Source organism: Biomphalaria glabrata, chromosome 7 (genome assembly GCF_947242115.1).
Source record: "Biomphalaria glabrata chromosome 7, xgBioGlab47.1, whole genome shotgun sequence".
Classification (NCBI taxonomy): domain Eukaryota; kingdom Metazoa; phylum Mollusca; class Gastropoda; family Planorbidae; genus Biomphalaria; species Biomphalaria glabrata.
This window is the reverse complement of record NC_074717.1, coordinates 3,688,538-3,749,485: the sequence shown is the minus strand read 5'-3', so window position 1 is coordinate 3,749,485 and position 60,948 is coordinate 3,688,538. Positions and strand designations below refer to the sequence as shown.

The 60,948-nt window shown below is 37.9% G+C and overlaps 2 protein-coding genes across 3 annotated transcripts; one reads left to right on the top strand and one right to left on the bottom strand.

Moving 5' to 3' along the window:
• Window positions 1-3,651: 3,651 nt before the first annotated feature.
• Window positions 3,652-21,237, bottom strand: LOC106079180 (muscarinic acetylcholine receptor M4-like). Of its 2 annotated transcripts, none has more exons than XM_056036606.1 (6): window positions 20,800-21,237; window positions 11,843-12,538; window positions 10,224-10,439; window positions 7,766-7,899; window positions 6,568-6,832; window positions 3,652-5,701 (listed from the first exon to the last, which is right to left on the bottom strand). In XM_056036606.1, exons 2-6 carry the CDS (start codon window positions 11,996-11,998, stop codon window positions 4,751-4,753), a joined length of 1,722 nt encoding a protein of 573 aa, XP_055892581.1. In that variant the 5' UTR covers window positions 11,999-12,538; window positions 20,800-21,237; the 3' UTR covers window positions 3,652-4,750. The 2 variants fall into 2 exon arrangements, with proteins under 2 accessions (XP_055892581.1, XP_055892582.1); XM_056036607.1 differs by lacking the exon at window positions 20,800-21,237 and adding an exon at window positions 17,341-17,466.
• A 30,242-nt stretch (window positions 21,238-51,479) lies between these two features.
• On the top strand, window positions 51,480-55,723 carry LOC106079179 (uncharacterized). Its single transcript, XM_013240319.2, has 2 exons — window positions 51,480-51,593; window positions 52,677-55,723. The coding sequence occupies exon 2, from the start codon at window positions 52,796-52,798 to the stop codon at window positions 53,894-53,896; it is 1,101 nt and encodes a 366-aa protein (XP_013095773.2). The 5' UTR covers window positions 51,480-51,593; window positions 52,677-52,795; the 3' UTR covers window positions 53,897-55,723.
• Window positions 55,724-60,948: the final 5,225 nt, after the last annotated feature.

The following is a 60,948-nucleotide window of genomic DNA, read 5'->3' as shown; positions in this document are numbered from 1 at the left end:
AAACGAAATGTAAGAGAAAAATAATTGGTAAAATAATGAGAGCAATCAAAGCTGATCACACTCTTATTTCTGCCTTTAGGGATCCATAGCTTCTCTCTTGTCTATAACCCATACTGTTATCTGCCTTTAGGGATCCATAGCTTCTCTCTCGTCTATAACCCATACTGTTATCTGCCTTTAGGGCTACATAGCTTCTCTCTCGTCTATAGTTCATACTGTTATACTGCCATTAGGGCTACATAGCTTCTCTCTTGTCTGTAGTTCATACTGTTAGGCCTATACTGCATTTAGGAATACATATCTTTTCTCCTGACTGTAGCTAATACTGTTATACTGCCTTTAGGGATATATAGCTTCTCTCTAGTCTGTAGCTCATACTGTTATACTGCCTTTAGGGATATATAGCTTCTCTCCTGTTTGTAGCTAATAATGTTATACTGCCTTTAGGGATATATATAGCTTCTTTCTAGTCTGTAGCTAATACTGTTATACTGCCTTTAGGGATATATAACTTCTCTCTTGTCTGTAGCTAATACTGTTATACTGCCATTAGGGATATATAACTTCTCTCTTGTCTGTAGCTAATACTGTTATACTGCCTTTAGGGATATATAGCTTCTCTCTTGTCTGTAGCTAATACTGTTATACTGCCTTTAGGGATATATAACTTCTCTCTTGATTGTAGCTAATACTGTTATACTGCCTTTAGGGATATATAACTTCTCTCTTGTCTGTAGCTAATACTGTTATACTGCCTTTAGGGATATATAGCTTCTTTCTTGTCTGTAGCTAATACTGTTATACTGCCTTTAGGGATATATAACTTCTCTCTTGTCTGTAGCTAATACTGTTATACTGCCTTTAGGGATATATAGCTTCTCTCTTGTCTGTAGCTAATACTGTTATACTGCCTTTAGGGATATATAACTTCTCTCTTGTCTGTAGCTAATACTGTTATATTGCCTTTAGGGATATATAACTTCTCTCTTGTCTGTAGCTAATACTGTTATACTGCCTTTAGGGAAACATTACTTCCTTTGTTTTTTTCTTAAATATATTTTATCATCTTAATGAGTTTGAAAAACAAACAAACGCTGGGATTGTCGTCTTCATGGTTCCATGTTCGTGCCGTGCCTACCCCCATCCCCCGCAAAGTTAGGGCAATGATGTAATAAATGTTCAAGTGTGATGGAACATCTGAACATGTAGGACAGACAATTCTTATCATTTAGATATAAATAAGAAGCAAAATATAAAAAAAAGCTTTTACAAAAATTACCTAATGGGAAGAACTCATAACTTACAACTATATCTTTCAAGAATACAAATACAAAAACAAAATTTAATAAAATACTCTGAAAGACACAAAGATAAAGGCACATTCCTCGTCCCATATGCTAGGACAAATTTGTACAAATACTCCTTCTTCCCTAGTGTTATTAGAGCATGGAATGGGTTGCCTGAGCTAGCCAGGAAAACCAGTGACTTGGCAGAATTTAAGTCATTGGTTAATATGCATGACTAAATGCATGACGCGTAGGACGTAATCATCTTCTTTTTAGAAGTAACGTCTGTATTATATAAGATAAGATAAGAATGTAGAAGTATTTCCCTTTTTCGATATTAAACAAAGAATTACCAACAAATTGACTAACTGGACACTTGTTTAACTTGATCCAAGAATTGGTGAGGGAGAAATAACGTGTATAATTATTTAAGGGGGCACAACCTGACATATCTGTGAATAAAGAAGGATTTAATTCCATTGTTGGTATCAAACGGAATAATTAATAGCCAGTAATTAGTGTACTAAAAATTGATTCATTAAGTCACAGTCTAGTGTCTACGCCAATGATTAATCATGCAAAGTTTCAAATCCTAGAATGGGTAGCGGAGAAATAACGTGTTCAAACTTTTTACCAGACAGACAAAGACAGAGTGAGCTGATATAAATTTTGTCAAAAGTGTGTCATTTTGAGGTAATCTATCATGTCATTTGTTTACTAAACCTCCAGCCAACAGACTAAACAGTTTTTAGTTGCTTGATGTAAGGATTTTATTAAGAAATGTTTTCACCTTTGAGTGGGATTACGGAATACAATTCTGTTCCAAATGGAGAGCCAACTTTTGTTTTTGTACTGATGAGGAAAAAGGGGGTGGGCAAAATGAGGGCATTGTAAAATGCTGTTTTAACACTAGTGGCAATCTGGTCACTTTTATGTAAACTATAGGCCGCTGTTTCAGTTTGACTATAGGCTACTGTTTTAGTTTGTCTATAGGCCACTGTTTCAATTTAACTATAGGCTACTGTTTCAATTTAACTATAGGCTACTGTTTCAATTTAACTATAGGCTACTGTTTCAATTTAACTATAGGCCACTGTTTCAGTTTAACTATAGGCCACTGTTTCAGTTTAACTATAGGCCACTGTTTCAATTTAACTATAGGCCACTGTTTCAGTTTAACTATAGGCCACTGTTTCAATTTAACTATAGGCTACTGTTTCAATTTAACTATAGGCCACTGTTTCAGTTTAACTATAGGCCACTGTTTCAATTTAACTATAGGCTACTGTTTCAATTTAACTATAGGCCACTGTTTCAGTTTAACTATAGGCCACTGTTTCAATTTAACTATAGGCTACTGTTTCAATTTAACTATAGGCCACTGTTTCAGTTTAACTATAGGCCACTGTTTCAGTTTAACTATAGGCCACTGTTTCAATTTAACTATAGGCCACTGTTTCAGTTTAACTATAGGCCACTGTTTCAATTTAACTATAGGCTACTGTTTCAATTTAACTATAGGCCACTGTTTCAGTTTAACTATAGGCCACTGTTTCAGTTTAACTATAGGCCACTGTTTCAATTTAACTATAGGCCACTGTTTCAATTTAACTATAGGCCACTGTTTCAGTTTAACTATAGGCCACTGTTTCAATTTAACTATAGGCTACTGTTTCAATTTAACTATAGGCCACTGTTTCAGTTTAACTATAGGCCACTGTTTCAGTTTAACTATAGGCCACTGTTTCAATTTAACTATAGGCCACTGTTTCAGTTTAACTATAGGCCACTGTTTCAATTTAACTATAGGCTACTGTTTCAATTTAACTATAGGCCACTGTTTCAGTTTAACTATAGGCCACTGTTTCAGTTTAACTATAGGCCACTGTTTCAATTTAACTATAGGCCACTGTTTCAGTTTAACTATAGGCCACTGTTTCAATTTAACTATAGGCTACTGTTTCAATTTAACTATAGGCCACTGTTTCAATTTAACTATAGGCCACTGTTTCAGTTTAACTATAGGCCACTGTTTCAATTTAACTATAGGCTACTGTTTCAGCGCTAGAGAACACTTTCGGATCAGCTGCCCCCCCCCCCCAAATTGATGACATGGTGTATTTTCGAGCCTCGAACGATCTCAGATTTGGGGAGGGGGGGGGGAATTAACTAGAACTAGATATGGCTCTAAATGTGCTAAACATGTGTCTTACTAGACGCAGCTCAAGGTGTGTTAAACACGTCTCGTGAACTTGGTAATGTTTTCAGCAAAATAGTCTTGTTCAGAAACTATACTAAAAAAAACAAAACAAAAACAAACAACAGATAAACAAAGTAAAGCTTTATATATATTTATATAACCCAATATTTATTTATTATTGTAACATGTAACATTATATAAATATATTATTCTAATTATATAATAACAAACTGTACATTGTAATAGTTCTTTCTCTCTCACTAAACCATCTTTTAAAAATATTCTTTCAATGATTCATTCAATAACAACATTCTCCCTCTCTATCTCTCACACACACACAAATATTATATCCTTACTATAAAAAAAATTCTGCAGCAAGAACTCAGTTGACCACTATCACTTATAATGTCAACAACATACTGCAACATTTCTAATAGTTTCTACATCATAGTGTATATAGCCTGCTATAGATTTGCATGGTTATTCTGGCATAAAAACATCATAGAATATCTTGTCAGTCAGAGTTCGGATCGCATATCCTCATGATCAGTTAGTCACCGTAATTGTAACTAAACACAAAATAGTTCATCAAGTCTCTCCTAAAATCTCCGTTCTGACTTTATATATTTCACGACACAAGCCGCCTGGAAACGTATACTGTAGCTGGTTGTTTGTACAGGCAAATGATATAGGTAGGCCTCTACATTTACATCTAGTGTTCGTTTAACTGTTACATTAAGAAAGGACTTTGCCGGCTGTTTAAATTATCCCCAAAATAGCTAAGAGCCTCGCACAAAAAACTTTGATGCACGTGTGTATGCGTCTGCGCAAACCTAGAGACTTTTCAACCTAGAAACGCCAATTTTCTTTGAGATACTCCCACTAGATCAAATCACGCCTAACCCCCCCCCCCCTAAAAAAAGAAAAAAGGAGCATCAAACGATAAACTTGATGTGAATAGGTGCACGCATGCGACTTTAATTAGAAGAAGTAGAATTCTTTAGTTTTACCTCGTCCCTTATTATTGGGTCACGCCCAATGTCTTTGAAAACACGCCCATTTCTCTTGAGACACTTCCATCCTGGTGTGAATATCTAGTGTGAAGTTCTGCTCTGACACACTTTCTAACAAGTGTGGTCTACATGTGGTTGAGGTGCATCTGCATATTACATAATCGCACGGAGAAGTCTTGTTACCACTGTAAAGCACAACGAACTGGTTGCGCTGTTTCCTGAGAACGATAAGAAAGTTGGCAACACATATTTCAGACAGCATCGGGTGCAGGATGTGTTCTCACTCTAGGCGATGTCCTTTTGTTAGTGCCGCAGCACTTTCTAAGCATAAGTCTAGCGTCTTGCCTGAAGGTCTGGTTCAGGAAGCTGTATATTAACGGGTTAATGGCGTTGTTGATGAAGAAAGATTTCACGCAAAGCTTGTAGGCCAGCTCGCCGACTGGGCTGAGGTTCTCTTCCAAGTCCTTGATAACACTGCGCAGCACCATGACGGTGAGGTAAGGGAGAAAACTCAAGATGTACGCGAGCGTTACTGCGAATAAAACCGTGGTTGTTTTCCCCACGCGGATCTGTCTCTGGGGTGCTTTAGGAACCGAGATTTCTTTCGCGGCTTGTTTCCGTGATTTGTGTTGAGGGACATTGTCTTCTTCGTCCGTGGTGTCAAAGTTGTGCTGCTGCTGTGGTCGATGCTGTGTTGGGTTATAGTGGACTTGGCGGGTGAAGACTCTGGTTCTGCTAACTTGACGATTGGGGGGCTTGGAAAGTACGGCGCTGCCCACGAGATGAGCCACAGATGGATTTGCTGTGACCAGTTCCATCACATTCTTGTTCGATTCAATTAACAACTGGCCAGTGCCCAAGGGCAGAACTGGGAAGTCTCCTGAAATCGTTTTGATGTCAGCAAAACCCTGATTCGCCACACTTCCGTTCGTGACGTCATTTCCGGTAGCGGCGACAGCTCCCGGCTTGGTGGGGAGATTCGGGTTAAACCAGCGTGACGTGTCTTCCAGCTTCCCACACTTGCCCTGGTGTCGCTTGACACTGCCAAAGATGGCGCTGGCCAGGGTGGTTGTGGATGTCGCATTGCTGACGTTGGCGCTGCCGGGGTTACTGTTGTTACCGTTGCTGTTACCACTGGCTGTTGAGCCACCGAGCCCTTCGTCTTGCTCTGAAGACAAATCGGAGCTTGTTGCTTCTGGAACCTGGAGGAGAAATCAAATCGGAATTTAGAACCTTGATAATTTATATAAATAACAGAAGAAAAAAAACAACGAAACACACAATGAAAAGTATACTTAAGGAAGACAGTTACTAATAAGTAGGCCCACATGTTTCGCGCACATCCACTTTTATTCCAATATTTTAAATTAAACCCACATTTAACCATTATGGATATGTTTCAAATTCGGAATAATTTCTAGGTACCGGTAATAATGTTATTTCTTATTGTCCATAAGACAGATAGTTCCGCTTCTGTTGTTATTCCATTTCCATAAGACAGTTCCGGTTCCGTTGTTATTCCATTTCCATAAGACAAGATAGTTCCGGTTCTGTAGTTATTCCTTAAGACAGATAGTTCCGGTTCTGTTGTTATTCCTTAAGACAGATAGTTCCGGTTCTGTTGTTATTCCATAAGACTACATAATTCCGGTTCTGTAGTTATTCTATAAGACAGATAATTCCGGTTCTGTAGTTATTCCATAAAACAGATAATTCCGGTTCTGTAGTTATTCTTTAAGACAGATAATTCCGGTTCTGTAGTTATTCTATAAGACAGATAATTCCGGTTCTGTAGTTATTCCATAAAACAGATAATTCCGGTTCTGTAGTTATTCTATAAGACAGATAATTCCGGTTCTGTAGTTATTCTATAAGATAAATTATTCCGGTTCTGTATTTATGTTTTTTATGTATTTCCTGCAAATGCAACCTTCAGTATCTCACAAGACTGTATAGTCCTGCGTATTAGGAGTAAACTAACATCTAGAGTCGAACTTTATTCCAGGCGTCTCTAACCAATTATGGACATTTAACCACTAAAGAGGGAAACAACTCTAGGCCAACTTACGTTTTCTTTGCGGGAGCCCGCCCTGAGAAGAGCTTTGTTGGAGGACGTACTGGAAGTCACGGAGCCCATGTGGACCCGCTTCCTGCCCAGGATCGTCAGCCCGATTTTGGAGTAGAGGACAGCAAAGAACATGATGGTGACGCCGAACAAGGAGAATAGAAAGACGTAGTAGATGGTCGGGTAGACTGTTTTTCTCATGGAGTCATCAGTGGTACAGTCGGTGCCCTTCAGGACATGGCCATTGAGGTTTCGGATCACAGTCTTCCTAAGGAAACAAAACAATGAAATGAGCAATGCTGTGAAATTTAGTTTATAACAATCCAGCAGAAGTTTCTTACGAACTGCCTTTGTTAAGTTGTCACATGTAAAGTAGAAAAAATTTAGCTATATAAAAGAAAAGATTAGAGCTTAATATAGTTGTAATAGGTCATTTGTATTTAGGCCTAGGCTATAATGAGCAGCACAGCGCCCCTCTGTCTCTTTGTTTTTCCCAAGACTAGATACTGTGACACGTTGGAAGCAGGCTACAGATAACTATAGTCAGTTCAAACCTTAAACCTAAGAAAAAAAAATCTAATTGCAAAATTTGCAAACATCATGTCGACATCCATTTTTGTGTAAGGCTGGTCGTGTGGTATGGGCTCTGGACTATCGTTCGGTTGTCTCGATGGTTCCATGTTCGAACCTTGCCCGCTGCCATACCCAGTTATCCTGCGGGAAGGTAATTTTCTAGAAATCTGAAGGAACATCCGAATCATGTAAAACATTTACAAGCATTATTTGACCCATTGACCACCTCCTCTACGCTTCCTCCGTTTACTATTGAAGGCATTTTAAGTTTCAAATTAGAGGATAATATTAGCTTTAGTATTAGCTTTAGTAGAGTACTACTGGTCAAGTAAAGTAAAGTTTCCCTTTCAGACTTTGCAATTTATGGGACAGATGATATAAAGGTCATCTGTTTCTCTGGCTCAAGTGGTCATGACGTTTCCCCAACTAATTTCAGGTACTCATTAGAGCTGGGTGGACCCAAAGGCGCCATAAAGATCCCGAAATTTAAAAATCCCAGGATTCGAATTTCGGACACCTCGATTCGGAAGACAAGCGCTTGACCACTCAGCCACGGCGCCTGCTACTACTGGACTAAATTGTAATGGATCTCTGTATACTAAATGACGGGTTCACTTAATATTCTTACCTTCCAAATAAAATGAAAGTTGGCCAGGAACACACTAGACCTAGCACCACGGCTCCGACACACAGAAGTCTGGCCTTATTGGCTGTAAATTGTCTTCCCAACTGGCAAATTCGATAGTATCGATCAAACGCCACCTTTTAAAATAAAAGTAGAAAAGAATAAATAGGAGCATATCCGTTTGTTGTCGGTACACTTAACATTAACATAATTACATTTTTATGGAGTAGGTCTATTTGTTTCTGGTGAAGATCGAACTATCGTCATTATCCATCATGCAGATTGATAGGGTAAATTGTTACACTTTCTATTGGTATTGGAGATTTAAACAATTTGCAAGGTCAAGGGCGCTAAATTGAATTTCACAGGTGCCAACTAAACTATATAAAAAAAAAAAGCTATAATTTTAACACTATCTCAATGCGTGACAATTGATCTTCGAATAAAATTTCTTTTATTACCTCTAGTAAGCTGAACATTTCCTTTTAAATAAGCTTAATGCCATAGAGCAGCGGTTCTCAACCTTTTAAGCTCGGCGACCCCTTTTTACTATCCCCCACTTAGCCGCGACCCCCCCCCCCCCCGATACATACACAGCAATAGAAGAATACACAAAATACAATTCATATTTTCGATGGTCTTAGGCGACCCCTGATAAATCGTCAATCGACCCCTCAAGGGGTCGCGACCCACAGGTTGAGAACCCCTGCCATAGAGTGAAATCCTAATGCTTCATTTCTATCAGTGTTTCACAAACTTTTTTCCTTAACGGAACACTTCGCACATCTTGAGCATTTATCGGAACACTTCGCACATCTTGAGCATTTATCGGAACACTTTGCACATCTTGAGTATTAATCGGAACACTTTGCTAATTTTTGTATAGAGAGATCCATTCACGTGGTGGCCTAATAGCTAATTATTCAAGTAGTTCATGGAACGCCTATTGGGAACACAGTTTGGGAAACACTGTTCTATATTCACATTATTTTGTGCTATTAACAAAAGAACTTGGAAATTTTGAATCTGCAGGGCTTAAAAAGTGCACAAAAAGTATCGTCCGTCATGTATGAATATCTTCAATGGAATTTGTGTGCAGCGGCATTTGTATAATATTATGTAATTGTTAATTGCTCTAGTAGTGAAATTGTGAAAATGATTTCAAGTAGTTAAAATTTACATAAATAGAATAGCAACTATTGAAATAACCAATCCAGACAAAAATCTACTATATTGATTATGATCGTCAAAAAACATTCAAGGATATTATGGCAATAGGTCAGAAAGTACTACACAATATTTCAAATTTAGTTATAATTAATAATAGTAATAATAATTATAATTTTAAAAAATTAATTTGTTTCATTTTTAAAATTAATTAAGATTTCGGTTTAGTTTTATTTAATATTCAAAGTAAATGTAACCAAATAAATGTCTAATACAGTTATCTTATATCAATGTAAAACTGCTCATTGTTAGGTAAAGGCGGACAGTGGTATTTAGGTTATAAATTCTTTTATTGTGAAATGTTAAAAAAAACATTGACATGTAAATATTAAAGGTGTAGGACCCTGTTGTTGTGGGACATGTGCACTGTCTGCATCAGGAATCAATGGACAACAAATGATCATCAGTCAGAAAAAAAATATTTCGGAATTACGTGTGCTGATGACCGACCAGTGGTCAGTCAGGCCATAGTACCTTGTGATGAACAAGAAAAACTGATTCGCCCTGCCAAGTGCATATGCTCTCATACTTGCGGCGGTAATATACCAATGAAGAAACTAAATGATCATGAGCAATCCCCATTCAACCTCTCGACATTTTGACCGTCAGTTAGTCGTAATAGAAGGCCCGAGCCCTGATCTGTTGCAGGTAAGTGCTAAGGCCCGAACTCTGATCCGTTGCAGGTAAGTGCTAAGGCCCGAACTCTGATCTGTTGCAGGTAAGTGCTAAGGCCCGAACTCTGATCTGTTGCAGGTAAGTGCTAAGGCCCGAGCTCTGATCTGTTGCAGGTAAGTGCTAAGGCCCGAGCTCTGATCTGTTGCAGGTAAGTGCTAAGGCCCGAGCTCTGATCTGTTGCAGGTAAGTGCTAAGGCCCGAGCTCTGATCTGTTGCAGGTAAGTGCTAAGGCCTACTAACAGGTTACATAATTATTGGTCTCGGGTGCACAGTCCAGACGCTTTGCATTTTCAGGGATCCTTTCAAATGCTTGTCTAGTGTGTTTTGTAATTGAAATAGGAAATTAATAAAATGGCGTACCGGTACTGAGAAAATAAATAGACTATAAGTCACTATATGGTTGGAAACATGATTTAAAAAAAATAATTAAAAAGCGAAATATTAATACAACTAATAACATGGAAGAAACTTAAACGCTCTAGTTGAAGAGTTAACAAAAGAAAGACAACTCTCATGCTGGGGAAAACAACAACAACAACAGAACCTCCCCATTCCTCACCTCAATCAGGATGGTGCTGCTGGCGATGATGGTGCTGGAATGAGTAAATCTCAAAACTTTGCACGCCCACGGGGAGTCGAAGGTGTAGGGCAGAACTAGATCGGCGATCTCCGTCGGCATCCCCACCACGCAGGTGACCAGGTCCAGCGCTGCCAGGTAGAGGATGAAGTAGTGTGAGGACACTCGCGTTCTTCTCTTGCAGTACACCAGACACACCTGGACACACCATGAGTGACACATGATTTATTTTATAATACAGAAACATTCGATTCGAATTATTAACACGGGCTACCCACAAGGATCAGGGGAGATTATAAAGATACCCTATTAAGAGATAATGCTATGAATGTCATAAAAAAGGTTTATGGTCACAATGAGTGACACATGATTTATTTTACAATACAGAAACATTTGACTTGAATTATTGATTACGGGTTACCGACTGGGTTCATGAGAGATAATATAGACTTTTGCGTCTGACTGTCAGTGTAGCTCATAAGTAAGGTTTAAGATTATCGAAGATGAATTTGAAACACAAGAGGTTATTGTAAAGATGAATATAAAAAAAAAAACAACAACTTAGACCATGGCCATCTTTAACTCATTTTCTCCTTAATTATTTTTCCAAGTTTTGGAAGGAATTCTTCATTTTGCTTATTACTATTTCACTACCCCTGTTATGATTGAGCTTCAATAGCTTTGTTGTTTGTTATCAGAAAATGTTGTATCTGGTATAGAATTAAAGGGAAATGCATGCTCTTTTTATATAGGCCTAACACAAAGTCAAGTTTAAAAAATTAAACATTAATTTACTTTAATGAGGTCAAATCAACGATGGTATCGTCGGTTAGGAGAGAAAGAGTTAAAATAATAATGATTTCCCCAAAATTGTTGGTGTGACTTAATTCAAATAGGGAAAGAAAATATCACACTTTCATTTGACTAAGCAGACGTGAGAAACTTATCAACAGCAATGTATTGAGCTTTAGTTAAACAATAAGATTCTAAACGTATTGTAAATTATTCTTAGAATGCAATAACACCAATCATAAAGATGACCTCCATTCAAATAATTTTAACAAATTCGGAACAAATGCCCCTTTGGTGTAATAATTTACTAGATCTAATTAGCAGTTGCAAAACCATATATGCCTACCTATTTTTTACCAATTAATACGCATATCGTCTCTTTTAATAATCTTATAGAAACCAGACCATTATGTATATAAAAATATTCAATATTAATATTTAAAAGTTCACAATAAGAATCAATATTCAAAGTTTAGCAACTAAATTAAGGAATTTAAAAGTTGGCTACAATAAAGCATATTTTTTAGGTTTTTTTTTTTGATGTAACTCTTGTATATGTTAATTATAAAAGTTTCCTACATCTATATTTGCAAGTGCGGTCAAATGACTAATCAATTAAATAATCTGATGTTTTGATGCATAATTTACGACGCAAAAAAATGTCAATTTTACATTCGCCAAAAAAAAAAAAAAAAAAAGATACTGTAATCTTCTGCTCTAGACTCTAGGAACCAGTTAAACTCTAGACAGGAAACCAGATTGAAAGGATTTATTTAAAAAAAAAGAAGAAAGTGTGGAAGGAATCTTACCGTGGCATTTCCTATCGTGCCTACAACAATGAGAACACCCAGGAACACGGTCACAGGGAGGTAGAGCCTGGCCTTGACGTCGTTTAAACAATTCAACCGGCCGACAGTTGAGTTGTAAACCAGGCAGCCTAGTTCCTCTGCAGTGGGCCGCCTCATTTCGACAAGTCGATTCGCACAAATTACTCCCCTTTAGAACTGGAACATGAGAAATGAATGCAGTTTCCTAGACACAGTTATCGTTCCTGACGAGTTACCGTTCTTTAAATTGTCTACAATCTGTGGCAAACGAACGGTTATTTAAATACACGTATTTAATGTGTAAATTGTTAGTTTCACAGCGAGTCACTAATATTTGTTTAAAAACAATAAATCCAGATGACAATGCAAAGAAATCCGTTGATAAGACTGAACGCCGAAAACCAATGTCACAAATTGTCCACAAGACGTATCGGCTTGATATGACTTTACTAGACGCACAAGTACTGACGAAACAGCGATGGAATCGTTGAATGACGCCCTGCTAGAGGTTTGGCCCCCCTCTTATAGCGCTGACGTACACTCGGTGGCATCTGTCGAGGACCTGGTCAAGTGCACTGACCAATTACACTCGCCACAGAGTGACCAGAAGGGGAGCTAATCCTCACTCACACCTCTTGTATACTTGACATTCTCTTCTGCGTTATCATTATAACCAAACTGTAAGAAGTTGTGGAGGATTATGAATTGCACATGATATAGTTTACATTTTATTAGCTCTAATACTGTAATCTATAGTTAGTATATTACGTCAAATATAATTAAGCTGACTAATCCACTATATTAATACTTTTCAATAATATAAAGATAAGATCAGGGTTTCTCAAAATAATTACGAGAGTGCAAATAGTGTATTGCTATTATTAAACGTTAATTAGTGCTATTTTTTTTTAAATGGGAGGGGGGGGGGAGAAAAACAAAATACCCCAAAAAGAGGCAAGTACCCCAAAAAAATGTTCATCCCCTTCCCCCTTGGTGTCGCCCAACGAACCCAGTCCCCAGACATAGACTTGAATCTAGTAGACCCTAATGCCACTAAGCTAAGTCGTTCATCTAACGACTTTCAAATTCTAGCACTGGAGACCATAAATACCTTCAAGCCCAGTGCTATTTTTACATACACTGATGGGTCGGAATCGATAGATTCTTGAAGAGCAGGCTATGGAGCCTACATCGAGTTTATTGGCTTTGACTCAGTGAAAATGTTTGGACCACTTGGTAGTTTTTACAGTTTTGATGCGGAGGCCTTGGCAGCCTGTGGAGCCTTAAAAGTCATTGACTCTCAACTCGGCGAGGGACATTTGAGGGCAACACAGAATGTTGTGGTCACTTGACTCAAAACCTGTACTACAGTTTTGCAAAGCCCCGGACCATGCCCCCAATACACACTATTGCAGACTCCTTGGCTCACCAGGGAGGGCAAACACCACCCACCAAACAGGGTGCGAGTCTTCATCATGCTCTGGCCATAATTAAAAAAAAAAACAGAAATGGAAAGGTGATTTGAGTGCTGGGACAAGTCGCAAAAAGCCTGTGAAGTCTGGGAGCGCATTAGGCTTGACCGCACTTCCCAGTGGTGGAGGCTGTCCAGGCCTGAGCAAACTATTGTAGCACAGTGCAGGACAGGCCACTGTCCTGTTGGCTCATATTTCTCACGGCTATGGCCAAATTTTGATTCACGTTGCCCCCGCTGCGGGGAGGAAGAGGAAACCGTGTCTCATATTCTGTTTGACTGCCCCAGACTTGCTGATCTCTGTCTCGACAGGTCTGGGAAACCAAAAAATTTCGACCTGTATAGTGGCATGTTTGCAGTATGCAAAACAACTGGGCTTTTGCAATAGATAATTTGAGCCTCTCAAGCCGTCACTTAAATGGAGTTTGATGATGATGATGAGTCGTCTCCCTTAACTAAGACAGTTGACAATGCCACCTATGTTGCATTATTCACAATCAATCGCTAACCTTGTCCCACCATCACCATATACACACACACACATACTCCATAACAACCAGTGAAACATATTGTTTTGCAGGATTGTCATGGTCTGATCATACTTGCAATTTCACAAAAAGTGTCCAATCAAGCAATAGAGTCAAATCGAGACCGTCTTAGAAGGCCTGAACACGTCACAGGTCTGTACGACGTGGCAACGAGCTATTGGTCTCTAATAGGTTGCGAATAGGTCAGTGTTGAGGTCTACCATAAAAAAAAGGTCTCGCTTGACTGTACATTAGATTTGGCCCCGTTCCAAGATAGATTTAAGGGTATTTTTCATAGGGTTAGCAATGTCCATTACTGCTTCCTTATGTGCACCAACTGGACATGCTATTTCATATGCATAGTAGCACTACTCTAAAAAATCATTATCCCAGCGACGACCAACCCTGAAGACGTCCATGGAGGTCGATAAGAGACTAATCGTGGATCAGCAGCCATGGCTGAAAAAGAAGCCTAGGGATAGCATACCGAGATCATTTTAACGGTAGAGAAATCTTCGGCAGATGATGTAAAGGTCGTCTAAAAATCACTCGCCCCCCCTCTCCCAGCGAAGTGCTTATTGAACGGCGTAATTCGCGTAATATACCCTTACACACAGAGTGTTGAGTGGTAAAGCGCTCGGCTTACGAACCGAGGTGTCCCGGGTTCGAATCCTGGTGATTTTTTTTAATTTCGAGATATTTAGGGTTCCAGGTTCTTAGTTCTGCCCAAATTAAAACAGTCAAATCAGATTTTTCCCAGTGTGGCCAATCAGCTAGTATTTTTTTTTCCAAAAGATATACATAAACTGTCAAATTTCTATAAAAAAAAATCGTTAGATCCGTTTTCGAGATCCGCGTCCAGGTTCTGCCAACGTTTTGCCGATAAAAAATGTGCCAGCTGAATAGTGGAATTGTAATAATTTCTCTGAAACGGACCTAGGCGGGTCCAGCATTTTTTGCCAGCCCAACAGCTCACGCTGAGATCAGACGACATTCCGTGCTCGCCAGCACGTGGAAAAGACATGTGCACGCAGAATCCCAGAATGCACGAGCGCATGAATTTATATCAGACGACAGGTTTCGTCTGGAGCTCTGCAGCTGACGTCATTAAGTAGAAGGCTACTTGAGGTATTACTGAATTACTGTAATTAATACTTGACCTTTGCACTTTACATCATACTACTTAACACAACATTTCTTCAATACCTCTATTCAAGTCAGAACTTTATAGAGGAACCTGGTTTGGTAGGTGGAACCTGGTTAGAACATGATATTAAAAAAATAACGGCCCTTACGATTTTCCTACACATTTTATAGTTGATGTATATTGTTGGGAAAAGAATTACTTGCTTGGTGGCCATAATGGGGAAACTCTAGTTTCGACTTTCATAATTTTTCAAAGTAAACAAATAAATAAAAAAAAACTTCAATTTTTTAAAATAGGTCTAGATCTAGATCCAACGTCGGTTTTGAAAGGCCTATAGCGTTCTTTTAAAGGACTATCGCGTTCTTGAAAGACATAGCCCTAGACTACACTATGTGGAGAGAGATGTTGACTACTGGGAAGATATAGACCTCACAATGTGGAGAGAGATGTTGACTACTGGGAAGATATAGACTACACTATGTGGAGAGAGATGTTGACTACTGGGAAGATATAGACCACACTATGTGGAGAGAGATGTTGACTACTGGGAAGATATAGACTACACTATGTGGAGAGAGATGTTGACTACTGGGAAGATATAGACTACACTATGTGGAGAGAGATGTTGACTACTGGGAAGATATAGACTACACAATGTGGAGAGAGATGTTGACTACTGGGAAGATATAGACCTCACAATGTGGAGAGAGATGTTGACTACTGGGAAGATATAGACTACGCTATGTGGAGAGAGATGTTGACTACTGGGAAGATATAGACCTCACAATGTGGAGAGAGATGTTGACTACTGGGAAGATATAGACTACGCTATGTGGAGAGAGATGTTGACTACTGGGAAGATATAGACTACACTATGTGGAGAGAGATATTGACTACTGGGAAGATATAGACCACACTATGTGGAGAGAGATGTTGACTACTGGGAAGATATAGACCACACTATGTGGAGAGAGATGTTGACTACTGGGAAGATATAGACCACACTATGTGGAGAGAGATGTTGACTACTGGGAAGATATAGACCACACTATGTGGAGAGAGATGTTGACTACTGGGAAGATATAGACTACACTATGTGGAGAGAGATGTTGACTACTGGGAAGATATAGACTACACTATGTGGAGAGAGATGTTGACTACTGGGAAGATATAGACTACACTATGTGGAGAGAGATGTTGACTACTGGGAAGATATAGACTACACTATGTGGAGAGAGATGTTGACTACTGGGAAGATATAGACTACACAATGTGGAGAGAGATGTTGACTACTGGGAAGATATAGACCTCACAATGTGGAGAGAGATGTTGACTACTGGGAAGATATAGACCTCACTATGTGGAGAGAGATGTTGACTACTGGGAAGATATAGACCTCACTATGTGGAGAGAGATGTTGACTACTGGGAAGATATAGACCTCACTATGTGGAGAGAGATGTTGACTACTGGGAAGATATAGACCTCACTATGTGGAGAGAGATGTTGACTACTGGGAAGATATAGACCTCACTATGTGGAGAGAGATGTTGACTACTGGGAAGATATAGACCTCACTATGTGGAGAGAGATGTTGACTACTGGGAAGATATAGACCTCACTATGTGGAGAGAGATGTTGACTACTGGGAAGATATAGACCTCACTATGTGGAGAGAGATGTTGACTACTGGGAAGATATAGACCTCACTATGTGGAGAGAGATGTTGACTACTGGGAAGATATAGACCTCACTATGTGGAGAGAGATGTTGACTACTGGGAAGATATAGACCTCACTATGTGGAGAGAGATGTTGACTACTGGGAAGATATAGACCTCACTATGTGGAGAGAGATGTTGACTACTGGGAAGATATAGACCTCACTATGTGGAGAGAGATGTTGACTACTGGGAAGATATAGACCTCACTATGTGGAGAGAGATGTTGACTACTGGGAAGATATAGACCTATCTATGTGGAGAGAGATGTTGACTACTGGGAAGATATAGACCTCACTATGTGGAGAGAGATGTTGACTACTGGGACGACAGACCTCACTATGTGGAGAGAGATGTTGACTACTGGGAAGACAGACCTCACTATGTGGAGAGAGATGTTGACTACTGGGCAGACAGACCTCACTATGTGGAGAGAGATGTTGACTACTGGGAAGATATAGATTACACAATGTGGAGAGAGATGTTGACTACTGGGAAGACATAGCCCTAAACTACACTATGTAAATAGAGATTGTGTAAAAAAAAATAGAATAGCAAAAAAATGTTGATATCAGTTCTGGAAGAAAAACGAGCCTAAATCAAATGCCACCTTTACCTGAGTTCTATGTAGACGTCAATGTCTCTTCATAATAGGGCTCTTTACAATACAAAGTGCTCTACAAGCTGGACCATAGTCATTCTAAGTCTGAAGGCAACCATTTTGTGTTTTGTTTTGCTACTTCTGTCTCAACTCTAGAAAATGTAGATTGTGCACACATCATGTTTAAAAGGACAAGCTTATTAATAGACTCTAATACAATTCATGTGACTGCACACTCCACCACAACTGCAACTTTAATACCCCCCCCCCCAATATATTTGTAAACGTTTTGTCAATTTTTCCAGTGCAGATGGTTCATTCGAGTCAGATTACACCATAGATCGAACTCTCTTCTCGCATCTGTATCTGTCATCAGAGTTCAAAGTTGACATCGTAACAACCAATCGTGGGACTTTTGAAGCCTCGATTGCGTCATAGAAGTGCTCGCCTCTCATTGGCCACTTCACAGAAGTCAATTGATGCTTAGCTTGGCTTCAAGTGCTTTGCAATACGCGACCTATCCTTCAAGGGAAGTTACTCCCTGATATAGCACTATTAGCAGATAGTGCAGATTAAAAAGGGAAGTTATCAGGTCTATCTAAAACAAGTGTTTAATTTTTGCTGTGAACAGAAATGGAAAACAAAACACCAGACATCGGAATTATGTTTTTAAACTCAAAAGTAAGTTTTTTTTCGTCCTTGAAAAGCGACGCAGATATACTATGAGAACGCTAGAGCTCTGATATCTCTCAGATAAAAACCAGTTTAAGCTTAGCATCCGTTGCCAAGAGTAAACTGTCCAAAACCTAGAAGAGTAACAGAAGATTCCCAGTAATATTAAAACTATACCCTGTGCTAAATGGTACATAACAGATATACGTATGTATGATTGTAAAAGTTGGACACTGACCGCTATGGCTGAAACAAGAAATCAAGCCTTTGAGAGTAAATGTTGGGTATCAGATACCAGGAAAAAAAAAGCAAAAAAGTTTGTACTTTTATAAGTCAACACTCTGGCTGACAAAAAGTAAGAACTTCTCATTACTGTAAAGAGACGAAAGCTGAGCTGGTTGGGTCATAGTGTAAGACATGACTCACTGTCAAAAGTCATCTTTCAAGGTCCAGTGGAGGGAGCATGAAGAAAGGGTCATCCGAAGAAAAGGTGGCTATATTAGTACTAGATAACATACAAGAATGGACCGGGGCCTGTCTCTTGAAATCCTGCGAACTGCTACAGCAGCTCTTACAACGAAAGTCAAGGGACAGATGATGATGATGATGATGATGACATGCCTTCTAACATTTGATGAAGAGTTTCCATCCCGCCACTACAATTACTTTTGTATTTCTTTGTTTTTACAAGTTCCTTCAGAAATGAAGATGATGACGTCCTAGCCCAGAGGATGGCAGCGGGCAGGGTTCGATCCCAGAACGGTCAGGACTTTTGTAAGTTGTTCTGGCCACACGTTCCCTTGGTATACCGGCTCTTTTAAACATGCTTATAGGCATCAACTGTTGCAAGGCACGCACACACACGATGTACTGTACTAGCGATCGTCGTGCTGAGTTACCGCCACTCCCCCCCCCCCCCCCCAAAAAAAAATGTCATGAATAATGTCACGCAAGCCAAGAAAGTTTTTATAGACGCAGATGTTCTTAGACACATGTATCTTTGAAACATAGATGTTCTTAGACACATGTATCTTTGAAACATAGATGTTCTTAGACACATATATCTTTGAAACATAGATGTTCTTAGACACATATATCTTTGAAACATAGATGTTCTTAGACACATGTATCTTTGAAACATAGATGTTCTTAGACACATGTATCTTTGAAACATAGATGTTCTTAGACACATGTATCTTTGAAACATAGATGTTCTTAGACACATGTATCTTTGAAACATAGATGTTCTTAGACACATGTATCTTTGAAACATAGATGTTCTTAGACACATGTATCTTTGAAACATAGATGTTCTTAGACACATATATCTTTGAAACATAGATGTTCTTAGACACATATATCTTTGAAACATAGATGTTCTTAGACACATATATCTTTGAAACATAGATGTTCTTAGACACATATATCTTTGAAACATAGATGTTCTTAGACACATATATCTTTGAAACATAGATGTTCTTAGACACATATATCTTTGAAACATAGATGTTCTTAGACACATATATCTTTGAAACATAGATGTTCTTAGACACATATATCTTTGAAACATAGATGTTCTTAGACACATATATCTTTGAAACATAGATGTTCTTAGACACATATATCTTTGAAACATAGATGTTCTTAGACACAGATACATTCATAGATACTGAGGTTCTTAGACCTAGAATTTCTGAGACACAGATGTTCTTGGACACATAATTTCGAAGACGCAGCTATTTTTAGACAAACATTTTCTCAAATACAGATGATTCTTGATACGAAGGTTCTTAGACTTGGATATTGTCAGACATCATCGTTCGTAAACACAGATTTTTTAAGACATAAATATTCTTAGAGACAGATATAGTTAGACACATATGTTCATAGACATAAGTGTTGTTAGACACATGTATCTTAGACACATATGTTATGTTCTTAGACACAGATGTTCTTAGACACAAATGTTGTTAGACGCAGATGTTCTTAGACAACAGATATTCTAAGACACAAATTTTCTTAGATACAGATGTTCTTAGACACAAATGTTCGTAGTTCGTAGAAATAGATTTTCTAAGACACTGATCTTCTTAGACATAAATGTTGTTTGACAGATGTTCCTAGACACAGATGTTTCTAAACACAAATGTTCTTAGATACATATTTTCTCAGACACAAATTTTCCTAGACACAGAAATAGATTAGTAGAAGTAGTATTGAAGCATTAAGAAATACTTCAACAAAAGGGACTCCCTCATTTCCAAGATGTACAGACAATCTATAAGCACACCAATTCCTCTATGAATCTACACTTGGGACTCTCTAGTAGGCCTAGTATTGGAGTTTGAAACCTTGATGGCTGTATATGATAGGCTTACCTTAAATACTGTTACCTAGTAGCCTATTCATGACGTGAAGGGATCCATATTGCGCCCTGGCTCATGACAATAAGAGTCCTAAATATGAGCCCTTTTTTTTTGAGTAAAAAAAGGAAACTATAAGAGTCTTTATGTATTCGTTGTCAGATATTGTTATTGCAATGTTTCCCTAGTGTCCCACGAGGCCTGAACAGGTGTTCCAGTTAACTAGTAGGCCTCTCTAAAAACTAAGCAAAATGTTCCGCTAAATACTCAGAATGTGTGAAGTGTTTCATATCTGTATAGCCCTCGTCCCTTAAATCTGGCTGCTAGCATAAATTCATTTATTTTCGTACTCGAAATGATTTTTCTAAATTTGAATATCTTAAAGTGTAAATAGCGATTTAGTGAAATCGAAGCCGAATAAGAATGAAATTCAACTTACCAGGTAGATTATCTGCATTGTCCGACTTGTTTGATTTACAAACGTGGTCGTCGATGTTTTGATCCAAAGGGTACATGAAACCACAGAAAATATTCGAAACTAAAAAAAAATCAATTTCACTGTTTGAATACCGTTTATGAACTTGTACTGTTATTAAACTAGACTAATTTCATATTTGTTATTGCTTTGTTAAAAAAAGGTTTATATTTGTTATTTCAAGTAAGCTCTGTTTGTTCTCGATTCTACATCTATTTTTAGAAACTATTTTTAAAAAAAATTGGAAAAGTCAAATCCAATTTGCATTTTGTAATGGATGATTGGTAGTATACAATATCACGTTTTATTGCTGGATATAAACAAAATTTAGGTTTCTAGATTGGTTTACTTTTCTTTGAAAACCAGAACGACTTTTAAAAATTTACATACTTGCGATGAGTTGGATCGCCATTATGTGCGTGTGTGTGCAAAATACCAAGTGAGAGAGTGTGTACATATTATATGCTCATTTGTGAGCAACATTTCGAGTTGTAACTCTTTGCATTTCTTTTACATTGTGAAACGAAAATGATTCAATTTAGACCAATCAAAATGTAGGGACAGAGAAAGAGTTCAATACAACTTTTGAGCTATTTCGTCGGTTTGCTTCAGCAGCAGATAGTGTACACTGTTTCCTCTATACACAAAGTATTGAGTTCATATTTTAAAATGTTAACTCTATTTGGGTCGAGGGGTGTGTGTTTATCAGTAAACTATGCCATGGACTCTAAATTAAACTTAAATGTTGACAATGAAATAAAACAAGAAAAACATAAAATATACTTTTTAAAAAATGCAAACAAAAAAAATAAATAAAAAATAATTATATAAAGTGTAATTGTATCAATTAGTTTGGATCTGTCATGTGATCAAATGTGTAATAGATCTAGACTAACAATAATAAATCTGAGCGATTAGAAATATTTTTACCAATTGTTTTTGTTTAGCGCATTGCATGCTTTTAGATTTCTCAATACGCTATGACCCTATCAGCTGTCTGGACCAGCAGGAAGAAGGCGGGGAGGGGGGTTATGTGTGAATGTTTCCGTGATCGTATTTTAAATGCATAAAAAAAAGTTGTACAACTTCTATTCGAACTCAGGCTCACCTCCTCAAGGGGCCTAATTCAACTTATACCACCACATTTGCCAAGTACAATTTCTTTCCCTTGTTCGGTACGAAACAAAATAATTAATTATCAAATGCTAATTAACTAATTGTTTGATTATTAAAAAAAATAATTATTGTTTTGTCAGGTACTAGAATAAAGTGTGCCAACTTTCAGCTTGAATCGAGATTGGGTGTAGAGAAATAACTGTACAGACTTTATAGCAGACAGGCAGAGTGAGCTAATATAAACTTTGTAAAAAGCCATTAAAATGTAAGCATCAAAAGTATAAATAAAATAAATTAATTAATAATAACAAGAGTTAGAGTGAGAAAAACACAAACAAGAAAAAAAAATCAAGAAAAACATTATCGTGAAAAATTAAGAAAAACACATCTCTTTCCGCCATGTTGTTACTTTGATATGACTCAAAGATAAACATCTACTATTCTAAGTTATATATTCAAGTGCTTTCTGGAGCTTAGAATTTTTGGAAGTGCCTTCAAGTTGATTGGCCGGTAAGGCCTGCCTGAGTAGTGCCGGTTTTAAGACTGAACAGCCCGAGCCGATTGCTTCCGGCTTGATTCGTGGGAAAAATTCTCTCAGTACGCCTCCGTGATAACTAGGTCGGTTCCACGTTCTCAGCGGCCTACTTCTGACACCATTCTTACTGACTTCTCACCATTCTTCTTATCTTATAAATTACAAACGTTCTTTCAAAGAAATGGAGATAATAGCGTCCTACAAATTATCAATCTATTTGTGGATGTTAATTAGAGACTTAAACTTGCTAAGCCATCGTTTTTCATGGCTGATTCAGGCAGCCCGTTCAATGCTCTATTGGCACTAGAGAATAGGAATCATTTATCTTTGTGTCTTTTTGAGCATTTTAATGTGGTTGAATTTTTCTATTTTTGAATTATGATTCAGTCTTTTATTTATTATTGCTACTTTACTTTTTAGTCTGAAGTGTCTTTAAATTGAGTTCTTACAAAGCTTATATCAACTCCTTCTGCCTGTTTTTCTGGTACAAATTTTGAACACGTTATTTCTCCCTCTTCCAATTCTCGGATTAATTTGAAACTTTGCACAATTATACATAGTTTTTAACAAAACTTGAATCAATCAAAACATTAATCAATTTTGTTAATTAAATAGTGGTAATTAATTAATTTTGTTTGACATTGATAAATGGAAATAAATCATTCAGTATTTAGAGATTATGTTTGTATATTTCAAAATAATTTGCTTGTTTTACTAATGGTGTCCCAATTTTAGTACTAAAGAAGGATCTTCTTTTTTTTCAGGTAATGCTATAATACCCAGCAAATGATTTTAAAAGAATTTTTTTTGTTCGAAGATCTCTTATGTTCCAATTTTTTTTTTTTAAAAGAAACCTCAGAATTTGCGCTATTCAATTATATATTTTTTGTATACCGTTCTCATCCCTATTGTTTGTAATATTTCTTTTCATTTTAGCTATTAGTTTTTGTTGTTGTTGTGGTTGAAGCTCTTGTGCATAACATGCTACCTTAATGATAATGCTAACTTCAAAATATTTTTAGATGGAAACTTACTAATCGAAATCGATAAACACTTCCAGAATAATTTATTTCAAATGTTTTTTTTAAGAGTTATGCATTCCCACACATTATTTCTAGTTTTGGCTCCATGCGATAAACACTACACACCGCTTCATTCAGAACTTAGCCAATCAGGCACAAGACGCCAACAATTAAGCAGCCATCAAGAGATACGTGGCCAGATAAAAAACAAAAGTTACCGCCAGAACTTGCAAAAGCCATTCTGTCTGGAGATTATCTGGCCCAGAGTTACTTTCATTCAGAATAACGGAAAACTCTCACTTTTTGAGGGAAACAAGAGCAAGTTTTATCCGGCACCGGAAGTATTTACATTTGTAACCAGCGGTTCCCTAACAATTTGAGTAAACAAAAAATAATTATAATAAAACCCCAAGGTTTTATGGAACAGGTCATGCGCTGTGCCGTAGCAAGATCCTCGTGGGTCGGCCTAAGGCAGAAACTAGGCAGCCGTCTAGGACTAAAAAACAAATTTAGAGAAAAAAAAAAGTGAAACGAATCAAATCTCAAACATTACAAAGTTCTGTTGCTCTCAGTCTGGTATGCTAGCTCTAAGTTTTTTTTTAACCATGACTCATGTTTTATTAAAGAAATTTTAGATTTAATTATTAGACTACCAACATATCAACAGGGCCGGCTTGAGGTAATAGGAGGCCCTAGGCGAAGTGAGATTGGTGACCTCAAAGTAAAATTAAAAAAAAACGAATATTTAAAGTCACGCATTTTATTTAAAACTTCTTTAAAAGGGGGTTACTGGAGTGCGAAATTCATTTTTTTTTTAATTTTTGCTTTAACTTAATAAATTTTGTTATATTATATCATATGACAATTCTCAATATAATATATATATATATATATATATATATATATATATATATATATATATATATATATATATATATATATATATATATTGAATGTTGTCTAATGTTTCCGGGTTGCCATGGTAATGGCGGCCATCTTGAATATAAACAAAAATTAGTTCATTTAGGAAAATTCTAAAATTTTTCAAAATTGATAACATTCAAAGCTAAAAATACTTACATCTTAAAGTATAAAGGTGGCTGGAAGGAGCTAGCTAGATTTTATACATTTTCCCTTAGTATGGTGCATTTTATAATTGTTTTTAAAAAGGGTGATTTTTTTACCTGTAAAATGAATCCACAATGTTTTTTCCAAAAGATCATATATTAAAAACTTCTTATGATAACGTCATTAAAACTAGCTGATTCTCTGTATTATTTATCTCTAAATATGTGTACCAAATTTGACACATTTATCTCTAATAGTTCCAGAGATAATAGAAATATGTTACATGGGGGGGGGGTGTCACAAAAAATGCATTCACTCAAAAACAGTGAAATTGTATTAAGAAAAAATGGAAAATAGTGTTTACCATTCATCATTAAAATGCTTTTTTTCAATAAAAAAAATGATCTTTTTAAGACAATTTTTGGTGCCAGTTTATAAAATACATGTCCACCTATTTAATTACACCAAAATTGAAAAATCGATTTTTTTTTTAACCAAAAATCGACTTTTTCACACTCCAGTAACCCCTTAATTAAAAGTTTTCCCACTGCTGCCAAACGAGCTGTTCTTTTCCCAATGATATACACCAAGAGCCCAATTTCTACGAAACTCGTTTGACCTGTTTTCAAGATCTGTGTCCTCCCAGGTTTTTTGAGGCTTGAGGTTTGAGCCCTGGTCTTAGGTTTTATAGTTTCCACGAAAAGAACGAGTTGAATAGAGGTATAAAAATTAAGCTTAAAATAGTAATGGAAGTGAAATCTTCGAAGGAACATGTTGTTACGTGCGCATCTTAGTGTGAATGTGAAATGGTGCGAATGCGTGTTGAAAGTAGGAAGAAGAACCAAAATGGAGGAATATGAACAAGAAAGTGTTTTCAGTATTAATAAAGATTAAAGTATTTATAAACTGTGATTTGTCGTTTCCATGTCTAAAGAGTCTCATCCAAGATGAAGACGTAACACATGTATAAAAACATAAATGTAATGTACTGAAATTAAAATATGTAGTTTCGGCATAGTTTACAGCTGTGTACTAATGAACTGGAGGGGCGGTGGCTGAGTGGTAAATTGCTTGGCTCACGAACCGGAGGGTCCGGCTTCAAATCCTGGTGAAGACTGGAATTTTTAATTTCGGGATCTTTGAGGTGTTTTAGTTCGCCCAGCGCTAATAGGTACATGACATTACTTGGAGAAAAGTAAAGGCGGTTGGTCGTTGTGCCTGCCACATGCCACCCTCGTTAAGCTTGGGCCACAGAAACAGATGACCTGTACATCATCTGCCCAATGGGCCGCAGAACTAATGAATGTACGTATGCTTCTACAATAAGGAACAGCAAACCAAAGAATTATTGCAAAAGTTTATTTTCTTAATGGACATGGGAAGGAATTAGACCATTAACCTACCTCCCCATGTGACACCTACCCTTGCGCCGCCTTGGTGTATTGGCTCACTTTAACAGTGTTTTGTACATCAACATGATTCCCGTAATTTGAGAACCTTTACACTCCGCAAGGAGACCGGGCTATGTTGATGTTATCATGTACAAACTTCACATTAACAAGTGGTGTTAAATATAGCATGAAGAGTGCGGAGATACAAAGTTGTTTTTAGTTAGAAATCGTGTTATTTTTATGTTAGTCTAAACAAGTCTATAGACACCAGTGATTCTCAGGTTGGGCGTTAACTCTTTCTTCCCGTAATTATATTCCACCTTCCAATTGATTTATATATAGCTCATTTGTGTTTCACTACCCTATTATGATTAAACTTCAATATATATTTTTTTGTATGTAATCAGGAAATGTTAAATTAGGTATATAATTATAGAAGAATGCTTACTCTGTTTATATAACACAAATTAAAGTTTATAATTATATTTAGTGGAGTCAAACCAACATTGATATAGTCAGTTAGGAGAGAAAGGGTTAACGCCTTCCGTTCGGATACGATCAAGAGGAAGGGCGACAACCTTAAGTGACAATTAAAAAATCTTATTTTAACTCACTCTGTCTGGTAAAAGGTTTGTACACGTTATTTCTCCCACATACTGTCTAGGATCAAGTTTAAACTCTGCACAATTATTTATTGTACCTGACACAAGAAGAATTTTAAAAAACCCAATTAGTTAATAAACTATTGATAACTAATTATCTTGTTTGGTATCGAATAAGAGAATGGATTTTTAAGATGTGTTAAGATAAGTTGAACTAGTTCCCTTGAACTAGTTCCCTTCATACTTTGTGTACAGAAAGAGGCTGTCGTTTTTAATGAAGATTGAAACTAGCATTAGATAATTATAAAAGCTTCTATTTTCATAAGCACTTCTCTGGCACAGTGGTTAGTGTACTAACTTGAGGAGGCTTCAGCCATCGAGTTCGAATTGAAGTCGTCCTTTTTTAAATAAAAAAGCATTTAAAAAGCTCAGGAGCGTCACAAAGGATGTGGTCATATGATTAATCAGAATGGTCAAGCGATGTTCCGTCCGGTTCTAGAAGGCCAGACCCTATATAAAGAGCGGAGGTGTCACAGTCAAGGCGGTTCAGTAAGACGGCTCAGTTCAAGTCCGGGACGAGATGGAGAGGCCAGTGCAAGAGTTGATACGGCGGTACGGCTATTAACGGAAAGATGTTTGTACAGTCTTGTGTTAAGTGCTGCCAATTGTACAGTATTGGCTGTGATTTATTGGACATTAAACTCAGTGCCGTAGCGTTATACTCGTGGGACCGGGTCCAAGAATATATATGACATAACAGTTGGGTGGGCAATCTGAATGTATCCGTACATTGACCAAAAGACATTCCAATGCAAGTAGAGTAGCTTTTTAATCATTTTATTACGTTTGACTCTGTTAAAACTCCAACACGAATTAAAAGTCAATGTTTGTACAATTTTTGAACAGAATGAAACGAGTTAACGAAGTTTCAAATATATAAAGAAATGTTTTATGAGTTCTAGTTCCCATTCTACACATTTACATTCTTAAAGCACTTTTAGGTGTCACACTTTGAAGCATTGATACAAACTAGTATCGAGTTCTACGTCCGATATTTAAGAGTAAATAGATCGAATATTTATTTACTGAACATTTCTCTGGCCTTCTATCTAGCAAAGTAAGAAACCAGTGCATCTATTTCTTAATGCGCGAACGGCTTCTTCTGAAGAAACAATGCCCGAAGGCCATTCTAGTATCCAGTCATATTGAAAGCACCCTCATAGCTTTAGCCTTGCAGTTTAGTTAAGGATACATTTTTTTTTTTTATTACTTGGAGCATTTGTTCAGCAAATTCTGCTGACGTCTGATTCTATTTGAAAACTTTGACATGACTAATTTCAGTTTCTTTGGATGTTCCGTCGCGGAGATCACTAGCAGTATAAAAAACATAATACGAATTTGATATCAACTTTTTATTTGTCTTGTGTGCTACCACCAATGAAAGAAACAAATCATGCAGTATGTCCTAAAGTACCTTTCTTTTTCCAGAACGGCATAGGCCAACAGATCTATTATCTCGTTTTGAATCCAATTTGAATATTCATAGCAATTTTCTGAGGTTTTTGTATTAATATATGGCGTTAACTTTCTTTAAGAACTATGAACAAAGTTTCAACCAAATACTAGGCATTGGTCAGTTTGTAAAATGTTTTACAAATTTCGGATGTTCCTTCAGAGTTGAAGATAATTACTTCCTAGTCCAAACCTCCCTTCAGGACGACGGGGGATGGGAGCGGGCAGGGTTTGAACTTGGGACCATCGATAATTCTGAACGACAGTCCAGCGCGCAAACCGCACGACCAGGCAACCATCCATCCAGTGAAAGACACTATTCCATGATCAGTTTAGTCATCTGTCTTCTAGATCTTGTTGTAAACCTGCTCCTCAGTTCGGCTACCTCCTTAATTGCAATAACACAAGCATCTTCAACTGGAACGATTTCTATGTTAACACTCTTATGTTTCTTTGGCTTGCTAAATATTTCATGTTATTTTTATTTTGTTTAGATTTCACCTCCTTTTTATTCTGATATAATGATTACATTAACATTTTTGTATATTTTGTATACACTACAGAAGACAACAAACCAATGCGATGAAGACTTTCGAGGAGGCATCGTCTTGATTGAATGTCTTACGTCTTACACTAATTCACAATAAAAACTTCATCGGATTCAATTGTTGTTGTTTTTTTATGTCAGACTAATATTTTTAATGATTTATTCAGATAAATAATCTATTCATGTGGGAAGCGTGGTCGAGAGGTTAAGTGCGCATGAACTTGGCTTGTCTTGGCTACCTAGAAGGGGGCTCGAGGTTCGACACCCGACTCGGGCAGAGTTGCGTTTACTGAGCGCCTAAAGGCAGCACGGAAAACCAACTCCTAGATACCCCCTCTCCCCACTGGTCCACAAATGAGATTGGACCAAAGCGCTCTAAGCATGCTATAAGCATGAAAGTAGCGCTATATAAAAGCTATAATAATAATAATATTTTCATGTCAATTGTTGGGGGGTCGATTGACTATTTGCCAGGGGTCGCGACCCACAGGTTGAGAATCCCTGATTAAAAATGATCCGAATGTCAAAATAAAGATGAAATAAAGAAATGAAAATGAAATAATCAAATACTATTCTGTCATCAATGAATACATTCAACACAAGATCAAGTACCAACTAGATCTTTTTTTTTTTTCACTTTCCAAAAGATACATTGCATAAAAAAAAAAAAAAAAAAAAGCAACTAATTTTATGGTATCACAAAAACAAATGCAAGAACTTTGTTCAGAATTGTTCATAGATCTCGGTGTCCTTCGCTTGTCCATTTTCCAGCCCTAGACATACAGCCCACATTTGGTTTTCATCTCAAACGAGAAGCACGATCTTCGGAGTTTTGAAGGTCAGTGTCTTTATTTACTAGTAAAGTCCAACAGTTCTAGGACATACACACACACGGAGGTAGTCGCAGATATATTTAGGAGCACCAGCGAGTGGCCAAAAAAATATATCAATCTTTCATGCTCATTACAAGGTCGAAATATCCTAAACTATCTATAGTCAATGATTTCCTCGGATCTATTTTTTTTTCTTTTTTTTTTTTTTAATAGGAAACCTCAGAATTTGCGCTATTCAATTTTAGGTTTATCATCATAGGAATCATTGGGCCTTAAGCCTCTTTTCTTTGCCTCTTGGTTAGGGTTAGGCCATCTTGCCTCTTTTGTGGGCTTTTTCTATATTTTTTTTATAGGTTTTTATTTGTAAGTTCTCATAATTCACAAGTATTAAATCATAAACAACTGAAACGTGATTAACCTAAAAATATAATAATAGTAATAGGAATATTATTTAATATCAAAGACATACTACCTAACCATTGAAACCACTAGAGACAGAAAAATGATACAAGTATCCACTACCCCAGAACAATCAACACAATATCAAATATCCCTGACCCCCAAAAAACCATTTCTGGACTACTACCTGAGTATTGTACAAGTATATGAAAATCAAACTAGATAATTCTCTACCCTAAAATCCATTATTTTTCTAAATGTCAATTCTAGGTCATTAGGATCAAACACCTTATTATTATGTTGAGCTTTAAGCCAGCTAGCCCAAACAAGATTCCTGTATTCGGAAACAATAATCAAGTTAAAGTTATGTACCATTTTATTTTTTTAGTTTTGGCAGCTTGTTTAAAACAATAGACAAGTTAGCATTTACATAATTGCCACAGTTTGCTTCTAATAAGCCCCTTACAGTCTTTTAACTTTATGAAATGATGGACATTCCAAACTTTAAAGATATTACTACAAATTTTCAAAGTACAAAAACGTTGATATTACATAATTTAAATACAAAACAAAATAAAACATATTAAGCTTTGAAAAAATTGAATAATTTTCAGCTGTATCAAAATTTTAATTAGTGACAATCAGGACTTCTTCCTAACCAAACTCTCCCAATCCCCTCCCCTCCCCATCTCTATTCCTGTACTACTAGTACCTACTACCAATAAGTTTATAAACAGACAAGAACAAAAAAAGAATGGAACGATATGGAAACGATTATCGCCTCAAACGCACGATTAGGGCTTGCCACCAATTACAATTCACAAAACCTGATGGAAAGTATATCCTTACATTAAACCTTAAAACACTGGTTTAGAAGCTCATATAAATTTTGGTACAATGTTCAGGATATTTTAATGGAGCTTTTTAAATTCTATTTTTATCGGTTTTTACAAAAATGCATTTATTTTTTTTTCACTTTGGTGTCATCCCCAAGTTCTCAACAAGTCAAGTGTCATGGGCCCTAGCGCGGTGGGCCCCTAATGGTCGTGGGTTCTCGGGTTCATTGCACCCCTTCGCGCCATGGATGGCACGCCTTCGATTAAACTATTATTTGGAGCCCTGAGTTGTCAAGTTCTTTGAGTTGGTGGTGTCGTGTGGTGCAGTTGGCAGAGAGCCTGAATAGTGAGATTCGTTACAATAGGAATAGGCTTAATGAGCAAGTCATGGCCCTGAAGTGTGCGGTGTGCCGAAAAATCAATTAAATATTTTATCATTGTGAAGAGCAAGTAAAACAGAATCGCGGGCCGCTGCCCTGAAATTTATTTCGTAGGAATAGTAAGGTTCTCACGGAAGTTAAACTTTTTATAAGTACTTAGCATGTGATACCAACTAATATCTAATTGGCTTGTGTGTAAAAAAAAAAAAAGGGGGGGGGGCATAAAACTGATTAGATCGATTTTATAACGAGATCTATTAGCTGGTGATATTGATGTCAATATTTCAAAGGATTCTGTCGTGTTGAAAAAAATTACAGCCAGTGCCGGCCTTAGGTAATTGTAGGCCCTAGGCAAAGTGAATAAAATAGAAAAATAAAAATAACCACCTCACAAAATAAAAGAACGCATCTTGTCATCTAGGGGGCTGAGGACTTTGCACTGGGGTTTTGTGCCTCCTCATATGGCTGGTGAGACCTACTATGTGAGCCCGGAATGTTCAGCTGCACACTGGGCAGGTTATTCCAGCTGGAGCTAGTGTCGTGGGCCTCGCTTTTTTTTTCTCAGACGCTTTTTCTGCCAGCGTTGTTCTCTTTTCCACAGCAATTTGTGCGTCATTTATCACATCGCGACATTATGCTCTGTCATGTGCTTCTGTCTTCCAGGTGGCTGGGTTTATGCTGAACGCTTTCAGAGAAGCTTTGAGGGTGTCCCTTTTCCTGAGGAGGAAATGGTTTACTACGTGACATACTGCCCAAAAGTAAAAGTTTGATCTTTGGGATTTAAAAAAATTAAGATGGTGATTTTGGTAATTGGAGTTTTGCAAGTAAGTAGGCCAGATGTTTAGAAGTCCGATGCTAATTTAAATTGGGTGGAAAATGACTAGATTTGGAAACTGGGTGGATGGGTATTTCGAAAACAGCCATAACAATTTTTCATGAAAGTTTACAGTTTATTTATCTCTTTGGGGATAAAATGCTACCTAATTAGCCACACGTTGAAAACTCTGGTTTGACCGTTATAGTTTTTCAAAATTTGTTCTAATATATGAACATAAAAAAAAAACAACACCAACCTTTTGCTTACTTCTTTTAAAAAAAAAACACGACTTCGGTTACACAGAGTTTTTAAAAATTAAAAATTAAATACTTTTTTTTCTTACTTGGTTAAATACATTTATAGTTGATGAATATTTCTGAATTCTTAACACCGGATGCACCAAAGCGCTAGCTAATAATGGATGTGCCTCGATTTTATGATAATCTCTAATATAAGACTTATTACGCTTGGACTGGTTCATAGAGTTATATGTAATCACGTACTTCTGTGCGATACGACATATTAACTTAAGTTATACTCAGGAGTGGACCCCAATGGCCGGGGGGGGGAGCTGGATGATCATTCTAGGGCAATCCTTTTGAAGTTTCGGACGTGCCGTATGTCCACTAGTGTCCACTCTGTAGTTACTATCCAAACTGTGAGTTCCCAGGCTTAGCTTGTTCAGGCCGTTCAAGTGGACTGGCCATGAAGGGGACAGAGATTAATTACCGGCTATCGAGCCAGATGTTAAGTAGTAGCCCAAGTGTGTATGCGTTTGCCTGGAAGGCGCATGTGGAAAAAAAAAGTAGAGAGAGGGAGACAGAGAGAAACAGAGATAGAGAGAGAGAAACAGAGAGAAAGAAACAGAGAGAGAGAGAGAAACAGAGAGAGGGAAACAGAGAGAGAGAGAAAAGCAAAGAGAGAGAGAAACAGAGAAATAGAGAAAGAGCAACAGAAAGAGAGAAACAGAGAAAGAGAGATTACGTCCTACGCGTCATGCATTCAGTCATGCATAATAACTAATGACTTAAATTCTGCCAAGTCAATGGTTTTCCTGGCTAGCTCAGGCAACCCATTCCATGCTCTAATAGCACTAGGGAAAAAGGAGTGTTTGTACAAATTTGTCCTAGCATATGGGACGGGGAATGTGCCTTTATCTTTGTGTCTTTCAGAGTATTTTATTACATTTTGTTTTTGTATTTGAAGATTATGGTTCAGTGTTTTAAAAACAATTGCTACTTTACTTCTCTCCTGAAGGCTTTCTAAATTTAGTGATTTTACTAAAGGTGTTACTCTAGTCAAATGTGAATATTCGTTTGTTATGAATCTCACTGCTCTATTTTGTGTCTGTTGCAGCTTCTTAATGTTTTCTTGAGTTGAGGGGTCCCAAACAGAGGACGCATATTCTATTATTGGCCTAACCAAGGTTAAATAACATTTTAGTTTTATGTTCTTATTTGATTTATAGAAATTTCTTTTAATAAATCCTAATGCTTTGTTGGATTTTTTGATAGCTTCATCAATATGTGGATTCCATGACAGTTTTTCATTTATTATAACACCTATGTATTTTGCGTTTTTAGTCTGTGTTACTGGTTTACCATGAATAAGATAAGTGGAATTAATTTGTTTTAGTTTTTTTACCTTCTTTCTCCATTCCTCTCAGTCTTTTATCCATTCTGTCGTTTTATCTTCCCATCGCTTTCTCTGTCTGCCTCTTCTTCTTTTACCTGATACTGTTCCATGGAGGAAGGTCTTTACGATCCTTGAAGCCCTTGTAAAATGGCCACACATTTTTTAGTTTGTGTTGGCGGGAACATTGCCGTTGTGATCCTGTTTCTAATCTCTTCGCTTGTGATGCAGTCTTTGGGCATGATACCAAGGATCCTTCTATGAATTTATAGCATTTCTCATTCGATTGCTGGGATCCTCCTCTCTAGCTCTGCAGTCAGCGTCCAAGACTCACAAGTATATAAAAATGTGTCCATGACCAGGGAGCACGTCAGTGTAATTTTAGTGTCGAGGGCTACGCCTTTGTCTTTCCAGAATCTCTCTTGAGTTTTGCAAGTGTAATGGAGCAATCCAAGGGGGATAATCAGTATTAATAAAAAAAACATTTACTGTTGAGTTGTCTACCTTTGATACTTCATGCACATCATGTGACTCCAGAACGCCAGAGTGAAAAGACGTATTTTTGTAGTGTGTTTGATTTTGTAGACACGACTATCTTTTGTTCTTACTTAAGTCAACCACATTTGGTTCACGGCATCTCAGGTTGATTTTGTCTATATTGTAATAAAATATATTGTGATAAAATATATGGCCTCCTTCAGTCGCAAAGCGACTATGGATCATCTCATGGAAATGAGATGAATGCCTGGGCATTAGTTGTGGTTGGAACGATGTCGCCCACCTATCAGTCCCCCCCCCCCACTCCACGCAGCTGATGTATCCAAAGGAACGGCAGTGCCGATACAGTTTGGGGTCAGCGGCGTCGCAGGTTCTGCCAGAGTGTAGCACTGGGTGCTGCAAACTGCCTTAGGGTCGCCAGCTCCTGATTTTTCCTCAGCGTTGACTCCCGAAGCCTTTCCCATGATTGGGTACAGCTGCAAGGCATCAGAGGTTTGAATTCAGAGTTTTCCTTCTCCTAGGTGGGTAGCCAGCCATGGCTAACGAGCCCCTCCTGCCCGAAGCTTACTGGTTACCAGTTACTCGCCTTTGACCCCTTCTCCTGTTAATGAGAACAGTTCCGACGGACTCAATATCTGAGCCACACGTGAAGGCCAGGAGTTGGACTGGTTGTCAGAGGCTATTCGAGACGCATGTCATTAGGAAGCATTTTATAGGTAGTGGAGTGCTGACATCCATACCACTTCCGGCAATGACAACCTTGCGGAATAAAATATATTGTAATAAAAGCTACATATAATGTTGTTCGCAAAAGAAGTTAATTTATTTTAAGTGTTAAAAGTTAAAATATAATACGCCTACGGCGGTTTAGTTGCCTACTTGCAGTCTAGTGCTACAGCAATGAGCTACATCACTTTGGTCTGACTGGAACATTTTTCGAACACCTTATTTCGCCCATTTCCCATTCTAGGATAAAGTTTTAAAAATTGCTCCATTATCCATTGTCCCAGACAAATTATAAGTCAATCGAAAAAATAAAATAAATTAGCTAATTAAATGGTGGTAATTAATTAACTTTGTTTGATATCGAAAATTGGAAATACATATTTCGGAGCTTTGGTATGACTGTAATTGTGAATTCTTACCCTTATATAACTTTATTTTTGTTTCTAAAAGTAGTTTTTGTTTTTTGTATATTTTGTTTTCTGTAGTAATATTTATACTTATATGGTTGAAGTTTTTGATAAAGTCAAGGTCACTGAGTTGTGTGATTGTGAATTATGAATTTATTGGCCTTAATTACATTGAAAATACATCGGATTCCCCCCCCCCCCAACCAAAAAAAAAAATATCTAGAACCCCCATCAGCAAAATGCGTCCCACAGATTGATCAAAGCTGATTAAGATAAGGGAATTTTAAGTCGCACCCGAAAAAAAAAAACCAATTGAATCGGCCAGCGTACAGTGGGGGGGGGGGGGGGGGGGTGGGGGGATGGGGGAAAACATAATAGAGAATTGGTTAAAATAGAAATAATTAGTACATGTTATGAAGGAAAATAAATAATGTGTATTCCAATTCTATGATTTTTATATAAAGATTCGCCCTCGGGGGGAATCGCTTCTATCGCCCCACTCCCGGACCCACTTGTGTTTATTATGCAATAACAAATGTTAAAGCAAGGCTGTGGAATTTCACACAGCTTACTGACCAATTCTAACTGACCAATCTTTTATTATACCAAGAAAGGCTTTTCTTGATCTTTTTCTTCAATAGGGTTATGATAAACACTGATTTGGTCAATCGGTGCCGTATTTAGGCTTGAAAAGGCCCTAAGCTGTTGGTGATACGGGGCCCTATTGGGGCCCTTCATAAGTCCTGATACTGTATGTCAGTGCTAAATATTTCTTGGGGGCCCTAAGCTATAGCGTGTGATGCCTATTGGTAAAACCGGCCCTGTAATCAATTCATCCAGTAGCAGAATCTGACCCCCCTTCCTATTTCAACACCGCCATAGAGAGGTCAGTAACACAATAAACAATACATTTTGGTTGCTTCCCCTGTTATTTTTCCTTTCAACAAAGATACAGCTCGTCCTTGACCTCTGCTACGTGGGTGACTGTTAAGCCCCTTAACACCTTGAGTTGGCAGTAGGTGGGGAGAGGGAGTGTTGGGAACTTGAGACCACACATTTTCCAAACATCTTTTGTTTTTTATTAATGAACGTTGTCAAAGCTGGTGACGTCAGTTGCCCTCTAAACCCAATGGCAGCCACGTCAAAGTAGGTCAAAGCACTCCAGTTACATAGTGTTGACAAAATATTTTCCGAGTCGGAAAATGTTCTTACTAAACATCTATTTTTAGATTTAGGACATCCCGAAAGATTCGTTTCGCGTGACACCCCATCAATGTCAAGGAGATTTAGTTACCTACCGCAGTGGTCGTCAACCATATTCTCTTTTTCCCTGTATTAGCAAACAAGGAACTGGTATTTCATATATGCTAGCAAGAAACCTTTATTTAGAGATAACACTTAACTTCCCATGTTGTTGATTTGTATATTGTAGACATATGCATGAATAATAATTTCATATATTTAAAAAATTGATGCCTAATATTAGATTTACGAGTTAAGTGGACAGAGCGTGTCATTCCATTGTCCTGGACTGCTCCTAACCGACCCCTGATTCCCCCCCCCCTCTACCAAACACTACAAACTTCACAAGGAGTAAACTTGATCCACGATTAGACAGAGACAGTAGAAAAAAGTAGAGCTCCCTTAAGACCTAGCGATCTCTATAGCATCTGTTTCTGTGGCCCACGATTAACGAGAGTGTCATATGGTCAGCACACCTTTACCTTCCACAGCTTAAGTCAGGTGACCATTAGAGTTGGGTGGACTCACAGGCGCCCTAAATATCACGAAAATTCAGAATCCCAATCACCACTGAGATTCGAACACAGGAGCCCAGGTTCGGAAGTCAAGCGCTTAACCACTCAGCCACCGCGCCCTTTAGGTGCCTAAAGCTATACAAACGTAGTGAGTATAATAAATGAGAAATGAACAAGTTCTTGCCCGAATCACAAGATAGATGATGCCTATTATAAGCTATCCAACAAGATCAGTGTCTAATCTTTCGCCTCAGAACCGGACACAACAGAATGAGACAACATTTGTTCTGGAAGTTCAAAAGTGGAACCAGTGAAATCTGCCCATGAATTTTATTTCACTTTAACGAAACTCGACCCTGGCAGTGCCAGAGAATGAATACTCGTTCGTTTCTAACATAACAATAATAATAACAATGCGACCCCTCTGAACCTACACAATGTTGATGTTAATGTCGGTTTGGATGACGTAGGGCATGAGATCCGCCAATGGGAAGAACAAACACTCCACGGAAAATTCCCGGCTTTATTAGATGGGGACAACATTGACAAGGCTGCTTCCTTGGCATGGCTCAAAGCAGGTCATCTCTACCCTGAAACTGAAGGCTTTGTCACACCAATACAGGACAGAGTAATTAGGACAAAAAAGTACGAGAAACATCCTAAAACTCAATATTATTGACAAATGCTGAAAATGTGGAAATGTTGGAGAGTCAATTGAACACATAATGGCAGGATGTTCAGCCATATCAGAATCTGCCTACCTAGGTCGCCATAACCAAGTAGCAAAGTTAATACACCAGCACTTGGCTTTGACACACAATTTGATCGGTAAGGATACTCCTTCTCCTTATTACAAATACTCACCTCAAGAGATTTTCGAGTCTACTGATCATCTGCTGTACTGGGATAGGCTTATTTTGACCGACAAAAGGGAAGATTTTAATCGCCCTGATTTGCTGCTCATCGATAAAAAAGAAAAAGCCGCTTCCATTATTGACATCGCCGTACCACTGTCTCATAATTTAAGAAAAACTGAGATAGAAAAACAAAGAAAATATGGGAACCTAGGCTTGGAGATTAAGCGTCTATGGAAATTGTCCAAAATAACAATATACCCCATCGTTATATCAACCGAGGGGATAATAACAACTGACCTCACAGATACCCGCAAGACCCTTGGCATTCCTAGGAACATCTTCGTTGCCTGTCAGAGGGCGGTACTGCTGCAGACCTGCCACATCACCAGAAAATTCCTCGGTGGAAACTTATAAAGGGACTACGATGAGTTTTGTTTCCCTTTAACGAAACTCGACCCTGGCTGCGCCAGAGAATGAATACTTGTTCTTATCTAACATAACATAATAATAATAATAATAATAAGAAGAAGAAGACTAATAATTCACAACTTTCATCTGAAAAGTTCCCATTGGACACTGTTTAGAAGATACAATGAATCTTTGATTCCTTTTAACGAGATTCGATCCTGGCAGTATCACAGAGAGGCTTCTAGTTCATTTGTATAATAACCATCTCTCTTTTTCTCTCTCTTTCTCTTATTCTCCATCTGATGTTGTATCTATATCCACTCCATGGTGGCTGAGAGGAAGAGCGCTTGGTTTCCGAACCCAGGGGCCCCGGATTCGAATTCTGGTGAATACTACGATTTTTAATTTCGGGATCTTTAGGGCTCCTATGAGTCCACCCGCCTCTAATGGGTACCGGACATAAGTTTGGGAAAAGTAAAGTCGTTTTTTTTGGTCGTTGTGCTGACCACATGAAACTCTCGTAAATAGTGAGCCACAGAAACAGATGACCTTGACATCAACTGCCCTATAGACCTGAAAGGAGATCTTAACTTTATATTCATCCCTTACTTGCATGCCGATACATACCAGACTGAAATAATTCTATAGATCGACATTGTCGTCTACAAAAAAAAAAATCTCTATAACACCGAAACTATATAACGTGAGAATCACTTAGTAGGTCACGTCTAGCCATACGCTATCACATAATCTTTTTTAGTTTAAAAGGAAAAAAAAACAACGCCTAGAGCTAATCTATGTCAAGTGAATTCCATTTTTTAAAAACCTCCTCCAGTCACATGTTAAACTGAATCAGTACACGCTGGGTATCTTTGGCACTACGCGAATTTTGTTTCCGAGAATTCCCGATCTGCGTTTTATAATATTACATGGAGGCTATTTACATCTTTCTTTTCGTGTGTTTTTTTGTATAGTTGTTTTTACTTTTTTACAGGAAAAGACTATATCTAGTAAGAGGTGTAGTCCAAAGACGTCACCAGATCAACGTAGAGATATTTTCAGAAACATGTTGAGCTCTAGTTTATGGCAGCCTGCTTTCATTGTTTATAAAAGCAATAAATTATTATGAACGGATATTTTTTATATTATATTTTGCTTGTTCTAAGATATCTAAAAGCGAGAGACGGACTGACTGACAGACACAAAATATAGCGGCTTTTCCCCTTACGTGGGTGGCTAAGAATCTCGACACGCATGACTGATTGAAGTTGACAAGTTAGTCAGCTACTTATAATAGTAACATTTCAATGTAAAGCCTCATTCCAACCAGAGGCGTAGCTAGAACTTTTTCATCATTTGGGAGTCCGGAGGGTTTGACATCTATATATTTTGCGTAATATTTTATGTAAAAAACACTCATTTGGTGGCCCTCTCAAGTGGGAGCCCGGGGAGATTTTCAATTTCTCCCCTCCCCCTGCCCTAGCTACCCCACTGGTTCCAGCTCTCAGCCTTTATTATTCAGATTCATTTTCAGAATGAGTATGAAATGAAAAAGGCCTAAAAGGAAAAATGTTTTTACAGTTAACTTGAATCTATTCCAAAATACAGACATTACTTTAAAAACAAGCTGATGTACAAATTTTTCCTAGCATATGAAACAGGCATATTGCCTCTAACTTTGTGTCTTTCTGAGTATTTTATAAGAGTTTGTTTTTGTATTTGAAGATTATGGTTCAGGGTTTTATGCATAATTTCTACTTTACTTTTGAGTCTTCGCATAGCCGTAGTTGTAACCCTGTGTAAACTACAGCGTCTCAACGGACAGGGTGACAGTTTGTGTTGCCATGCCTGCCATAGGATTTTGTAAGCAGTACTGCTGTTGAGGGTCGTTGACTTGTAGCATCAAACTGCTGGTAAACCGGTACAGGCGTATTATATTTTAGTTTATAGAGCTTCAAATAACTTGAGTTACTTCTTTATGAACAAAACTAAATATAACTTTTTATAATTTTATTGACCGATTCAGTTTGAGCTGAAATGAAATAAAATGTAGTAGACTTTAATACTAATATATAATGGTATTTTGAATAAAATCTAACTCACTAAAAAACACATCTTTTAAATCTGACATTCTGGAGCCCTCTGGTGTATTTAACAGCTTACGACAGTGCCGCTATTCTTGCATCATTCATCCTGTAAGCCACCAACCAATTGAACCCACTAAAGGCAGAAAAATGATACAAGTATCCTCTACTCCAGAACAATCAACACAATATCAGATATCCCTGACCCCCAACACCCCATTTCTGGAAAACTATCTGAGCATTGTACAGGTATATGAAAGTCAAACTAGATAATTCTCTACCCTAAAATCCATTATTTTTCTAAATGTCAATTCTAAAAATATTTTTTATTTGTAAGTTATCATAATTTACAAGTATTAAATCATAAACAATTGAAAAGTGATTAACCTAAAAATATAATAACAGTAATAGAAATATTATTTAATATCAAAGACATACTACCTATACAAAATTAAAAAAAGGAAACCTCAGAATTTGCGCTATTCAGTTTTACCTTTATCATCATAGGAATCCTTGGGCCTTAGGCCTCTTTTCTTTGCCTCTTTTTTGGGCTTTATGTGCCTCTTTCACGGGCCATCCCGCCTCCTTTGTGGGCTTTTTTTTCTTATAATATGTTTTTATTTGTAAGTTATCATAATTCACAAGTATTAAATCATAAACAATTGAAAAGTGATTAACTTAAAAATATACTACATAACCAATGAACCCCCTAAAGTATATATACAGCAAGATAAATATCGTGAAAACCCAAAAATAAACACCAAATTTATAATTATTAATTTGGTCGAAATCTTATAGAATACGAATATAATTGGCATAGACAAGATGGTTACGTAATTTAATAATATTCACACTGATAAATACCGTTTCTAAGAAGGGCATAGATAGGAGGATTACGTAATATAATAGTATTCATACTGATTTCACACTGCCAAAGAAGGGCATTCACAGAAATGTGTGATATCACTGCTATAAATAAAGTGGCGTGTCGTATCACCACAAGACAATATAGATCGACAGCAAACTTTATGTCAATGCTTCCCAAAACATTTTTTCTTTGGTAGCTCAGTTGAGTAGTAGGCCTATGTATCATTACTGACTTACTAATAATGAATATTGATTAACTCAGCCTCGTAGTAATTTGATAGGTTGGCATGATAAACATAAAAGGTCTAAAGACTATATGTTACACCAGAGGATTCTAATTTAAAAACATGTTGCAGGTAGAATCATAAAAAAGAATACACTCACTTTCTTCAAGTCCTTTCGTTTAAGGTGATGTATCTTTTTTAGCACCTTGAAGGAAGGTCTTTGAAAGCCCTGAGGACCTTGTAATGTGACCACAGTTTTTTTTTTTTACATTTTTTGACAGTGATTAGAAAGTCATCGTTGGTTCCTATTGCTGTATTAATCCTGTTTCTAATTCGTGATGCGGTCTTTGTAAGTGGCACCCAGGATTTAACTATATCTTTATAATTATCAGTTAATTCAATGAATATAAATATTAACAATGTAATAATAATAACATTAATAAATCTCCTGTGGTATCAAGCCATTAGTTGAAACAAACAATACAACAGTAAGTCTCTTCTTTTATCTATCGACGGTGGGTTGTAGTTGTTGATAGTTCGTAGTTTGTGATATTCTTTCAGAAGATATTTGAACTGTCATCTTATACCTGCCTGAGCGGACCACTTCAGGACTAATGGTTTTATTGTGTTTCCACACCAACTGTCTTTGTATCCTTGTTTCTATTGTCGTATATGTTATAGCCTACTCAATTTTTACTCCGGTGTCATGAAATCATGTGTAGTTATTTATTCTTCCAAAGCTTCTCCATCGTGAACACTATAGTTACTTTCACTTAATTACTTCCCTTTATATTTAAATAAATTTAATACAATCATTTAATTAATTACTTACCTTTATATTTAATCAAATTTAATACAATCATTTAATTAATTACTTACCTTTATATTTAATCAAATTTAATACAATCATTTAATGAATTACTTACCTTTATATTTAATCAAATTTAATACAATCATTTAATTAATTACTCACCTTTGTATTTAATGAAGTTGAATATATTTATATAATTAATTGCTTACCTTTATATTTATTGTCATTTAATTTATTTGATTAATTAATTACTTACCTTTAAATTTCAGCACTCAACGGAATTATGCGGTGGAGAGATTCAGGAGACGATAGAATCTAGTCAGTTGTTATGAAAGAGTGATAGAGAAGATCTTTCTTTTCCATCAATCCACATGTGTCTTGGTCTTCCAGTAAGAACTTATCCAAACTATATGCAGCTTTACTCTCCAAGTGACGGCTGACTAGTTTGGAGTCTTACTGTAATAAGGTGGCCACTTAATGCTACTGTTTGTCCTGTTGAGACGATCATTTGTAATTAGATAATGGCCAGGCAGCTACCATCCTATCTACACCCTCTCCCTGGCTGGTTCATTTCTGCACTTTGACTTTGCTGACAGCCATCAAAATAATGTGATTTTATAAGTAGCACCTTGCAATTAAAAAACAAGTATTCAAAAGGATGTTTGACTATTCTGAGATGACTCCCCTTCTTATTTACATGTGATAATTTTTGTTTCAATATAACTAGCTGTCATGGCATATGTTAAAAAGTAAAGTTGCTTTAAAGTATTTAGGACTTCAATCCTCCCCGAAATTAATTGAAAAAAAAATAATGTAGGAGGTAGGTGACCGGAATAAATATAGAGACATGAAGCCCAAAAAGAGAAATAGACCCTAAGAAGAGACATATACCCTAAAAGAGGCCTAGCCCCCCCCCCTCAAAAAAAAAAACAGCAAAAAAAAAAAAAACCAACTACAAAAAAAACCCCACACTTAGCAGACACAAAGAGACTTAAGTCAGAGTTTGATCTGCCATCCTTATGTGTTTGTTAAAGTAGCAGGATCGATTTTACCTTAAGGGGTGGCCAACCTATTGCCTTCGTGCACCAATTGTTTTCACTTCTTCTTCCTATGCGGCTCACAAAACCTTTACACCCATTTAACCCTTTCAATATGGACGTACCTGACAGATGTACACACTCTGTAGCATACCTCCTCCCCTCTTTTTTTTTTTCTTTCTGAGCCTCTCTCTCTCTGTCGCCGCGAAAGTTACGTGGGATAACTCTAGTCCGACTTGCAGAAATAAAAGAGTTATCTTTTCATAACTTTTGTATCGAGGGCTAGAAAGTCGGCGTGCGTGCGTCTTGTCCCGCATGGCTATGCGTCGTAGAGAATTCTATATATAGATGATAGTGAACCAGTTGTAGACAGAAAGAAGGTCACAAAAAGAAAAGATAAACTTTATTTATCTGAAGAGATTTCTGAATTTGCATTGATAATTTTAATTGCTTATTTCTAAACGTGAACATTGTTATCTGTTTTAAATTTTAGAAAAATCACATATAGACAAGATAAACATAACAAACTTTAAAGAGTTCAAAAACTTTTGACTTTAGTTGAGGACGCTCAAGTGGTTAATCGTTGTGTTGGGTACATGACACCCTGCTCGTTAACCGTTCGCCAAAAAGACAGAAGACCTTAACATCATCTGCCCTATAGATCGTGTATCACTGTGTGCTGGAAAAGGTCTAAGGTTCGCCAGCTCCAGATTTTTCCCTGGGGTTGACTCTAGAAACTTTTCCCATGTTTGGGATATAGCAGCAGAGTTTTAAATTCAGAGTTTTCCTGAAAAGATGTGGTCAACACTTATGAACAATGAATAATAAGTTTAATCCAATAAAAGGCCACAGTCAGAGTCTCTGTCAAATAAAAACACGTCATTACCCAAGAGAATCCTATCGCTAACAGATTTTCCAGTCTCTAACCCAAAATATCCCAAGCGTCACTAGTCCCGTTCAATATACGTCTTCTATGGTGTGTCTCTAACTAACTAATTAATTAACTAACTAATAATATAAAATAGGTGCCTAACACCAGCCAAGGCTAGCGAGATCCTCCTGCCCGAAGCTTAGGCCTACTGGTTTGGGCCCCTTCTATTAGTGAAAACAGTTCCGCCGGACCTAACACTCGAGTCTCTGATATAGTTATGTAGTTGGTCTGGTTTTCAAAGGCTATTTGAGACGCATCTCATAGAAAGCACTGTGTATGTATGGAGAGCTTATATCCTATACCACTTTCGTAATAACAACCTTATGGCACTGTAATGTGCGTGGTCGAGAGACTAAGTACGCTTGAACTTGGCTTGGCTTGGCTACCTATGAAGGGGGCTCGTGGTTCGACACCCGACTCGAGCAGAGTTTACTGTGCGCCTAAAGGCTGCACGGAAAACCTTCTCCCAGATACCTCCTTCACCACTGGTCCACAACTGAGATTGGACTATAGCGCTCTGAGGATGCTATAAGCATGAAAGTAGCTCTTTATAAAAGCTATAATTTATTTATGTATTTTAAAGTAGGTCACTTTACAATATCATCAATGAAATATTATCTATTACTCAATGTAAGCTGATGACATTCCTAAAAAAAACCCCACATTATCAAAGAAATCGATATGATACAATGGCTGTGTGAGTTATCTTTCTTTTTATTTTTTTTCGACAATATATTTCTAGGAAATAGACTCTTTAGAATTTGATTGATTAGCATTCCGTGTGTGTATCGGAGGTGTTGAAATGGTTGTAGGAACATCGATTAGCCAAGTCAATTTTAAACATACAATGTAATCCTGTTTATCATGACATTGGGTTTAGATATCTCTAATCTTGACACGGGATGAAATTCAATGATATTGTTACGATCTTCTCAATCAGGCCTTCTGCAAACACTGCCCAACAACACAACACATCTAAAACATCAACTTGACAACAAGAGCTTCAAGTAAGAAAGTGGCGGTTTAATTACAAATACATTGACAGCCAATTCAACACAATTGGCTACATCAATTCAAATGCTTTCTTGAACTTAACAGAACTGCCTAACTAAACGTTACTAGTCTCTCTAGCTCGTAAAGCTACATTTTCGAGGACTCACAAGGTACCACAAGTCCTTACTGCCTTGCTGTCCTGGACTCAACTGTCTTTTTTAAACACACTGTCTCTCGACCGTGAAGGCTCTTGATCACATGACCGCAACACAGGTAATACTTGCGGTTATTAGCAGTACTGTCCCTTGTCTATCGACAGCCGTTGATCCGTTGACCTGTGTGATTGGCCCGAGTCGTCATATCAGTAGGCCGCACACACATTAACCCTTTCAGTCCGCCACTGGAGTTACAACAATATTTAGAGTGAGGTAAACAGATTTAAAAAAAATGCAGTTGTAAGTTATTTCACGCGCCACTTCCTTCTTGTGGACAAATAAAGCTACGTTATATGTTTATACGTTATATAGCTTCCTGTGCTTTCTCTGTCTCAAGAGACAATGGATGCACCCAAACGAATTCCTAGTTTAGCTACTTGGCAGCAGCACCTTAGTTTGACTTCATGTGGCTCATAGCCGGCCTTAGATGTGAGCTCAATGGTTGCTTAATTGCCATCTTGATGTTTTGATGCAAAAAAAAAAAACAAACAACAACAAACTATTAAGTATTACATTTTGCAAAAAACTCATTGGCAGTAACATTCTTCATTGTTTGTTTGTTTGTTACAAAGCGTATATCAACTCTTGTCTGTCTTGTAAAAAGTTTGTACACGTTATTTCTCCCACACCCAATCTCGGATCAAGCTGAAATCTTTCACAATTATTTCTTTTACCTGACAACACAAGAATCAATAAAGCTTTCACTTAGTTTTAAAGTAAACATTGAACCAAATTTTTGAAGGCATCTTATTGTCGGTGCGTAGATTATGGCATTCTAGCACCAATGTGTATTAAGTGCACAATTTTTGAACGCACTTTCTTTTTGTTGCCTTGCTTGTAAGCTGGTGGAGCGTTTTTGTTAGTATGCTGGTGAAACGTTTTCTTTGAGATTCTTCTGTGTTCCCCTGTTTAGGGTGAGTATCTACATTTCGCAGTTGTTTTCGATGCCATAGTATACTAGACTAGTTCTTTTAGTTTGTCTTTATTTATGTCTCTACAGGGAGTTAGTATGGGATTGGAAGTCTACGCTGGTGACTAGAGATAGCAGTGTGTTGTGTTGTGGTTTCGAACATTAATGTGTACGTTGTGGGAAAACAAGGTGTAGAATTATTGTTTAACTAATAGATTCACAATATTAGAATGTTCCAAATTCAATGTTATTACTCCATCAGTTTGTCATCATATTTATATTCACGTCATAAAACATTTACATTGTCAACAGTGAGTCACTTATTTATTACAAGCACGAAGGTGCATGGTTGAATATCAGGGGCCCGGGCAAACGAGCTAAGGCCTTAACACAACCCTGACACTTATGTTAAACCTATTTGAAGAACTTAAGTTTGTCTGTTTTTTTTCCCGAGGCATCGCTGAGGCATGTCTTTATTTTTGTTGAAGACAAAGAGGCAGCGGTTGGTGACTCTGAAATAGAAAGTTGTATTTTTTTGTTTTATGATTATTAGACCTACCTGGGAACATGACTCATGACTGCAATGGAAATTTTTTACCAAACAATGTCAAGGACGCTAAAATTGACCGTCACCGTTGCCAACTTAATAAAAAAGAATTAACTCTTTCTCTCCTAACTGACGATACCAACGTTGATTCCCACCAGAATGTGGTAAATAATTACGGAGAGAAAGAGTTAAGCAAAATTTAACAATGTTTTTAAAGAGTAGCATTTGATCTTCGTTTCAAATCTCATTGATTCTAGTTGCCCATTTGTTTTAAAATAAATTATACGTTATAATTTCAAAGTCTGATATCTGTCTATAGTGAAATTATTTTATATCTTTTAAAAATGTCCAAAATGTTATCCATTATAGTTTTCTGCCATGTATGAAAATGTTCAATCAAGGAAAATTTGTTGTGTTTTTAAATGCTTAGCTTGAGATTAAGGCCAAGGTTAAGGGTGTCTCGTTTTCAGGACGAGACTTAGTCATTAAGAAGTAACAGCAAAACTATGAACACTAGTGGCGCCCTCTTGATGACAAACAGGGTGATGATTGTAAATGAATTGAATTGTGTGTTGTGCCTGATACAAGTGTTTGAATTCCGGACTCGGTTCGCTTTTCTAGTTTGACACCACGAAAGCTCAATTCAAATTGACAGTTCAGTTTAAGTGTCGTGAGCGCTAACCACTTATTAGACCATTAAGGATGAGCTGGCCATCGACACTTGGACAGACTCACTGCGTGAGTTAACACGGGATCTAACTTCTATAAACCTAACCGTGTTGAACTTTGGCATTCAAGTGCTACAGATGACAAAGACCAAGCCAATGTATGGGAAAGCAAACGAAGGCTACCTCACGGTATATGTTGAGCACGTCCCACGATGGCTACTAAATGTCATACACATAGGGCTACCACAGGTCATAGACTTAGCATGTCCAATGATGGCTACCACAGGTCATAGACTTAGCATGCCCAATGATGGCTACCACAAGTCATAGACTTAGCATGTCCAATGATGGCTACCACAAGTCATAGACTTAGCATGTCCAATGATGGCTACCACAGGTCATAGACTTAGTATGTCCAATGATGGCTACCACAGGTCATAGACTTAGTATGTCCAATGATGGCTACCACAGGTCATAGACTTAGTATGTCCAATGATGGCTACCACAAGTCATAGACCTAGCATGCCCAATGATGGCTACCACAAGTCATAGACTTAGCATGCCCAATGATGGCTACCACAAGTCATAGACTTAGCATGTCCAATGATGGCTACCACAAGTCATAGACTTAGCATGTCCAATGATGGCTACCACAGGTCATAGACTTAGTATGTCCAATGATGGCTACCACAGGTCATAGACTTAGTATGTCCAATGATGGCTACCACAAGTCATAGACCTAGCATGCCCAATGATGGCTACCACAAGTCATAGACTTAGCATGCCCAATGATGGCTACCACAAGTCATAGACTTAGCATGTCCAATGATGGCTACCACAAGTCATAGACTTAGCATGTCCAATGATGGCTACCTCAAGTCATAGACTTAGCATGTCCAATGATGGCTACCACAGGTCATAGACTTAGCATGTCCAATGATGGCTACCACAGGTCATAGACCTAGCATGCCCAATGATGGCTACCACAAGTCATAGACTTAGCATGCCCAATGATGGCTACCACAAGTCATAGACTTAGCATGTCCAATGATGGCTACCTCAAGTCATAGACTTAGCATGTCCAATGATGGCTACCACAGGTCATAGACCTAGCATGCCCAATGATGGCTACCACAAGTCATAGACTTAGCATGCCCAATGATGGCTACCACAAGTCATAGACTTAGCATGTCCAATGATGGCTACCTCAAGTCATAGACTTAGCATGTCCAATGATGGCTACCACAGGTCATAGACTTAGCATGTCCAATGATGGCTACCACAAGTCATAGACTTAGCATGTCCAATGATGGCTACCACAAATCATAGACTTAGTATGCCCAATGATGGCTACCTCAAGTCATAGACTTAGCATGTCCAATGATGGCTACCACAAGTCATAGACATAGCACAAGAGAGAGAGAAGAGAGAGAGACATAGGCCGAGAGACAGAGAGCACATCTCATGATGGCACAAGAGAGAGAGAGAGAGAGAGAGAGAGAGAGAGAGCGATAGAGAGAGAGTTATTGGACACACAAAAGGGTTAAGATGCTACAATTAACATTTAAACTAACTCATTGCGCTTCAATGAAATGTGACAATATGTTTTCTTGATTCAGGATTACTATTCTAAAAATAAAGAGACACTTCAGCAGACATAACTTAAATCAGTATTGAACTCAGTACAGACTAGTTCTACACAGACTAAATCTATTGTCTCGAACTGCCCTAAACAAAGACTTCTTGAACATCATTGATTAATAAAAAAAAACAACACCATAGTGAGACTTAGAAAGAAATACACAGTTTACTATTTATGACTTAAGTCTAACAGACAAATTTATGTCTCATGTCCACTGATTACATCAGAAATCAGAACCTAGTCCTATAGTTTCGTGAGGGGATAGGAGAGGGAAGAAGGAGGGACTGAGAGGGTAAGGAGGAAGAAGGAGTGGAGTGAAAGCCCGTTACTTTTCTGAAGTGGGAAACGAGTTGTCGTGATAAACGTATGGTGCCAATGACCTTAAGTTAGGGGCTTTAATAATCCTCTACACTGACTCCACAGTCACATTTCTTTTAGTGGCAGTATTCTTACCAAAGTTATACAAGAAACATTATTTTAGCTTGGATATTCCCAATGCTTCTCATTCATAGACCCTGGAAACTTCCTACACCCTGGTCACTTTCTAGACCCTGATCACTTCTTATCCTGGTCACTTTCTAGACCCTGGTCACTTCTTATCCTGGTCACTTCCTAGACTCTGGTAATTTCCTAGACCCTCGTCACTTCTTATTCTGGTCACTAGCTATAGCCTGGTCACTTCTAGACCCTTGACACTTCTTATCCTGGTCACTTCTCAGACTCTGGTCACCTCCTAGACCCTGGTCACTTCTTAATCTGCTCACTTCCTAGACCTGCTGGTCACATCCTACCCTGGTCACTTCACATCTTGGTCACTACCTAGACACTGGTCACTTTTAAAGACCATAGTCTCTGCCTTGACCCTGGTAGCTTCTTATCCTGGTAACTTCTTACCCTGGTCACTTCCTAGGCCCTGGTCACTTTCCACCCTGGTCACTACCTAGCCCCTGGTCAAAGATTATTTTTAAAATGAGACTTATCACACGTAATATAATTTATAAAGTTTAATAAACCACGTGCATCTTCTCATTACATAGCAAAATTGATCAAAAATGTGTTTGGGTATAAATTCTTTTTTTGTACAGAGTGTACGGCCATAATACTAGATCCACAGGACTCGCGAAGACCTTTCCACACGGAACAGTACCAGGTAAAAGAAGAAGAGGAAGACAAGAGAAGCGACGGGAACACTAAATCAAAGAATAGTCAAGCCTGTCAATAAAAAGATAATATCTTCTTGGAGAAAGACAGAGATTTATGGAAAGAAAGGGTCAACAGATCACATGTGGTGCCCCAACGTTTAAAAAAAGACAAAGGATATCTGAATGTGTGAAGAACTCATTTTGAGTACTTGTCAGATAAAGTAGCAATAATACATAAAACATTGAACCATAATTTACAAATACAAAAAACACAACCTAATAAATTACTCAGAAAGACACAAATTATAAAGGCAATTTTTCTTATTCCATAGGCTAAGACAAATTCTTAAAAGTGCTATTTTTGTCCCTATATCGCCATTAGAGCATGACAAAGTGGTGGTTGAATCAACCAGGCAAACCAGGAAGTTAGCTGAGCTTAAGTGTCTAGCGATGCACGACTAGATTGACACGCAGGTAAGGCACGCGTAGGACGTCATCATCTACTCTTTTGAAGTAACGTCTGTAACTTATAAGATAAGATAAGATGTAAGAAAGAAAAGAAGAAAAAAAGGAAAGAAATAGAGGAGAAAAAAGAATTCGCTTTCACATTTCATTTGATTAGTCTATTCTTAAATTGGAGGCCAGCACAACGACCAACCGCCTTTTCTTTTCCCCAACTAATGTCAGGTACCCATTAGAGCTGAGTGGACTCAGAGGCGCCCAAAGATCCCGAAATTAAAAATCCCAGTCTTCACCAGGATTCGAATCCCCCCTCCCCCGGTTCGGAAGCCAAGCGCTTTACCTCCCAGCCACAGCGCCTCAAAACACAACATAAAAACAAATAAAAATGACAATAATAAGCACGCAATTTAAATTATAAGCTTATTATTTACTCATCAGGGCTGATCTTAGGGACTGGACAGCAGGGCTAAATTTCCTTCAGCTTATTCAAGATTACATGACTTCAACATCTGACAAACAAGAGCCCTCGAAACATGCACGCAAGTTTCAGAGTCACGCAAGTCCTGGCCATGCACAAACTGTGTAATTTCTTCATAGATCGACGAGCCAACACCCTGAACCCCTCCTCCCCCAATCCTGGATACGCCAATGCCTGTCTCGCTTCCAACTTCAAGCTCAAGACACTAAGAAACTTTTCTGATTCAGTTTCTAAAAAAAAAAAATAGGATTTTCCCCAAAACTAACTATTGTCACAAAAATAGCATTTGCATAGGGAATTCCCAATAGTTTGAATGGAAACAGGCTACATAAAAGTCCCAGGCAAAGACTAAAACAATTCAAAAGTTTCAAGTGTTTGTTAAGGTTACATTTCACACTATTGATGTACGTATGACTTGTATTTAATAACATTAATTAAATAGTTTACTTTAGTAGGTCATTATTTTATTGTTTTTATTATGTCCTAGACCTAGTTAATTAGTAAATAGATCAAATCGATTGCATTAGCAGTGTGCCGATAAATATCAATAGCACGCGTATTCTGACCTATACATTTGATAGAGATCCATAGATAGCTCAAAACAGAGACCAGATCTATGCGTATTTGCATTAATTATATTATAAGTATTTTCTTTAAAGAGAAAATAAATGTATTAATGTAGAAAATCAACAATAGAGAATTTTTTTTTTTTATTTTCTATGTCAATTTAAAAAAAAAATGGATGACTGCCTGGTCCTGACCCCTGTGGTATGCTGAACTACTGTCTCGATTGGTTAGGTTCGAACCCAGCCTTCCGCAGTCCCCCGCCCTACTGCGGGAGGTTTGAACTAGGATGTAATCATCTTCATTTCTGAAGGGACACGCGAAACATAATATATGACACAAAGGTTATCCCCCTTTAAAGTTCCTACCAAACTAATGGGTATTGTGTTTTTTAATTGTATAGCGATTCCTTATTTCCGCGGGTTTGACGTGCGTGTGATTATTAAAATGATTTATTTTAAACAAATAACGAGAACCATTTTAAAATCTTTTTATTTTTGTGTTAAATGTATTATTGTAAATAAAAAACTGCACGCTAGCAGTTATTCCATAATGATTATTATTATTATTATCATAGTTAAACTTTACATCAAACCTATTTCTTATGTTTGATATGTTGGTGTTGACCCAATTCAGTCGTAGAGCGGTTATGGTTCATTGCGTACATGCAACAAGATGAAAGCCTGGGCATTAACTATGGTCGAAACGAATCCCCACCCCCCCCCCTTTTTTTTTTCTCTACGCAGCCGATATGTCTATAGAAATGGCTACTACCCGACACAGTTTGAGACCCACCTTGGTCATTAGTTTATACAAGATAACTTGAAACTCTAATTGAAAACTAGTTTTTGTTTCCATTTTCTTTTCCGAAGACAATTTTTAACATGCCCTTTATCCGCAATATCTCTTTTATCGTCTTCCAGGTGACCTTGGCCTTTTGTATGGTCCAGTCTTCGTCCAATTTCAAGAAAATTCATCAAAAGAGAAAGCGAAAGCTCCTGTTGTCGTTAAAGATCCACCCTCCGTAATTCACCGTAACAGTATGGGGCTAAACCTTTCTATTGAATCCTACTGCGTTGATTCCTCCTCGAAGGAAAAGGGAGACAGCCGAATCTCTCTCGACGGCTGCCTAAGCAAGAACCACAAATTTGTCACCGTTTATGAGGGCAAAAGGTTTTACGGCGGCATCGAAGAGGAATGGGTCGTCGCCAAGTTCAGCCGTACTAATTCAACTCAAGAGTGGGCCGAAACACAAAAGAAGTTGTCTCTCCTGGTTGCCCCAATTGCAGAGAAGTACAACAAAGTCCTGCTTGGCTTCAATGTCAAGGACGGCTCTGTTCGATTCGTCGAAGTCAATGAGGCGCGAGCGCACGAGGTTCCTTTCATTTCCAGAAAGAGGCAAGAAGGTCAGTTTTTCACGTATGAAAAGAGAATGTCCAAATTTAAAGAGTTCATTGGAGTCGACGGTAAACGTTTGACCACAACAAAGTACAGATCAACTAAAAATAGATCGTCCTTGAGAAAAAGGTCAGCCTCGGCTTTGTCTTCAGCGTCATGTGATCTGACCGTCGGCCGCCTAGAGCAGGCTGAGACCAAACATTCATGTGTCAGCCCACCACCTTACAGCTGCGACCCACCAAGCTATGAGCAAAGTGAAGCCGACGCAGCCGAGGCAGCTCAACTCTTGAGGTTCAACACTCTTCTTGCGGAAAATCACCCAGAGGCTCTTGGAAAAGTGGAGCTCTTCACTTGTCCAGAATTATCACCCCCTGCACGGGGAACTCAGCCAAGACTTTGGGAATCTGCACCTGAGTTTGATTCTGCACCCACGACTGCTTCCGACTTGACTCATGGGGACTTGGTTTTTCAAGAGAATTTTCTGGAAGCGTTCATTCACTATTTTTTCACTCACACCGAAGGACGTTATATAATCAGCAGTCTGAAGGGGTCAGTAAACAATCATTCTAAATTCACCTTGACCACTCCAGTAATTCACTCGTTAACCAAAGACTTTTGTGACCGCGATGATGGGGAAGATGGTATAGTCCGAGTGATCAGCAACCACAGATGTAACACCCTGTGCAGGCATCTGACTGATATGAATACTTTGTTAGCAGAAGCTAAGAGGCGAGTCTTTGCCTGAAAAACAAAAAATTGCCCTCAAAACTCAAACTCGGGCAAAAATACGAACAAAATAAAGCGATGGACTTAACCAACAAAGACAACGAACCGGAACAGTGAAAACTAGAGTAGAAATCATATTTCTATGTCTGTATAAACATCTGATGGACATACCATTCACTTTCTTCTTTCATACCAAACGAAAGTTCACCCAGAGATGTTCAGACTTAATTTGGCTAGAACTTCCTCTTGTTAAGCTCTTTATTGCTTTAGAAATCCCCATTGATCTCAGACAGACAACATGCTACACTACATTCACTCCCCATTGATCTCAGACAGACAAGATGTTACACTACATTCACTCCCCATTGATCTCAGACAGACCACATGTTACACTACATTCACTCCCCATCGATCTCGGACAGACAACATTCTACACTACATTCACTCCCCATTGATCTCAGACAGACAACATGTTACACTACATTCACTCCCTATTGATCTCAGACAGACAACATGTTACACTACATTCACTCCCTATTGATCTCAGACAGACAACATGTTACACTACATTCACTCCCCACTTATCTCAGACAGACAACATGTTACACTACACTCACTCCCCACTTATCTCAGACAGACAACATGCTACACTACACTCACTCCCCACTTATCTCAGACAGACAACATTCTACACTACACTCACTCCCCACTTATCTCAGACAAACAACATGCTACACTACACTCACTCCCCACTTATCTCAGACAGACAACATTCTACACTACACTCACTCCCCACTTATCTCAGACAGACAACTTGCTACACTACACTCACTCCCCACTTATCTCAGACAGACAACATGTTACACTACATTCACTCCCCACTTATCTCAGACAGACAACATGCTACACTACACTCACTCCCCACTTATCTCAGACAGACAACATTCTACACTACATTCAAGAAGAACATTAAGACCTATCTGTTTAAAACTTCTTTTAGATTAGTTTGTCCTTTGAACTCTCGTGTTAATATTTGTAATGTTATCACAGCGCCTTAAGTCTACATTTTTTTTGTTAACAGCGCTCTATAAATTAAATAATATCAATAATAATTATTATTATCAAGTTTTAGATATTAATCTACTTGATCTGAATTCAATATCAAGACATTAAGAACTCAACAAGTCCTTTGCTTGGAGATACAAGAGTAAACATACACATTCCATACTACCGGGAGTGGCTATCTGGTCACGCGGTACGCGCTTCGGACAGCCATAATGATGATTCAGAGTCCTAACCCTAACCGTCATCTCCTAACGTCCAGCAGGAAGTCTGGGAAAGCACGTGATAATCCTTTTTTTATATTTCCCCTAGAACGAACGTCAGAAAGTTCTACAACGAACATTTAAAGACTTGTGTACTAGTCTGACGAACATTTCTCTAGTCATATATCAGTGCTCAATACGATAGAACCCCCGCACACGTTATTCAATTAATATACGTTTTATTATTATCAATATTTATGTATTAAAGGAAAAGATATGCAATAGGCCAGCCACCTTTTTTTAAAAGGCCATTTGCTCAAATAAAATGTGTGTCACGATCAACTATTTTTAATTCCATAGAAAAGTAATTTTTACTTAATGGACAAATGTATAATTCTTATTATATTTTTCACAACTTTTATGCCTTAATTTTTTTTTGTGCAAACCACCATGTTTCCTAATGTATTGCAATAAAACATATATTATATTGACAATGTATTTCTTTGACATGACAAGATGCTACTATGTAGATAACATCAAATAAATTTACACTTTATACATTAAAGTCATGTTATTCTTTTGCTGTGTTTATAAGTAGGTCAATATTCACTTATTTTTGGTTATAATCTATCTATCAATCTATCTATCTATCTATCTATCTATCTATCTATCTATCTATCTATCTATCTATCTGTCTGTCTGTCTGTCTGTCTGTCTATCTATCTATGTATCTAAATATAAACTAATAAGCTCCTGGCAGAAGGGACCTGTTAATCATAGTGGGATACCCACCTAAGGGAAGAAAACTCTGAATTCAAACCTCTGTGAACCTGGCTGTGTCCACACTTGTCGTCCATGGATGTGGTGTGGTGGGAACTGCTGTGTGAGGGATATCGTTACGACCATAGCTAATGCCCAAACATTCTTATATCTAAGAGATGACCCATGTCACTTCGCGAATGAAGGAGGCCATTACATGAAATATATTCCAACATTGCCCAACAGCAAGCAATGAAACCAATCTTGAAAAAAATTAAACCAAATTCCGTCACGATTAGAGATTCTCCATTTTTACTTTACAACATAGATGAATTACCCCCATTCTCTAAACACAAAATATTGTTTACAGTGTTCAAATATATTTAAATGGCAGCTTAAAACTGATCACGGTTCGACTGAAAGGGAGTGAATTCAACAGCTACAGAAATTCACTTAAGTGTCCTTAAGAGTCGAGATTACTCCCTTTTATGACTCTTTGACACGGGAAATGCTTTAATCTCGTGGTTAGGGTGAGGCATTAGCTCGTCACTGACGCCTCTGTCGGGAGGCTCCTATCAACAAGGTGATCATTTATTTACACCCGTCACCCTTGAGCCATCGACATTAGCTCCTCCTCTTATGTGAAGGCCGGAGGCCGAGCCCACAAGTGGACGCTCCTTATTTCTATAATGTACCGTCGCGTTCCGTGGGAGGGCTATTACCCCTTCTGGGGAATGTGATCTGGTCAGCGAGCCTTTTTCACATTGCCGCCACACAATGTTGGTTAGCTGGAACGTACTCTCGTTCCCCCCAATGGAGGCCATGTTCCCTCTCGTCCTTATCCACTGAGGCGCCATGTTGAGGCAATGGATGCTGGAATTCTCCACCATCAACAGCACCTTCGATAAAGTCCAGTAGGGAATCCGCGCCGAAGCTGTCATCATCCAGTTATCCCATTGATCGTTGGAAATGCTTGTATCCAACGAACAGGCCTGGACAGAGAGGTCTTCACCCTAAGTCCTGTCTGAAGGCCTCAAGCAGTGACGGCCATGGACCGAGTTAAGGCGACCGTACCGCGTACACAGCGCACCGCGCCTTGTTCTTGGGTCCCACTCGCTTATGCTATAAGTGACTGAGGGCAGAACTAACCATGGGGAGTTCGCCTCATGTAAAATGTTTTTGTTTTGTTTTTGTAAAATGTTTGTACATGTTTCGGATGTTCCTTCAGAGTTGAAGATAGTTTACTTCCTAGTCCAAACCTCCCGCGGGACGACGGGGGATGGGAGCGGGCAGGATTTGAACCCTCGACCATCGATAAATCCGAACGACAGTCCAGCGCGCAAACCGCACGACCAGGCAACCTCATATATCTATACTGTAACATGCACGTTTGTTTTATAATTGATTTTTAAAAACTTGTAAAAGACACAAACTACTTAAACCTTAAAATGTGAACAATCCTAAAATAAAAAAAAAATATAAAAAAAAATACACCAAGTAGTAAATCATTTAATGGTATTTAATTTATTTTGTTTTATATAGAAGAGAGTTACAGCTTGCAGTATTGAGATATACGGCAGTGATTGCGCGGTTCTTCCACTAATATAAACACTGTTTTTTTTTTTAATTCTTTCTAGATTGCTTTCTCGTCAACAGTTTAAAAATTATCAATAAATTGAATTTGAAAAATTGTCTTGAAAAGTTGGCACCACGATAAAAACCCAGCATTGTTTCTCTCAGGCTGAGTCACCGGGAAGTTATACACAGCGAAGTGTTGACAACGATACCAATTTAGCTTTCCTCTTAGATCAGGAGTTCTCAACCTGTGGCTCGCGACGATTTGCCAGGGGTCGGCTAAGACCATCGAAAATATGGATTGTTTTTTGTCTATTCTTCTATTGCTGTGTGTGTGTGTGGGGGGGAAGGGGGGTCGCGGCAGAGTGGGGGATTGTAAAAAAGGGGGTCGCCGGGCTTAAAAGGTTGAGAACAGCTATCTTAGATAACCAAAGCTGGTGTGTTTTTCCCGATTTGGAAAACGGACGATTAATTCTTCCCTGTTTGATAAATATTTTCCCTGGATAAATGAATTATGAACTGCCTGCCTAGAAGTACCAACCGATTGGTGTTTTTAAGACTTTACGATGTGTAGAAACAAAGGAAAGACCGTTGTTGACGAATAAACTAATTTTAGCCTATATAAGAAGCGCAACACCGTGTGGACTAATGTAGTGTTGGCTTTGATGAACAATTACCACTAACTTTTGGGTGTCTACTACAGAGGTGATCACTAATTAGAAGATCTCTACCATATGTCTCAATTTTTAGCGGCCCCAAAAAGGGGAAAAGACGCTTTAGTTTTGTGTGGCCTGCTTAGATCTCAGAAACTAGAAGAGAAAATGAAAATCGGATATCATGATATTTTAGATCATTCAAAGTTCTGATGAAACGGCTAAATAATCAACGCGAAATAATCAAATTTTTAAAATCAATTATGCAGGCAGTGTTTTCATAAAAATACACCATTTTTACAACTATTCACTATTAATAGTAACAAACACTGGGGACTTTTTAGTAAGGGAGATAACCATTTACCTTTTTTTTTTTTTAGATTTTTGATCAAAAAATATATTTTGTTTTGCAATAGTATTGCTAAGTTATGTAAGTTCTGTCATACTAAATACTACATTTACAAAAAAAAAAAACCGTTATTTTTTTTAAACAGATAAAAATCTATTTACTATACAAATAAGTTGGACATAATTTAAAACAACAATTAATAAGTGGTTTTTCATATTAACGAGTGAACTGCAGAGCTTTGGTATCACCATGAAAACCTAAACTAACGGATTTTTTTTCTAACGGAAATATTTCTTATCTTGAGGCTTTGAATCAGAGATTGTCCCTTTACAAAACAATTAGATCAATTAGATACTTATTATAAGACATCAGTTAGGCCAGGTTCACATCTAACTTCACATTCACTTTCATCTATCCCTTGGTCTGCTGGACCTTTAGGGCACCACACAGGATCTGTCAACCTTCTTTCTCCTTTCTTCTCTGTCATTTGTCTTTGATAGAATTTCATTCTGATATTCTTTCTGAAAATATTGAAACCTGCCTTTTTACCTGCCTGATTGGACCACTTCTGATAGAATTTAATACCGATATTCTTCTGAAAATATTGAAACCTGCCTTTTTTCCTGCCTGGGTGGACTACTTCGGGTGCCGATTTTGAGTTTGTGTTTCCACACAAACTGTCTTTGTAACCTTGTTATTTATTTTTTTGTATGTGGTTTATTCAGATTATGAAAATATTGAAACCTGCCTTTTTTCCTGACTGGGTGGACCACTTCGGGGGCCGATTTTGAGTTTGTGTTTCCACACAAACTGTCTTTGTAACCTTGTTATTTATTTTTTGTATGTGGTTTATTCAGATTATACTTTCATTTACTCTAACACACAAGACAAACAGGGGCCCCTGCATTTTAAGTAATATTTAATTTTTATTGTAAAAAACACTTATTTTGGCCCCCCCCCCTTTCAAGTGGGGGCCCGGGGTGATTTTCAAATTCTCCCCCTCCTCCCCCCCGACCCTAGCTACGCCACTGAAAATAAGATCAGTTTTTCATGTTCATTACAAAGAGCGAAGTTCCACAATTGTTCATAGTTAATCAGGAATAAGTTTGTCCCGTCCTTATACAACATAAAATTGATTAATAACCACTTATCAATGAACTAATTGGGTTATTTTTAAAGAATTCATGACTATGAATAAATGTGCAAAACCTCAACTTGATCCGAGAATGGGAAGTAGGAGAACAAACGTGTACAAAACGTAAGAAAGGAAATAACTCCACATATACAGTCACATCCGGCTGAAAATTTAACTCATCTTTAAATCACTGAATACTTAAAGCAGCCATATTGACGTTACCCCATTCTTATTACACAGGAGAAAGTTCATGAACAGTATTAAAATGCAAACTCATAAGGTGAAGTCCTGTCAAGACTTATTTAGTACTCCTTTCCCGGCGTGACCGTGGCACCCTCGTGGAAGCTTTAAAAAGAGGAGTTGGCATTAAGGAAATGGTAAACAGCCAGGGGCGTAGCTAGGAATTTGCCATCATTTAGAACCCCGGGGGAGGGGCTTGACTTCTTTGGAGGCCCTTACATTTTGCGTAATATTTAATATTCAATGTAAAAAACACTCATTTGAATCTTCCCCCCCCCCACCACATTGGAGGCCCGGGGGAATTTTCAAATTCTCATCCTCCCTCCCCCCTTACCCTAGCTACGCCACTGTAAACAGACTCCAGTGGGCTTCAACTTTACGTCATTGCAAACGTTACTTGCACGTGGAGAGTGTGAAAGAGAGGGCTTGCTAAGCCCAGGCCGATTGTCATAGTTTCTCTGCTAAACACATCTCGTCCGTCACCCCATTCCCTCAAAAAGCTTTATAGACGCCTGTTCGCAGGGCCGGTATTGGGCCACTGCAACCTATGCGGTCGCAGTGGGCCCCGCGCTTTCATAGGCCCCGCGCTAATTCTAGGTGTAATTATTTAATTGCAAAATATATACGAACAATTCATGGAAATCTCCTGAATTTATTAACATCTCATGACAACTAATATAAAAAACTCCTGAAAAATAGACAAAATTGGCGGAAAACGCCAATCCTACGCGCGATAAAAGAAAAAAGGCATTGTTAGCTTTCATGTAATAAAATGTTATGTGCTAATTTTCACCTTAATGGGAAGTTCCAATACTTTATTTACTTTTATAGTCACTGGCAGATAAATATGCCATAGGTTGCAAGGTTCGTTCAGTTAATTTGATCCCAATTTTGTACTTAGTAAAGAATGAATAAAATTCAAAGTCGATTTTTTTTTCTATTACAAAATCTTACTCCCACCCAGACGAGGCCCCGCGCAATCAGTTTCGCATAGGGCCCCGCAATAGTTAGGACCGGCCCTGCCTGTTCGAATTCATTGCTTAAGCCAGGGGTGGCCAACTTATCTCGGCAACTTCTTCATCAAATGATTATACA

Coding starts and splice junctions, on each gene's coding strand:
- LOC106079180 (XM_056036606.1), bottom strand. CDS start 11,998: ATGAGGCGGCCCACTGCAGAGGAACTAGGCTGCCTGGTTTACAACTCA. Junction 10,440..11,842: donor GCACGATAGGAAATGCCACG/GTAAGATTCCTT, acceptor TGGTGTGTCCAG/GTGTGTCTGGTGTACTGCAA. Junction 6,833..7,765: donor ACTTTCATTTTATTTGGAAG/GTAAGAATATTA, acceptor TTGTTTCCTTAG/GAAGACTGTGATCCGAAACC.
- LOC106079179 (XM_013240319.2), top strand. CDS start 52,796: ATGGGGCTAAACCTTTCTATTGAATCCTACTGCGTTGATTCCTCCTCG.